The following is a 72089-nucleotide window of genomic DNA, read 5'->3' as shown; positions in this document are numbered from 1 at the left end:
TGGGGATAGGCAATCCTTAGATCTGTTGGGGAATAGAAGGCACTATCCACAGACGTCTCCGCAGGGGAACATAGCTCTGATAGCTTCCAAACTTGCTTGGGGAAAATATGCTGCTGAGGAAACGTCCTCACAGATGCCAGCCTGAAAAACAGCACAACAAAATGCCCCAGGGGATACATGGACAAGATGCGCTCAAGTGTCCTCAACATTCAAAATGATTTTCAAATGTTTTGTCACTTTTGCACGTTATTGTGTAGCCTTCATGTTCTTATATGCAATGCTTATCAAAAATTCGGACATTTTTGCAAACAAAACAGTAAAAATAAAAACAAAAGAGCCATTTATCTGAATAACGACTTTTATTAATTGAAAATGTGCCTGAAAAGGCAAATACATTGGGAGGCAATTCCTAGAAAGAGGTAATTGCGCACAAAAGGAAAAATCTATCCTAATGGCAATGTGAACACGGCATCCACTATTTCCCAATTCTGTTATAACTCACAGATCATCATTTTCCTCCCAACTCCTTGCTTTCTGAGAAGAATGACTGGACGGATCACATCTTTCGAGATGGCAGACGACAAAGCTTGATGAAGTACAGACAACTCAGACTGTAGTCTTCGCTTTAATCCCTCTTTTGGCTGGATCGCCCTTTCGGGTTTTCAATCCACCGGGATACCCATTTTTGCCTAAGCCGCCCTTGCGGGTTTTCGACTTACCGGGTGTACAAATTCTTTTCATTTTATCCCTAATTTTTGCCCGAACCTTTTCTTTCTGTTTTTTGGTTCGCCGGGATGCCCATTTTTGCCTGGACTCTTTTTTTCTTTTTGTCCAGCGGGTCAATTTATGCGAAGTATTTTTTGACTACATCTGAGTTAACAGGAGACAGAAAATCTTCACCATCCATAGTTGTAAGCATCAAGGCTCCACCGGAGAATACCTTTTTCACAACATATGGACCTTCGTAATTAGGAGTCCACTTGCCCCTATTATCTGTACCGGGAGGGAGGATCCTCTTCAAAACTAGATCACCGATCTGATAGCTTCGAGGACGCACTTTCTGATCAAAGGCTCGCTTCATCCTTCGCTGATACAACTGTCCATGGCATACAGCTGCTAACCGTCTCTCCTCGATAAGGCTCAACTCGTTAAACCTTGTTCGAATCCACTCGGCTTCGTCCAGCTTGACGTCCAATAAAACTCTCAGAGAAGGAATCTCCACTTCAACAGGTAGGACAACTTCCATACCATACACAAGGGAGTAAGGGGTTGCCCCGGTCGACGTACGTACTGAGGTACGGTACCCATGCAAAGCGAAAGGCAGCATCTCATGCCAATCCTTGTACGTAACGACCATCTTCTGCACAATCTTCTTGATATTCTTATTCGCCGCTTCTACAACACCATTCATCTTCGGTCTGTAAGGAGAAGAATTGTGATGTTCAATCTTGAAATCTTTACAAAGCTCTTTCATCATCTTGTTGTTGAGATTCGAACCATTGTCAGTGATGATTCTCTCAGGAACTCCATAACGACATATGATTTCTTTCTTGATGAACCGGGTAACCACTTGTTTGGTAACGTTAGCATAGGAAGCTGCTTCCACCCATTTGGTGAAATAGTCAATCGCAACCAAGATGAAGCGATGTCCATTCGAAGCAGTAGGCTCAATCTTCCCAATCATATCAATGCCCCACATGGCAAACGGCCAAGGCGAATTCATGACATTCAGAGGGCTTGGTGGTACATGCACCTTATCAGCATAAATTTGACACTTATGGCACTTCCGAGCATACTTGAAACAATCGGATTCCATAGTCATCCAGTAATAACCCGCTCTCAACAATTTCTTAGCCATTGCATGTCCGCCGGCATGAGTACCGAAGGAACCTTCATGAACTTCCTGCATTAACATGTCTGCCTCGGGTCTGTCCACGCATCTGAGCAAGACCATGTCAAAGTTTCTCTTATACAGCACATCATCCTGATTCAAATAGAAGCTTCCAGCTAGCCTCCTCAGGGTTTTCTTGTCATTCTTCGACGCACCTTCAGGATACTCCTGAGTCTTGAGGAAGTTCTTGATGTCATAATACCACGGCTTCTCATCAATCACAACAGACTCGGCTGCAAACACATACGCAGGCCTCTCGAGTCGATTCACCGCAACATGTGGCACATGATTCCACCAATGAACTTTGATCATAGACGACAAAGTAGCCAAGGCATCAGCCATTTGATTCTCATCCCGGGGGACATGATACAACTTCACCTTCTTGAAGAACGTCAGTATTCTTCTGGTGTAATCTCTATACGGAATCAAATGCGGCTGATTCGTATTCCAATCTCCATTGACTTGATTGACCACTAGAGCAGAATCTCCAAATATATCAAGAGTTTTGATCCTCAGATCAATGGCTTCTTCTATCCCCATGATACAAGCCTCATACTCAGCTTCGTTGTTGGTGACGTCAAACGTCAATCTGGCAGAAAAAGGTATATGAGCACCTTTAGGATTGATCAATACTGCCCCAACACCGTTACCGTTCATATTCACAGCCCCATCAAACATCAGTGTCCATTTGTCATCCGGATCCGGTCCTTCCTCGACAAGAGGCTCTTCGCAATCTTTCATCTTAAGATACATGATGTCTTCATCAGGGAATTCAAACATCATAGGCTGATAATCTTCAATCGGTTGCTCGGCGAGGTAGTCTGACAGAATACTACCTTTGATGGCCTTTTGTGACGTGTACTGAATATCATATTCTGTTAGAATCATCTGCCAACGAGCAACGCGTCCGGTGAGAGCTGGTTTCTCAAAGATGTACTTCACTGGATCCATCTTAGAAATCAATAAGGTAGTATGGTTCAACATATACTGCCTCAGTCGGCGAGCAGCCCAGGCCAAAGCACAGCAAGTTTTCTCGAGCAGTGAATATCTTGTTTCACAGTCGGTAAACTTTTTGCTAAGGTAGTATATGGCATGCTCTTTTCGACCAGACTCGTCATGCTGTCCCAATACACACCCCATCGAGTTCTCAGTCACTGACAGGTACATTATCAGAGGTCTCCCTGGAACTGGAGGTATAAGGATTGGAGGTTTCTGTAAATACTCCTTTATCTTGTCAAAAGCTTTCTGACAGTCATCATTCCACTGATTGCTTGATTCTTTCTTAGCAGTTTGAAAATTGGTTCACACGTGGCAGTTAGGTGAGATATGAACCTTGCAATGTAGTTCAATCTCCCTAAAAACCCACGGACTTGCTTCTCCGTTTTCGGTTCAGGCATCTCTTGAATAGCTTTGACTTTCGCTGGATCAACCTCAATCCCTTTCTCACTGACAATGAAGCCTAAAAGCTTCCCTGATCTCACCCCAAACGTACACTTGTTCGGATTCAACCTCAGCTTGAACTTTCTCAACCGGTCAAACAGCTTCTGCAAATTAACCAGGTGCTCCTCTTCTGTCTGCGACTTCGCGATCATATCATCTACGTACACTTCAATTTCTTTGTGCATCATGTCATGAAAAAGAGTCGTCATTGCCCTCTGATAGGTAGCACCAGCATTCTTTAGCCCAAATGGCATCACCTTATAGCAGAACGTGCCCCAAGGTGTAATGAATGTCGTCTTTTCCATGTCCTCTGGCGCCATCTTGATCTGATTATATCCAGAGAAACCATCCATGAAAGAGAATACCGAGGATTGAGCCGTATTATCAACCAATACATCAATGTGAGGTAATGGGAAATCATCTTTCGGACTCGCTCTATTCAAATCCCGGTAATCGACACACATTCTGACTTTGCCATCCTTCTTCGGCACAGGAACGATGTTGGCCACCCATGGGGGATAACTTGTAACAGCCAAAAAACCTGCATCCCACTGCTTCTGAACCTCTTCCTTGATCTTAGTTGCCATATCAGGACTCGTTCTACGAAGCTTCTGCTTGACCGAAGGACATCCTTCTCTAAGAGGTAATCGATGCACCACAATGTCTGTATCCAACCCAGGCATATCTTGATATGACCAGGCGAATATCTCCACATATTCTCTCAGCATCTCAATCAGCCTCCTCTTGACAGAGTCCTCTAAAGCAGCCCCAATCTTGATTTCTCTTTTGGCGTCCTCAGTACCCAAATTAACAACCTCCAACTCCTCCTGATGAGGTTGGATGACCCTTTCCTCCTGCTTCAGCAATCTGACCAATTCTGCAGGGAGTTCACAGTCTTCCTCACTCTCCTCTTCAGCTTGGTAGATGGGATTGTCGAAATCATACTGAGCCATAACAGAACTGTTCATAGTGAATGCCATAAGATCGCTTCTGCATGTTTAATGCTTTGTTTTAGAAAAAGAGTTCAATAAAGTCACAAAAAACAAAAACATTGCCATTTTTATTGTTTTTTTTTTGAAAAAAAAATGAAAACAAAAAATAGAAAGACAGGGATCACAAAGTTTGATTGCAAAAAATGTCCTTCATTAATGATAATCATTAAAACATGATGAGGCCCTACAATGAATCACTACGCCTTGGGCAGATCGTAGGATTTTCATGCAAAATGAAAAAACAACAGAAAATTACTCTGTCAGAAGAGTAACTTGAACCACTTCTTCAGCCGTCCAGTTGTTGATAGACCCCCCTGGTGCACACGGGCGAACCCAGTTGTCCAGATCACAATCACTGTCACAGTCTTCACTACCGGTTGCAGAGACGTCGCCATGATTCATCAGCCCAGCGCTGGTAAAGGTACTCGGACCCGCTTGACCATTCTGCTCTGCTTGGAGAGGCTCGTAACCAACGCCAAATTTGTCTTCTTTGACAGGCAAGTCCACCATCTTGCCCCAGCCTTCAGCTTTGCCAGAATCAACAACCTCCTTAGCCTGCTTGTAAGAAGTAATTGAAGCACCTGGCTTCCTCTGCTCAGCGTACGCCACTTTCTCAAGAGCCACAGTCTCAAACGCCTGGCATAAGGTTTCGTGGATCTCGCCATCCACCTCAACATATTTGAACGAGGATAGATGACTCACCAGAATCTCTTCTTCACCGCACACGGTCACAATCTGACCGTTCCAGACATACTTGAGCTTTTGATGGAGAGTCGACGAGACTGCCCCTGCTGCATGAATCCATGGACGCCCCAATAAACAACTATAGGCGGGCTGGATGTCCATAACATAGAAGATGATATCGAATACCTCAGGACCTATCTTCACAGGCAAGGTAACTTCCCCACACACAGAACGTTTGGATCCGTCGAAAGCACGAACGATCAGGTCACTGGGAGTAAGCACAAACCCTTCCACATCAATCTTCTTCAGAATCTGCTTAGGCAGCACATTCAGCGACGACCCGGTGTCTACCAATACGTGAGACAACACTGCCCCCTTGCACTCCATGGTGATGTGCAAGGCTTTGTTATGGTTCCGCCCTTCAGGCGTTAAGTCCAGGTTGGTGAATCCTACACCATGCCTGGTGCTCACATTGGCCATCACACCCTCCAGTTGATTGACAGAAATCTCCTGAGGCACGTAAGCCAGATTCAACATCTTCAGCAAGGCATTACGGTGTGCCTCAGAGCACATCAACAGTGAAAGTATAGAAATCTTGGACGGAGTTTGATTCAACTGATCTACAATCTTGTAGTCACTCTTCTTGATTATTTTCATAAACTCCTCCACGTCTTTCTCAAATGAGCCCTCGGGCGCTTCCTTCTGGACAGGCTCTTCCTCAACCACAGCTTGCTTACCCTTTGCTTTGGCGAGAGCCTCAGCATTATTGTCCCTCAAAGGCTGCGGTGCGAACAGACGACCGCTTCTGGTAAAACCTCCTGGACCCCCTACATTATCCACAGCCGGACCAACAGTTGCAGGAACTCTATTCGGTAAACCAATTGTCACTGGAGTTTGATTCACTGGTCTCGTCTGACTTTCAGCTCTTCTGTTACTGCGGTAAGCATTATCATACTTCCACGGCACGGCTCTACTATTCTCAACAGCCCTTCTTCCAGACGCAACGATAGTAGTTGGAGCACTGATGGTTACAGGCACGGAAATGGTAACTGGGGTACCATTTGTTGCAGGTGCACTAACGACCCTTTGTCCACGTCCTTCAGACGGTTTAAAGTAAATGGTGATAGTTGACACTGTTCCACGATCTTTTACAGCCCTACTGAATTGCAAACAACCCTCATCCATCATACCCTGGATACCGGCCCTTAACTGGTCGCAACCATTCTCAGATTCTGCACAGCCCAAACAATCCTCATCACAGCCCGAGTAGACACCCCCATTCAGCAGACGGCCCTTCACAACTAGCAGAGAAGTCTGAACATCATCAACATTAACAACCAGATCTTCAGCTTCCTTCCCCTCAATATTGTTCACTCTATGCCCACCATGCTGAGGCATAGGGTTGTTTACGACGTTAGGCACTGGAGCGAAGTTGATCGCCTTGGCATCGATCAAATCTTGGACCTTGTGCTGGAGAGCCCGACACTTCTCAGTATGATGCCCTGGTGCCCCAGAGTGAAAGTCACAACGGACGTTGGCGTCGTACCCGGGAGGCAATACTGTAGGCGAAGCCATTGTACGCAACTCAACCAACCCCAACCTGAGTAGTTCGGGCAGCAGTTCGGCGTACGACATGGGTAGCGAATCAAAACGTCGATCAGGCATCCTTTGTCTGGGCTGATACGGACGTTGCTGTTGTTGTTGTTGCGGTTGTTGAACTCTTTGTTGTTGTTGTTGACGAGGTTGAGGTGCCGGAATGGTCACTGCAGCAACCTGACAGTGTTGACTTCTGTTCTGATCTCCGCGGTATTGAACAGCATTAGTTTCACCCTCTCTTCGATGAGGTGCCCCAGCAAACGGCTTCTTAGAAGAAGAGGAACCAGCATCTTGGATCTTCCCAGTTTTAATCAAGCTCTCAGTCCTCTCTCCACAAATGACAACATCAGAAAAACTACCGAATGGGCAGCTCCCCATCCGGTCCATAAACACACCCTGAAGAGTACCGATAAACATATCTGTCAACTCCCTCTCCAGCATAGGGGGTTGAACTCTAGCAGCCAGTTCACGCCACCTCTGGGCGTACTCCTTGAAGCTCTCTCCGGATTTCTGACATAGACTCTGCAGCTGAGTCCGGCTCGGTGCCATGTCCATGTTGTGTTTGTATTGCCTCAAAAAGGCCTCACCCAGATCCCTCCAACAGCGGATAGAATCTCTCTTCAATTCCATGTACCAGTCCAAAGAAGCCCCAGATAGACTATCTTGGAAAAAATACATCCACATCTTTTCATCATCTGTATACGCAGAGATTTTTCGATAATAAGCCTGCACATGGGTGCGAGGGCAAGAAGTACCGTTGTATTTATCGAAGGACGGTGCTTTGAACTTGTAAGGGATTCTCAAACCTTCCACCAACCCCATATTGGTAACATCAAAACCGAGAGAATTTTGACATTCCATAGCTCTAATTTTCTCAGCAAGGGCATCAACTTTACGATCCCTCTCATCAACCCTTCCCAGAACGTCTTCGTCTTCACTGAGCAGAGTGAACATATCCTCTTGTCTGTCAACAATCGGAGCAGGATTACGGGCCGGGGCACGGACTGCTCTGGCATTAGCGGCATCTGGAGCAATAGGTTGACCGTTGATTCGAATACCCCCTAACTCATCACCTACAGCATAGTTGTTGATGGGTACAGCAGCAGCAACATTATTATCATTGACCGGGCCTCCCTCGGGCGGAGCATGGTTGACCGGTGGAATTGCAGCCTCTTGTCTCTGAACCATGGCTCGAAGTTCTTCTTGACCTTGTGCAACCCCTTGGATCATGTTCATAAACTGGGCCATGTTAGCCTTCATCTCAGCCAACTCTGCTTGAACTTGATCCATACCTCTCTGTTGATTCAGTCTTGTTGAGTAGCGGTGCGGACGTTGATCAGCTATCCTGCCTGAACAGGAACCAAGAGTGAGAAGTCACGACCAAGAACACCTGTTATGCAAAATGATATGAGTATGGTGCTAATGATGCGTATGATGCACATGATATGTTCATTCCTCAGGCATTCAAAGAGCCTGAGTCATCCTCAAAAGATGGCAACCTGCAGCAAGAACAACATAGAAGCACAGAAACAACATACACAAGAGTGATGAGTTCAAGGTGAAACCAACAACCTCATCTATATGAGTAACAGGATCATACAACAAAGTCGACAAAGAAAATCCAAACAATCGGAGTACAACAGTGAATCCCATCCAACAAGCCTGGAGGTGATTCTCAACATACATATCAAAGATACAAGCTAATAGAAACGGCCTCTCGGAATGAGAGTCTTCAAGTACTGACACTGGTCTATCAACAGGACAAACGGCCTCTCGGAATGAGAGTCTTCAAGTACTGACAATGGTCTATCAACAGGTCACATTCTGAACATTCTGGCAAAAGAGTGATCTTCTCCTTCAGTTGTCGTCTAAGCTCTACCACTTCTCCCCCAAGGTGGTTCTCTGATGCCTGTCTCAAGTCTACTTCCTTCTTCAACTGGATGTCTTTATCTCTGAGTTGCTTCTCCAAGTCTCTGATCTTCTTCTGATAGCTGGCCTCAACTCTCTGCAACCTCAAGCACTCCCGGTGTTCTGCATCTAACATGCTCTCCATCTCCTCGTAGGATCTCTTCTTGCTTCTCAGTCTGCTAGCATCTTCTTCTCGCACTCCTCTGAGTTGATGAGCCAAGTTCAAACTATCAGCTTTGGCTTTGTACAGCTCTATCTGGGTATCTTGCTCCTTCCCTCTCAAACGGCGATTCTCCATCAGGGCTTGCTTGTAGTGCTCCGCAGGCACACTCTCAGCAAGGATCAAAGGTGGTTGCTCCTGCAACGGCTCCATCCTATCGTAGGGTAACAACAAAGTTTCTACTCTCTCCTTGACCCAATCAGTGTAATCAGGCATAGCAACGACAAACTTCTTCCCTAAGACAGATCCATCCTTCACACCAATAGACTTCCAAGCTCTTCTTATCTGCTCCAATCTATCCGGGTCACTCTGCTTCTCAAAACACACACTTTCAGCTACCTCAGCCTCAAGTGGTCTTCCCTTCATCACAAACCCCAACTGGCGGAGAGAAAGAACCGGGTTGTAATTGATGCAACCCCTAGTCCCTATGAGTGGCACATTACGGAATCCTCCACAGCTCATAATGACGTTACGCACATCCATCCGGTAAGATTGCCACCTGATATCATAGGAGGTAAGAGACATAACCCTCTGAGTCCACTTATGCGTGCTCTGAGCATCCACAAAAGGTCCACTGACTGGCAGGAGAGACAAGAACCATCTGAGCAAAAGCGGGAGACAACACCTGATAGCCCCACCCTTACCATGCCTACTGTGAACAACATAGTAAGTGTCAGCTAACAGAGTAGGAACTGGATTTCCTCCAATGAAAATACTGACTGCAGCATAGTCAACAAAATTGGGCATACTTGGAAACAGGACGATCCCATAGATCATGACGGCCAACTGAGCATGAAAGGCTTCCCAACTTCCCTTCTCTGCTTCTTCTCTAGCTACCCTCAACAGAAACTTCAAAGGCAATCCTACAACATCCCCACTGGACTTCCAACTATCACTGACTTCCTTGATACCCAAATGGAGAGCTCTGGCAACAACTCTGAAATCAACCTCCTTGGGCACATCCAAGAAAGGAACCTGATACCGGACTGGGACACTCAGCAGAATGGAGTACTCCTCAAGAGTAGGCGCCAACTGATAATCTTGAAAGGTGAAACAATGAAGCTCTGGGTCGTAGAACTGTAGAAGAGTCTGCAACGGCACCGGATCGACTACCATCTTCAACAGTGTCAGAATATCTCCATACTGGTCAACAAACCCCTTCTGGTTACCACTGGTCATAAGGTTGCTCAACTCAATCAGAGACGTCAAAGGTTCACGGTGAAAGTTGTAGGAACAAGTCTTCCGCTTCAACTCTGGGACTGTTGCCATCTCTATCAGTGAACAAGCTCTGGAATGTACCTGAGAAATGATATGCATGCAGGGATTAGTTTTTTTTCTTTTTCCTTTTTTTTTCTTCTCTTTTTTTTATTGCGTATTTTTTTGAAAATAAACATGTTATGATGCAAATGATGCAGACAAGACTGGTTGGCTGTGTCTCTCAGAACACAGGATCAAAGCTTCGGCTTGAACTCGGAACCACAAATTCATCTGAAACCCAAAGTCATCTGAGACCCCAAAATTCTGAACCAATAGTCACCAACAGGATCACAAGTCACCAACAAGTCACCAACTGTACCTGTAATAATGATCATTCCCTCCCCACTCACGGGTGTCATCTAGGCCAGGGTAAGGTCGAGAGAAACGCAGCATAAATAACCTTTCGCAGAACATCATCATATACACACCCGAAGTATGTAACGATAATATCCCACCAGGGTCTGAACTGCTCGTGATATCAATGTTCCGCTAAGTGGCGCAATACCACCCGCTTCCCATGAATCACTCTATTCCTAAGTATCCTAGATTTCACTCATGGCCTGGGTATTGGGCCTTTTACCTCATGTAACTCCCACCCCAACAGAGAGAAACAGACAACCAGCCAGCCAGGTGAACAGATGAATGAATGCAAACATTAATGCAAACAATAAATGCAAACGATAAATGCACATATATACAAATGAATGCAATGAATAACAGCCAATAGCAACCAAACCCTATCCTAGAGAGCGCTAGGAGAGACTCGCTCAGGGAAGACGGACCAGCAAGAGGTCAACTTCTCTTATATCCCCAGCAGAGTCGCCAGCTGTCGCATCACGCGAAAAACCGGCGGGAAAACAAGAACAACAGAGCCGCCACCGTGCGTTATTTATCCCAAAAGAGGGAAAGGAAACACTCAGAGTAAACCTGGGAAAAGACATGGTCTCGCGACCAAAGAGAATGGGATCGGGAGTCGGTTATGCGAAGGGAAGGTATTAGCACCCCTACGCATCCGTCGTACTCGACGGGATCCACGCACAATAGGAAGGAAAATGGTTGCTAAAAAACGCTGCTCATACTCACACACTGGCTGAAAGAGACACAAGAAAACAGACTGAAACTGACTCGGCAGGATGTCGCATCCCGGGCCTACTTAGTCTATCAGGCATAGACATCAGAGTCGAAGTAGTTCGGACTGGGGAAACGACACATGCTCGCTAGGATGTCGCATCCTATGCATACGTATCTCCTCGGACGAGAGAAGAATCAGAGCATTCGTAGCTCGACTGACACACACACAAACAAACACTGGCAAAGGCAAACGTGGAGCCTGAATGCCAATCACTGGACTTACATCAGCATCCGAACCAAAACACACACAAAGAGGCAAACGTGGAGCCTGAATGCCAATCACTGGACTTACATCAGCATCTGAACCAACAAACCCACACTGGAACCCAAATGCCACTCGATGGACTTACATCAGCTTCCAAACACACAACAAGACAAAACAAAGACACAGGCGCCCGGAGAGATCAGCTCATCTCCTGCCTACGTACCTCATCTGGTATGAGGATCAGGGCGACGTAGTTCCCCTACGGAGGGATAAAGGACTAGCCTAACCAGATAACAGAGGGAGACACAACACTAGGGAGACTACGACTCGAGCCTAGATGTTATCATGCAAAATCAACCCTAAGTTAAGGTTTCTAGCTAACTTGCACAGGAAGCAAGCCTATCCTAATCATGACTTGCACAGGAAGCAAGCCACACCTACACTTAACTTGCACAGGAAGCAAGCCAAGCAAACCCTAACTTGCACAGGAAGCAAGTCTAAACTAACCCTAACTTGCACAGGAAGCAAGTCAAACAAACATACAAGCACAGGTAGCACACACTATATGCAAGCAATGGGCTCAAACAAGGTCAGGTTTTAGTCGAGGGGTCATATCAACCTCAACAAACAAACCACTGGAACTGGGTAGTGTTAGCTCTTAACCTTGCCATTGAGGGGCTAAGGTGAAGCTGATGAAAGGTGGGTGAAGATGAGACTTCACAGCTCTTATCCCTGGCCTAGGAGAGCTTAAGACAAAAATGTGTGGGTTCAGAAAGTGGGAGCCCTTCTACACATTTGAAACTGACTCAACTGTACAATTGTACAAGATCTTGGGTTTGTATTTGCAATGCATCAACACAGTGGTGTGAGCAAAGCAGATGACACACAGAATAGCAGGGGATAGGTTGCATATCCCTTGGGTTCTGCCAATTGCCTCTTCACTTAGGAGGTCTTTGACTCTATACAAGGACAAATGTAAACAGTCACAAACATTGCCTCTTAAGGAGGACTTCAGACAGTTGCCTGGCCAAGTAACAGGCCAGGTCTTCCAGACTACATGAAGTAAAGAAGTTATACCTCAATGCAAATTGCTTATACAAGCAAAGCAAAGCAAAAGTTCACAAGGAACTGAGCAACTAAAAGCACCTGAAATAGTCAAGCAAACATTAGTATGCAACTTCAAAACAAAGCAAAAGGAAACAGATCAACAGTCAATCATGAGCAAGAGAATGTGCAAGGCATAAGGCTCAAGGCATGTGAGCCAAGCCACCTACAAAACAAACAAGTTAGTCAATGATATTCAAGCAAGTTCAATCAAAAAGAATTGGTCTCATTGGTCATTTGTTGGTTAACCTGAAAACATGAGCTCAAAGGTGAGTAACAGGACCACTAGGGCAAGCCTAGGGTCAAAAGAGAATGAAAAAGTTAAAACAGCAAAAGGCAAGTATCCAAAATCATGTTCAAACAATCAAGAAACAAAACCAATTGGTTTCACATTCATATCAATCATCATCATCATTTCATGAACAAATTAGGTCAAGACATGGCATATAGAAGCTCATAGAAGTCAATAGCAAGACTTGAATCAAAACCAATCTCAAACATTTCCAAAAATCATCAAACAAATCATGATCAAACATAATCCATAGCATGGTAAGCACACCAAATTTCAGCTCATTTGGGTCATGGGAAGATAGTTAATGAAAATCAGAAAGGCAAGGCAAGTTTAAACATGCTCAAAGAAGTCAACCAAACATGTATCAACTTCAAAAAATCATAAATCAGTGATAACATATGATAAATGAATGGGACTAAAACCATGGCAAAGCTTAGGATGTCTAGTAATCATATGTCAAATTTCATGTCCATCTAATAAAGTATGAGAATTTCACAAATGATATGGGAACATGTGTCACAAAAAGTCAACATATGACTAAACAGGGGAGAAAATCTCAAACAATTAGGAAATGCCACAAATAATTCCAAGAAAATTCACATGTAAACTAGACATCCAAGAGTACATTCATGCAAAAATTCAAACCAATTTTAGTTCAAGAAGCATGGTAATGAAAATCATGAAGTTGGACATCAATGGTGTGACACAAATTGTCACACCCTAATTCAAAAAATCATATCTCACAAACCAGCAATGATAAATTCACAAACTCTACACCAAAATCACCATGAGTGTGTCTAGTTTAAGCACAAAACATTTGGGAGCCATTGGGTAAAGTATCATCATTTCACAATTGTTTTGGCAAAAGGTACAAAATATGGACACATGAACAAAACCCTAGCTCAATTAAAAATCCACTCATCAAAAAAATCTGGAAAAAATATGATAAAAAACTAGAGATTATGATGAACATTTTGCAAAAAATCTCATTAATTTTGGATCACAAATGATGGACTTATGGATTTTGTAAGATTGGGTAACAAATGAAATAATTATTGAAGAATTAAAATGAAATAATTAAATAATTAGGCTGGAGTGGCAAAACGGTAAATAGGAGGGTCACTAAGTGAAACTCTGCGTTTCACTTAGTGACGTGTTGGCTCAGGATTCGCTTCATGGGAGAACAACACAAACCACATGCAAAGGCTCGGTTTCATGGATCAAACACGATGCAATTAGGGTTCTAACACATTCAACATCAAAAATTTCCAGATTTTCAGCAAGAAAAAGTTGTAACCAAAATCAACAATCCACATACCACTGTGTTCATCTCTTAATTCTCGTCAATAATCCAAGATCAATTTACCCTAATACGAACTAACAAGGATGAACCAAGCCAAAACAAATTCACACATCAAACTTCAATCCAACATAACTTTCAAAATAACCAACCATTTTCATCGATTTAAAGTTTAAAATGACCAGTGAAGCAAGACCTAGCTAAAGCATAGCATGGTTTCAAGAAATTGGAGATTCGAAAACTGACCAAGATTGATGTGCAGCTGAGCTACGATGGCTATTTGGCTTCCAAAGATCAAAACAGATGTTCAAGAAGCTTCCTAAAGTTGAATGGTGAATGACTTGTAGCTCAACAACCTTTGAAAATGCTCAAATCGAAAATCACCATTGATGGAGCTTGGAGAAAACAAAACTCGAAATGAGCTTCCAGTTGGGATTTGAGACTTGAAATGAGTTTGAAAATGAGGGTGTATGAGGTAGCAAGCAAGGCAGGTCGTGCTTCTTTGAAAGTTTGAGCAGAAAATTTCCAAAGTGCAAAATGAATGTTTTAGAGAGAAATGGTTTTCTGTGTGTAATGTTATGGCTGCTAGGGTTTCTTTCAGAGATAAAATGATGAATATATACTCTGTTTAATGGTACTGATCAAGGTTCATGAAAAAGTGGAATGGAGTTGGTGAAAAGTGTCCTTTTGCCAATTTTCAAGCAAGTTGGTGATGGGTGTGTGTACTGCACGAAAATGGGCTTTGAACATGTCCAAAATATGATTTCTGAACATATTTGATTGGTAGAATTGGTTGGAAGTGGTTAATTTTGAAACTCATTTTTCAACCTCACCTGAAATTAATTCATGCAAGTCCAAAAATGCCATTTTGATTGGTAATTTTTTGGTGAATGATGGTTGCATATTTGAAAAGAGGGGATCAAATGTGACTTGTTGCAAAAAACCCCACCCAAATTGGCCAAATGGTTTGAGAGATATGGCCTTTTGAAGTTCAAAAATTTTGGAGAATGAATTGATCATAACTTGCTAACCATACATGGGAATTGAGTGTTCTTGGACTTTTTGGAAATGGGAGAACAAGATCTTCAACTTTCATGTTGGGAAAAAATTCATTTGAAGCTTGTATCATGATGTAAGTTTGGGATCAAGAAGTTTCCATTTTTGGCAAGTTTCAGTTACAGGTCCAGTTTCTATTTTTGGAAATTTCTGATCTGGCTTCAAATTCTTCCATGATGGTGTTTGACATGATATATGAGGCCTATTTGGACATGAATGAGCTCTCTCAAACCAAATCCCATCATCAAAACCATAAAAATCAGTCACAGTTGACCAAGTTTGACTTTTTAGGGTTTCTGGCAAACTGTGCATTGACTGATGACTTCTGAACATCCAATCCTTGACCAAAACACTTCAAATGGATTCCCAAGTCATGTGAACCTGTTGGACCAACCCTAGGGCCTTGTTTCAATGAAAATTGCACTTGCTTGCTTGACTGACTGATCTCCTGACCAGTTTGACCTAATTCTTCTGACTGGCTTGCACTTGAGGCAAAGGGGACAATGCAATGTTATGCAGTGGACCATGTTATGTTATGACCAAATATGAAAATGTATGTACAATGATAGGTGCAAATTTGAGGTGCTACAGCTAGCATCTATGTGTGCAATGAAAATATTGTCATCTTCTCCATAGCTTCAGAAGTATAAAATTCAAATCAATGTTCAAAATTAAAGAACATACTAACAATTATGTATTATAGTTGTCGCTGCTCGAAAAATATAGTGCATCGCATGCTCGAAGATACAACAGAGTCGTCACCGAACTTTATTTATTCCAGAAAAAAAGAAAAAATATCGATGAAACACAATAGAAAGAGAAAAAGGGTAAGGAAGTCGGTTATGAACGGAGAAGGTATTAACATCCTTCACATCCGTTGTACTCAACGGGAACCATTTTGGTTGTTCTTTTCGTGAAAGTGTTATTATCTAAAGGTTACTTGCAAATGATAAAAGGGGAAAATAATTTTATTAATTAATGTGCTCGCAAAGGATTCAAACCCTCGTGCCTACGTATTCTCATAGTGTAATGAGAAAATCAGAACTTCGTAGTTCGTGGTAAAAAATATGAATTTGTTGGTTGTTTTTATTGAACAGTGTTAACGTTCACGTTCTAACACTTAAACGTTGCTTTTATGCTCGCGCGTAAGAGACTTAAGCGTTGTTTGTTTGCGGTAGAACGAAAATAACATGTTCTTTGTGAAAAGGTTTTGAATGCTCTAAGGCGGAAAAATGAGTTAATGGATTGTGATTGATTTTAACTTTGAAAATTGTCTTGACTTAAATTGCATTAAAGTCTATGAATGAAGGTGAATACTTTGAACAACAGGGTCAGACGTCTCGTATCCAAAGATATTCAGAACAAAGATAACATGTCCTTTGTGAAAAAGTTTTGAATGCTCTAAGGCGGAAAAGTGAGTTTGATGGATTGTGATTGATTTTAACTTTGAAAATTATCTTGACTTAAATTGCATTAAAGTCTATGAATGAAGGTGAATACTTTGAACAATTAGGTTAGGCGTTTGATATCCAAAGATATTCAAAACAAAGATAGGAATAATCTCTCTCATTCTTCTCCATTGCTTAAGGCTTGCGGCTTACAATTTCAAATCGTATTTTTAAGTGTTTTTGAATTTATTTGCAAAAAAAAAATTAGTCTTAAATGGAAAAAGGAAAAGAAAATGATGGATGAAATTCAATAATGATCACGACCTTGATGTCCATTCTCCTTCAGAGTATTGGAAGGGAAGTCTTGAACTTGAGAACCGGTATATTGCACGTACCAAGGTACAACCCAATCAAGTAACCAAAAGACTTATGCTCATTCGAACGAATAGGGGAAACATGCTAATTATCCAGAGTAATTAATCGATCAAGAACAAAACTTGATCAACTAATAAAAGGGGTGAACATGTCAAAACAACATTAAACACATGGAAATGTAAGAAATCAACATGACATTAAAAATTGAATTTAAGCATGTTAGAATCTAATTTTTAATGAATTTTAATAAAGAATTAAAAAGTCAATTGTTGACCAAAGTCAACAATTGGTAAAAGTTCACTTTTCTTTGTATTTTTTTTGTAAATGGACATTGAATGGATGATTATGTGTGATTTTAGGTTTTAGGGAATTTGGGTTGACTTTGGTCAAAGTTGACCAAAAAGTCAAATGTTGACCAAAGTCAACAATTGGTCAAAAATTGTCAAGACTTGTAATTTTCATGTAAAATCAATGTGATGGTTTAGAATGGTTTGAAATGGATTAACAAATGGTTTGAAGTTGATTTCCAAATTGTTTTGTTTTATGTACATGAAGGCTTGATTTTGAAATGAAAAGAACATGACTTGACTGGTAACATGGTTTATGAACAAAGCTATGAATTGGTGGAATAAGATTAAGGTTTGACTGAAATAACAACCATGAGTCAATAGGCTGAAGGTGAGAAAAACAAGAAAGGGGGGTTTGAATTGTTTTGGAAAAAATAAGCGCTTTTTCAAAATGAAAATAACACAAGGATTTTATACTGGTTCGCTTATAACACAAAGCTACTCCAGTCCACCCGACCAAGGTGATTTCGCCTTCAACAAGGACTTAATCCACTAATCTTGAAAGATTGTTTACAAACAACGTCTAAGAGAAAGATCTCTTAGTCCTCTCAAGTCTACAGACTACACAGAGTCACTTGAGGAAAATAAAATAATAGATGAAAGCTTATGTAATCTAGAGTGCTTCTAAGATAAGCAAATATTACAACAAAAAGAACAAAGTATTTCACGTACTAAGCAAAAGCTTCGTGAAGATTGAGAGAATAAACAGTATTTTTGTGTGTTGATGTTTCAGTAAAATCTTGTTGTATTATTGTGTACTGAATGTTGATTTACAGTCCTTTATATAGAAGAGAAGGATCCGTTGAAAAATCATGGCAGATAATAACTCTTGAATAATAAATAGTGCCATATCTTATGTTGCTTGTTGTCAAAGCAACTTTCTCTTCTTGAATGACTACTTACCACAAATAGTTCCTTATCATTTGTATTTTTGGAGTTAACGTCTCTTCCTGTATTAGGAAATCCATTTCCATAACTTTATTTGAAGTTAACGTTACTCTTCCTTATTTAGCAATTCCATAATCAGAGTCTTCATGTTTCTGGAGATCTTGGAATCTGCTATCTAGCTTCTGATGTTGATCTCTTTTGAGTTCTGATGATTTCTTCAGATAGCGCTGAGAGTTTCTGGAGTTAGACATACCGTTGTTCAGAGTCAGAACTTCTAGAGCGTATTTCTTGTTCAGATGCTTCTGATATTTTGCTGTTTTGCTCAGAGTTAGATATTCTTGAACGTGTTTCTACTTCAGATGCTTCTGGTCTTCTGATAATTTGTATCTGATATGATTATGTATCTGATCAATTCTTCCTTCTTTCCTTAGAACCCTGCACACATAGAAACTTTTCGTTAGGGTGCCATTTTTGGTTTCATCCTTTGTTATCATCAAAATCATGGAATCTGATGTAGAATAATTTTTGTTCTTACAATCTCCCCCTTTTTGATGATGACAAAACAAACTTAATTAGCAGATGAAACATAAACAATATCGGATCAGATAGACAAGAGCTCCCCCTGAGATAGGCTAGGGAGTTCAGAAGTTCTTACCAGAGCTTCCAAGCAATGAGGTTTCTTGATACCTTCTGCAATTTCTTAAGTCTAGAGTTAGATAAATTAATTTTTAAGAAAAATATGTTGCAGAGTGCTTAAGGTATTTAGACATTATTTTCATCAGAGCTATTAATGACTTCTCCCCCTTTTTGTCAGAATCAAAAAGACATAGCAAAAATAAATAATTGAAGAGAAAAACATTGTATTCAGATAAAAGGCAACAGAGGCAAAAGGAACAAGTAAACATCAGAAACAAAGAAAGCAAAGCAACAAAAATCCTAAGTGCCTAAGGGTTGGGAGGCGGAGGCATTCTCTGAAGCAATAGAGCCAGCATGTTCTGAATGTTGTCGTTGACAGAGTCTTGTTTATCCATTCTGGCACGGAGTTCCTTCTGATCTTTCTTAAGTTCTTCCAGCGTCTGGAGAACCATAGGAACAACAGATGAAGACCCCCCCTGAGTCAGAGCCTGCTGTGCTTCAGCAGCGGCCTTTGCTTCAGCTTCAGCAGCAGCTTGTGCCTCAGCTTCGGCAGCAGCAGCAGCATCAACCAGAGCTTTAGCTTCAGCTTCCTTTACCCTTAGAATTTCAGCTTCCTTTGCTCTTTCTTCCTCCAGCCTTCTAGTTGCTTCTTCAGCTTCCTTTGCCAATCTCTCTTCCTCTAGCCTTCTAGCTTCAGCTTCTCTTGCAAGTCTTTCCTGGAGTCTTGCCTCAGCATCTCTGATAAAGTCGTTTCTGACTTGTTCAGAGATGTGCTTCAGTTTAAAAGCCTCAGAGGTCGTCCAGCCAATGACTCTGTTCCAGTGTGTCCTTACAGAGTCAGGATCATCACTGACTTCAGAGTTAATGGTCAGAGACTTGACCTTTTGTACTGAAGCCCCTGCGAACAGCATTATGGCTTCCTCAAGGGTAGGTATAGAAAGGTCAGGTTCAGAGGTATGAGGTGGAGAGGTTGAAGGGCTGAGATTTAATGTTAGAGGTTCAGATTCTGCTTTAGGTTGAGGTTCAGATCTTTGGGGTGAAGCGTAAAGAGGGTTTAAGTCTAATGGTAAAGGTTCAGTTTCAGCTTCAGGTTCAGGTTCAGCAGAGGTGTTTGGAGGGGTGATATCAGAGGTGTGGAGGTCAGAGGGTTGAGTTTCAGAAGGTTGGTCTTCAGAAGTAATGTTGGTTGTTTGTTCTGGTGGAGGTGAAGTTGCTTCAGATTGTGTTTGTATTGGTTGTTGTGAAGCAAGGTTTTGAGCCTGAATTTGGGCTAAGGTTGGGGAGTCAGGGTCAGAGTATTCTTGGTCAGAGGAGATTTCAAGGTATGGGGGTGATTCTGGGGCTGAAGATGATGAAGAGGAAGTGGTAGTGTGAGAAGGATTAACATTTGGTGGAGGTTGTGAAGTTCTGGTTATAGAAGGTGGGGTGTCAGAGGTTGTATATATAGGTGGTGTTGAGAGAGGATTAGAAGAAGCCATAATTTGTTCAGAAGGAATAGAGGGAGCAGACGTACCAGTAGTTCCTTGCAGAGGCGCTAGAGATCTGGTTCCAGAAGTTTCTCCTATTCTTGCTCTCTTTGCCTTTGAAGACTTATGCTTAGAGGGACCTCTTTTGAATCTGACAAAGTCTTCTTTTGATTCCAGACAATCGTCCAATCTGAAGTCAGAGATATCAACTCTTTCATCCTTCAGACGCTGCATGTAGAGGAGGATTGCATCTACAGGTTCATTCTTGAAGAACCTTGCAAGACCATGGGGCAGCTTCCTCTGATCTTTCAAGGCATCCCAGGAGGTATCCATAGTGGGTCTGACTTGAATCTTCTTCAGAATTCCCATACTCTTGAGATTTCTGGCGTTTAGAGGCTTTCCAGTATCTATAGCCAGATCATTCATCAGCCTGTTCTTCTCCAGATGATCTACCAATCCATTCTCAATGAAAACATCAGATATAAGCCTTCCTAGAGGAATGTAGGATCTGGGCTTCATGTTGTTTCTTGTCTCCCTTACAGAGTCTCTGAGATATCTGAAGAGAAGTGTAGGAAGGCAGAGTTTCACACCCTTGTGAATGCAGTAAAGAATGCACTTCTGATCTGCATTGATGTAGTCAGAGGAGTTTGATGCTGGGCGATGATGAATGGTTCCCAGAATGATCTTGAGCCATACTCTGAGGTTCTGATGAAGCTCTTTGTTCTTTGAAGGATTTCCTTCAGTGTTATGTTTGAAGATGGTTGGATTGATCACTTCAGCAATGCGCCTTGACCTAGGGTTGATGTTGTAAATCCTTTTTCCTCCAGTTTTCTCCATGTTTAGTAAAGAAGAAATTGACTTTTCAGTAATTACTATCTTTACCCCCAAAACGAAGGAGACGATGAAGTGGTCATCAGCATCAGCAAATCTCCAGAATTCTTTGATGAGATTTGGGTAAATAGGGCCATAAAGCCTTTGGAAGTAGTTTTCCCACCCTTGTATACGGAGTTCTTCAGTAAGATCTACTCCATTTCTTCTCATGTTGTCGAAGTCCACCAGTGTTTCACATAACACATCCAAGCCCTCAAAGGGAGTTGCTAGGTTAATGTGAGGTTGACGATCAAGAATATGGGGTTCCTTGTACACTGGAGTAATGGAAACGCCTGTAACAGTTGGAGTTGGAATGCTTGAACTTTGGGCAGTGGTGTTGGATTCCATTTGTTGAGAAAAGTTGAAAACTTGTTGTTGTTGAGCATCCATAGTTGATGAAGATGAAGGTGAAGATGAAGAGATTGTAGAAATGCTTCAGAGAGGGTTTGAGAGTGAGTGAGAGTGATAAGTGTGTGAAATGTGAGAAAAGTGTTTAAATACCCTAAATAAAAAACACATGCAAAACGACACACTATTCAGCGTTAGCACAAAGCACAAGTTAGCACGCTTGGGGGAAAATGATTAAGGCTCATTAATGAATGTCTAATCCCAACAGTATGCACACTGCTCGAGGAGATCTCAAACGTTTCCCTTTGATTTTCTTCTGGACAGCTGTCTAGAAGTTCTAGGGTTAGACGCTAAGTGCTCCACGTGTTGATGTATCTGATCTTCAGGAATACCAAAGGGTTGGTTCCTGGAGATTTCTAACTCAGATATCTTCTTAACTGGTAGAAGTATCAGAGTCAGAGGCAGAAACACATTTGTTTATGTCAGAGTCTCATTTTACATCTTCAGAGCCACACTTCATTCAGGGCAATTTTGATTGTTCAGATTTTCTAAGATAAAAAGAAATCTATCTTCAGCTAGAGGCTTAGTAAAGATATCTGCCCATTGATGATCTGTATCAATGAACTTCAATGTTACTATCCCTTTCTGAACATAGTCTCTGATAAAATGATGTTTTATTTCAATGTGTTTAGCTCTGGAATGTAGAATGGGATTCTTACTTAGACAAATGGCAGCAGTATTATCACAGAAGATAGGAATGTTACTCTCAAAGATTTGCAGATCTTCTAACTGATGCTTCATCCAGAGCATCTGAGTTGTGCATAGTGATGCTGAGATATATTCTGCTTCTGCAGTTGATAGAGCGATAGTTGACTGTCTTTTGCTAGCCTAGGATATCAGATTGTTTCCCAGAAGCTGGCAATTTCCAGATGTGCTTTTTCGTTCTAGTCTATCTCCTGCATAATCTGCATCACAGTAACCCGAAAGTCTATACTCTGATGTTTTCTTATACATTAGGCCCAGGTTAGGAGTTCCTTTCAGATACTTAAGAATTCTCTTAACTGCTGTTAAATGAGATTCTCTAGGATCTGATTGGAATCTGGCACAGAGACAGACACTAAAGAGAATATCAGGACGAGTAGCAGTCAGATAGAGAAGAGAGCCTATCATACCTCGATAGAGCTTCTGACAAACCTTTGTGCTTACTTCTTCCTTTTCAAGAATGCATGTTGGATGCATTGGAGTTTTTGCAGAGTTACAGTCAGCCATGTCAAATTTCTTCAGAACATCTTTAATATATTTGCTTTGATGAACATATGTAACTTCTGAAGTTTGGTTAATTTGAATTCCCAGAAAGAACTTTAGTTCTTGCATTAAGCTCATTTCAAATTCTGCCTGCATTAACTTAGAGAATTATTGACAAACAGAGGCGTTAACTGAACCAAAAATAATATCATCAACGTATATCTGGCATATCATGAGATCATTGTTAAGGTTCTTACAGAAAAGTGTGGAGTCAACTTTCCCTCTGATAAAATTGTGTTCCAGAAGAAAATTGCTTAAACGTTCATACCAAGCTCTGGGAGCTTGTTTAAGTCCATATAAAGATTTTTTAAGTTTAAAAACATGTTCTGGAAAATTGGGATTTTCAAAACCTGGAGGTTGGTTGACATACACTTCTTCTGATATATAACCATTAAGGAATGCACTCTTGACATCCATTTGATATAATTTAATAGAATGGTTAATAGCAAAAGATACAAGAAGACGAATAGATTCTAACCTTGCGACTGGAGCAAAAGTTTCATTATAATCAATACCTTCTTGTTGACTATAACCTTGAGCTACCAGTCGAGCTTTGTTTCTGACGACTTCTCCTTTCTCATTCAGCTTGTTTCTGAATACCCATCTGGTTCCAATAACGTGAGTGCCTCTGGGCTTTGGAACAAGATCCCAGACATCATTTTTTGTGAATTGATCTAATTCTTCTTGCATGGCTGAAACCCAGTCGTTATCTTGAAGTGCTTCATCACAGGACGTAGGCTCAATCAGAGACACTAGTCCCAGAGGAGTATCTTCAGAGGTCCTGAAGGTAGATCTGGTTCTAACAGGTTCGTCTTTGTTTCCCAGAATCAAATCTTCAGATACATTGATACGACTTTTAACTTTCTTTGGGATTTCTGGGGATTTAATTTCTTCAGAGTTCTGAGTGACAGTTGCTTCTGGAGTTTTATCAGATCCTGCAAGAGTGATTTCTAAATCTGCAAAATCTTCAACTAGCTTTGACTTTTCAGGGTCAAGCTTATCATCAAATCTGACATGAATTGATTCTTCCACAATTTTGGTTTCTGTGTTGTATACTCTGTAGCCTTTAGAGCGTTCTGAGTATCCTAACATAATACATTTCTGTGCTTTGGAATCAAACTTGTTCAGATGTTCTTTAGTGTTTAAGATAAAGCAAGAGCATCCAAAAGGATGAAAATATGAAATGTTTGGTTTTCTTCCTTTACACAGTTCATAGGGAGTCTTTTCCAGAATAGGTCTTATAGAGATTCTATTCTGAATGTAACACGCTGTATTTACAGCTTCTGCCCAAAAATGATTTGCCACATTAGTTTCATTGATCATGGTTCTGGCCATCTCTTGGAGTGTCCTATTCTTCCTCTCTACAACTCCATTTTGTTGTGGAGTTCTAGGGCAGGAGAAATCATGGGATATTCCATTAGAGTCAAATAATTCCTCAAAATCTTTGTTTTCAAATTCCCCACCATGATCACTTCTAACTCTAATAATTTTAGAGTCAAATTCTTTTTGCACTTTGGAGCAGAAACTAGTGAATACAGAGTGAGACTCACTCTTGTGCTTTAGGAATTTCACCCATGTCCAGCGGCTGTAATCATCAACAATGACTAGTCCATACTTCTTTCCATTGACTGATGCTGTTTTCACAGGACCAAATAAGTCAATGTGGAGAAGTTCCAGAGGCTTAGAGGTAGAAACAACATTTTTCTTTTTAAAAGATGTTTTAGAAAATTTTTCCTTTCTGACATGCTTCACACAGAGCATCTGAAGAAAACTTTAGTTTAGGTAGGCCTATGACTAACTCAAGTTTGTTTAGCTGAGAAAGTTTCCTCATGCTAATGTGGCCCAAGCGTCTATGCCATACCCATTGCTCTTTATGAACAGACATCAGACATTTAACATTTTGTTCTTTTAAATCAGAAAGATTAATTTTATAAATGTTGTTTTTCCTCTTGCCTGTGAAAAGGACAGAGCCATCGTTCTGATTAATGGCTTTACATGTCTTTTGATTAAAGATTACATCATAACCGTTATCACTTAATTGACTTATGGATAACAAGTTATGCATTAATCCTTCTACGTAAAGGACATCAGATATAGAGGGAAGAGTACCATTACCAATAGTTCCGGAGCCTCTGATCCTTCCTTTCTGATCTCCTCCGAAGCCTACAAATCCAGCGTCTTTAAGTTCCAGACTTTGGAACATAGACTTTCTTCCCGTCATGTGTCGCGAGCATCCAGAGTCCAGGTACCATGACTGGTGTCTAAACTTTGCTGCATAGGATATCTGCAACATACACAATCTTATCTTTTGGTACCCAGAATCTCTTGGGTCCTTTCTGATTAGTTTTCCCAGAGTTTCTTATGACTTTGGGTTTTCTAGCATTTTCAAATTTTTGTTCTTGTGTGTGTGTATACTGATATGAAAATGGAGATTTAAGTTGGTCACTAGTAGAAGTTTTAACTTCCTTAGGATCATACCCAATTCCCTTTTTATTGTTCTGACTGACTCCATAAATCATGGATGCCATAATACTCCTACCTATTCCATTTTTCAGAAATTCTTGAAAGGCTTCTTCGTATTTATAAATTATTGCATTTGAAGTTTGTGGAGTTTGAGATAACGCTTCTTCTAATTCTAAGCTTTTTCTTTTTGCTCCATCTCTTTCTAATGTTAACAATCTGATTGTATCTTCCCGCGCTAGAATTGTCATCTCAAGCTTGCCACATTCTTCAAATTTTGCTTTAAGACAGCCTTTTATGTTTTTAAGCTTTTTTTTTAATTTCTGATATGAGTTAAGAGTTTCTGACAAGCATGATTCTAGATTAGATCGAGAGAGTTCAGAAAATACCTCTTCAGATTCTTCATCTGAGCTGCTCCTGGATGTGGTAGCCATAAGTGCCACATTGGCCTGTTCATCAGAGTCAGAATCTGATGATCCAGATTCACTATCATCCCAGGTAGCCATTAATCCTTTCTTTGTCCTGAAGGTATTTTTCTTGAAGCTTTCTTTTCTAGAGTTATCTTTCTTTAGCTTGGGGCATTCATTCCTGTAGTGACCTGTTTCTTTACATTCATAACAAGTAATATCTTTGTTAGTTTTACCTTTTGAGGTTGATTCTGATCGATCCCCTCTGGGTCTTGGTCTTCTGAAGTTGTTGTTCCTCTTTTTCCAGAGTTGTTTAACTCTTCTGGTCAGGAGGGACAATTCTTCTTCATCATCAGAATCTTCTGGTTCAGAGTCATCAGCATCTTCAGTTTCTGCCTGGAAGGCTTTGGTTCTATCAGATTTGCGTCTTTCAGATCTGGACTTTAATGCTACAAACTTGTTCTTCTTCTGAGGTTCATCTTCCTCTAGTTCTATCTCATGGCTTCTGAGAGAACTGACAAGCTCTTCAAGACTGATATTGTTCAGATCCTTTGACAGCTTCAGAGCAGTAACCATGGGTCTCCACTTTTTTGGCAAGCTTCTGACTATCTTTTTGACATGGTCTGCAGTTGTGTATCCTTTGTCTAGAACCTTGAGACCTGCAATCAGAGTTTGGAATCTAGAGAACATTGCCTCTATAGCTTAGTCATCTTCCATTTTGAAAGCTTCATATTTCTGGATAAGCGCCAGAGCCTTTGTCTCTTTGACCTGAGAGTTTCCTTCATGAGTCATCCTTAGAGAGTCAAGTATGTCTTTGGCTGTTTCTCTGTTGGTGATCTTTTCATACTCGTTATAAGATATAGCATTGAGGAGTATGGTTCTGGCCTTGTGATGATTCTTGAAAACTCGCTTCTGATCATCTGACATCTTACTTCTGGGAACTTCAGCTTCATCCTCTGTGACAGGAGGTTTGTATCCATCTGTGACAATGTCCCAGAGATCAGCATCATAGCCTAGAAAGAAACTTTCGATTCTATCTTTCCAGTAATCGAATTTCTCTCCATCAAAGACAGGAGGCTTAGCATTGTAACTATCCTTTTCATTTGTGTGGGCCATAGTTTTTCTCGTTCTGGATCTCTCTACACTGTTAAGTGTTTGATTAGAAAATCAATAACAGAGCCGGAGCTCTGATACCAATTGAAGGTGAGAAAAACAAGAAAGGGGGGTTTGAATTGTTTTGGAAAAAATAAGCGCTTTTTCAAAATGAAAATAACACAAGGATTTTATACTGGTTCGCTTATAACACAAAGCTACTCCAGTCCACCCGACCAAGGTGATTTCGCCTTCAACAAGGACTTAATCCACTAATCTTGAAAGATTGTTTACAAACAACGTCTAAGAGAAAGATCTCTTAGTCCTCTCAAGTCTACAGACTACACAGAGTCACTTGAGGAAAATAAAACAATAGATGAAAGCTTATGTAATCTAGAGTGCTTCTAAGATAAGCAAATATTACAACAAAAAGAACAAAGTATTTCACGTACTAAGCAAAAGCTTCGTGAAGATTGAGAGAATAAACAGTATTTTTGTGTGTTGATGTTTCAGTAAAATCTTGTTGTATTATTGTGTACTGAATGTTGATTTGCAGTCCTTTATATAGAAGAGAAGGATCCGTTGAAAAATCATGGCAGATAATAACTCTTGAATAATAAATAGTGCCATATCTTATGTTGCTTGTTGTCAAAGCAACTTTCTCTTCTTGAATGACTACTTACCACAGATAGTTCCTTATCATTTGTATTTTTGGAGTTGACGTCTCTTCCTGTATTAGGAAATCCATTTCCATAACTTTATTTGAAGTTAACGTTACTCTTCCTTATTTAGCAATTCCATAATCAGAGTCTTCATGTTTCTGGAGATCTTGGAATCTGCTATCTAGCTTCTGATGTTGATCTCTTTTGAGTTCTGATGATTTCTTCAGATAGCGCTGAGAGTTTCTGGAGTTAGACATACCGTTGTTCAGAGTCAGAACTTCTAGAGTGTATTTCTTGTTCAGATGCTTCTGATATTTTGCTGTTTTGCTCAGAGTTAGATATTCTTGAACGTGTTTCTACTTCAGATGCTTCTGGTCTTCTGATAATTTGTATCTGATATGATTATGTATCTGATCAATTCTTCCTTCTTTCCTTAGAACCCTGCACACTTAGAAACTTTTCGTTAGGGTGCCATTTTTGGTTTCATCCTTTGTTATCATCAAAATCATGGAATCTGATGTAGAACAATTTTTGTTCTTACATAGGCATGACCTACAACTTGATTGTAACACAATAGGTTTGGTTGTTTGGATGACCAAGGCCATATGTGCACCAACAATCAAATGGACCAAACAATAGGACATTGAGACCAATATGGATTCAAGACCAAGTGCATTGACAATAGGTGAAAAGTGAGTTATATTTAGGGTTATGGATAACACTAGATGAAAAGTCAAGCCACTAAGTCCATCCGATTCATTATCTCATTGATTAGGGTTTCCCTGAGCCCTACCCCTCAAGTAAGTCTTTTGAACACAATCATATGCTTCAACAACAAGTCTTCCAATATTTGAGCCCTCATTAGGGTTTTGATGGCCAAGACAAGGCCTAGAGAAGCTCCATAGGACCCATCATCATATCATCAAAAACTAAGGTTTTGAAGACCCCTAAGGATTGCTTGAACAACCCCTTATTGAATCTATGCCTCCACCACCAAACAATTAGGGTTTCACACCCTTATGCTTGATGAGATAGTCAGACCATCCTCTTGAAGCTTGATCTCCACACAAACCCTAGCTTCACAAGTCCAAGGTTTTGAATCCATGGTGATCCATTAGTGAAGAAATGATGCATATGAATGAATTATGAATGTATGCAAATGATCCCCAAGCCAAGTGGTTGAATGGAAAACTATGAAAAAAGGAGGGCAAATTTTGGGGTACTACAACAACATACTCTTAAGGTTAACATTTGAAATGGACCAAGGTCCAATACTTTCAAAACCTATTTGTGCATGAACCAGGGGGTAAGCCTTGGAAGTCGGTGGGGAGAGGAAGCTTAGTGGGAACCTAAAATAACGGGGAATAAATCCCTAGAGTATAAGGTTTTACTATCTTGAAGTGATCCCCAAAATCATCTCAGCTCTCGGCGCAAGTGCCAAATCGAGGAACTTCTTGGCGCATTGAGATGAGCCATTGATCCTATATATGATTCCGAGAAATATGTATCATAAAAAAGAGATGGAAAATATTTGGTATGAGGGATTCCAAGACTGATAATTGGCTCAAAATTGGAATGCCCTTATAAAAAAGCCCAGACCTTAGGATGAAACTGTGAGGGGGAAACCTTCAAAGACATCAACACCTCCATTTCAAACTCGCACAAAGGAAACCATAGGTTTAATCGAGTAAACAAACATTCATAAAAAGGAATATATCACCTCCTGAAGCTACTACACATCCTTTGACCTGATTCCATAGTTCGAACTAACCAATCAGAGAGATAACTTACTTCTATATTAGCCCACATCACATATGTAGGACTATCCAAAGTAGATGGGGTCTCCGTATCTCAGAATCCACCCAGCTATACTTAATCGCATCAACTAAACCCACAAGCTCAATACTCCTTAGAGGTATCTCGTAAGTACAAAAGATATCATATGTCTTGAGCCATTTGACACCAACAGGATGAATCCCTCACGCATGATGATCCTTAATCTCGCATCACTTGGATCCTAGCAAAAAATGGTATGGTAAGTCTTGATGAAAGTTTGAGTGACTTCCTTGTTCAAGGCAACAACTTCCATCTCCGATGAAGGCGGAGTAGGGAAAGTTGAATCCCCTATAGAGGTGGAGGGATCGGACACATAAATGACTGTGTTTCAACATTGTCATAAAAAAGGAGATCTTTGAAGGAAGACTCGTCATGGGAAGTTTCTCTATTAAGAGAACCAACATAAAACCTCTACGATTCAGAACAATCAGACACATTTATAATGACTAGACAGATTGGCTATCAACTACTACCTTCGTTTTTATTTTGTCATTTTGGATTTTTCACACGTATTAAGAAAAATAATCATTGTTGTATGGGAAAGAAAAATTATGAAGGATTTTACAATATTTTTCTTCATTAATTGCATGGGAAAGATAAATTTAAATAATTGAAAGAAGAAATTATAATAAATGTTTAAGGGTCTAATAGAAAAAATAACATTAATGATTCTTTGGTATTACAAAACGACTTATATTTTGGTCAAAAAATTTCTTCAAAGCGACTTATAACAAAATTGAGGGAGTAAATGGTGGGAATCTGAGCTAGCAGATGTTTCTGTTCTAACTAAAGAGGGAGAACTATTGTTTCTAGAATTACTAGACAAATTTATAAGGTGATCATTTATACGAGCCACGACAAAGTAAATATTGTGCGTGAAGAAATAAACTCAAGGTAAGAACGGTGCCTAGAGAAATGGAATATGGTGAAGAAGGTAGAAATTAAACGCATAATAGGAAATATTTATTCCAAAGAATACGAATGCTCAAGAAAAAGCTCATAAGAAGGAAGTGAATCACTCTTACATAAAGGAAGCTGACGCTCAGGAATGGCGGAAAATTCTCCCAAAAAATCAAGAAACCTTTATATAGAGGAGAGCGAGTAGTTGACCAAGTAAAAAAGAACACGAAAATTTAAAAATCAATGACCCTATTTCACCTTAAGAATACAAGTGAACTCAAGCGCACTCGAATTCCCTCGAGAAGAGTGTCACGCCCTAACTTACGAGCTTAAAGCCACATGCCTAAAAGATCGATGAAGTGTATCAATGATAGGAAAGACCATTAATGTGCTTATTCCCCATTACTTTTGCAACTACCTCATAACCTTCCCACTTCCTCTTACGGTTGACTCAACGATGAGATGTCGACCTCGATCTTTGAAAGACTTTCTCGTTGACAAAATACCCGACAAGTCTTAGGGACAACTATTTTGGATCGGTCAATGGTCAAATACTGGAGAAATCTATACATTCAACCTTTACCATGCAAAGCTGAATAAAAAAATCTGATATGCATAATCATGATACTTGAGATTCAAGGAAAGAACACATAATTTGTGTACTTTGAGTCAGATTCAAATTTAGGAAATGAGACCTGATTCAAATTAGTTAATATAAACCCATAATTTATCTAGAATGCTAAAAAAAATTAATATACATTATAAATTATAAATAATAAAGTAAAATAATATGGAAAAAAAATTCAAATACACATTTTAAATATTTCAAATAATAAAGTTCAAATCAAAATATCAAAGTAATGATTATATAACTAATATTTCAAATAATCAAAACAAAATAATTAAATATAAATTAATATAAACAAGTGAGTTCAAAGTTGATACTAAGATCCCCATTACCCATTTCCATCTTTTGTAATAAAAAAAATTCAAACAAAAACTCAAATTCAATCAAAACAAAGTTTCCTTGTTAAACTTAGAATAATTTGAAATATATATATATATATATATATATATATATATATATATATATATATATATATATATAATATATATATATATATATATATATATATATATTATATATATATATATATATATATATATATATATATATATAAATGTTTTTTATTCTAAAAATCTATTTTTAAAAAAGAAATAAACTTATAAACTTATAAAAATCTATAAATTAAGCTCTTTATTTAATTAAGCAACTAATAAAACAAGTCATGCTAATGAGTGCTTCTAAGCACTATTTTAGAATTTTAAATAAAAATAATAATTTTTTAAAAATAACTTACTTTTGTAAGAAGACTGCAGGTTTAAAGAGTGCATGTAGAATACTTACATGAATCTTTTCAACTGTGGCCTAAATACATGCATCTGTTTTGCAAAGTGATGAGCGCCACCTGTTTGTCAAAATGCATGTATCCGGGTAAGTACTTTTTGAATGTCATCTATGTGGTTCCATAGTTAATGCCGGTATGCTTTGCATGTGAAAGTAAATAGGAAATAATTACATAGGACTTTTGTTTTTCACATGAATTTTTCATAGTATCATGTTTTTGATCAGCAATTCAACTGAGTTTATTCACAAGCAAAACCATTAATAACTTCATTGATGTTATTTCTTAGTTGTTCATTCAAATCAACAACTTTTCCTTCTGCATTAACAACTTTGTCACACATTTTAACCACTATTTCTGATGCTCCTTTACAAAATGCTCTAGTTTTGTTGGAGCTATCTGGAAGAGAAACAAGAACTAACATATTTTTTCTGTTTGAATTGAAAGGCTCAACTTTAATTATCTTATACTTGTCATTGCAAAACTTAGTATCACCTCCTAAAATAACCAAATCCAAGCAATGCTGATTCTATTGGAGTTCCCATCAGCGTGTTCTTTCCGTCTTCACCTTTAACAACCTCTGAGGGCGTATTCTGAAATATGGACTGCAAAAGTAGATCAACATTTCCACAGAAACAAGAACATTTGGAACTCCAAAGTATACAAAATAAAAACAAAACTAGAACCTTAGGCAAGTTTATTTTATTGGGTGACTCTTAGGATATCTCTGTATTCATGTTAGCTCCCTTGCCGTAAGCATGCTGAGCGTATCATTCTTCTCGTTGAGATGTTGCAGGTGATATAATGGTTTCAGTAATTAAAGAGGTTTGTAACCTCACAATCCATCTGGTATTTTAGAGTGAAATACAACGTGTTGATATTAAGTGATGTGACACAATATTCCGTATTATTTGTCATGTTGTCATTAATATTGATATTAGCTGTTAAAAGTGTGGGTCATAAATATCAGGACAACAATTTCTTTTTAAAAAATTCCAGAGATTAAAAATAAAATAGTCCATATTTAATGAGACTAAAAACATATTTAATTCAATATTTTAAATTAGCAAAATTACTTGTTTTTTTTAATTGGTTGGTCCTTTAATTTTTTTTAACATGATTATTCAGCATAATTTCTACATTATTTTTTTCACATTTTGAACATTTAAAAATATGTGATTGTTATATCTTTTTATTACTATCATCATTTTCGTATCATTCAAAATAATTGCATCCATAATTAACACATTTATTTGATTAAAAAAAGATAATATTGCACCCATAGAAAAAATAAAATTAAAGGCCTCTCGATAGTTTTGCTTTTAAGATACAAGAAAAAAGAGTTGGGGTTTTCAGACATTTCCCATTCTCCCTTCTTGTGCAAGGGTACTCTTTGGAAGTTACCACAATATGCCACTTAGCCATTACAATTTACAATCACAAACAATCATTTCTCAAAAGAAAAAAAACTGCGCATTCTTGTGAGTTTAGTTAACCTCATCACAATTTTTCATCAAAGATTTGAGCTTTTTGAAAATTATTGCCATATCTATCATGTATGAAGGTATTATCATGGAGGTGAGGGAAGATTGCATGGTTTCACCAGCTGGTGACAGTGAACCAACTTTCAGAACAGCCCATTTTCTAAAACCAATTTCAAACTCCATTGATGAGCCACCTTTTGATTTTAACCCATCATCATCTTGTTCTGTGTTTGATCCAAAGGAATGGCCTTTGAAATTCCATTTCAGTGGGTGGCGCCAACCACCAGATAAATGGTGTTACTGGGTTGATGAGCTTAAACCATTGTATGAATCAGTATGGAAGAAAGCTGGAATCTTTGAAGCTATAATGAGCTCTAAGTGCTGCATGCATAAAAATCAAAACTTGCTGCATGGGGTTGTGGAGAAATGGTGTTGTGAGACAAATACATTTGTGTTTTCATTTGGGGAGGCAACAATCACTTTGGAGGATGTCATGGTTTTGGGGGGTTACCCTATCATCGGTCTTCCGGTTTTTGCCAAAGTTGAAGACCAAGAAATGAGAGAGGTGGAAAAGAGACTGATACGTGCAAGGCAGAAACCTTGGCAGACTAGAAAATCTAAGGCTACCACAAGAACATGGATGGATATATTCCTTGATGCAGGTAGTGAAATTGAACACGAAGCGTTTCTTGTTACTTGGTTGTCGATTTTTGTTTTACCTCACAATAATTTAGTGAATCAATCTTTGTTTCCTGTTGCTATTCATCTTGCTAGAGGGAATCCGATTGCGTTGGCACCGGCGGTTTTAGCTGGCATATATAAGGATTTAACTTTGTTTAAGAAAACAATAGTTAATTTGTCGAAACATGTTGCCGGAGGTGATAGATTTCCTTTAGAAGTTACTTTTTACTCACCTTTTTACTTGGTTCAAATTTGGGTGTGGGAGAGGTTCAAAAATTTACAACCGCAACCTGGGTTAATCAACCATGAAGACCCTTTATTGTTTAGGTGGAATAAGGTTCAGGCCTTGAAAATTGACGATGTTAAGTTGGCATTGGACTCTGCTGTCGATGATTTTCTTTGGCGTCCATATGGTAAATATGCTGATAAGTGTGGAATGTTTTATCCTAAGGATGAAATTTGGGTTCCGTTTTCAAAAGAGTTGGACAAAGCAATGCTCTCATTTGCTATATGCATGAGAGTTTCGGAGCTTGTTGGATTTGACTCTATAGAGCAGTATCTGCCACATAGAGTTGCTATGCAATTTGGAGTAGATCAAGATATTCCAAGTTATGTGCCTAGATTGAATGAGACTAAAGAGGTTTCTTGGAAAAACTACCGCAGGCTCATAACTGATAAAAGTTTGTATTTTCCACCAAGGTTTTTTGAGGCAGATGTTACCATGCGTTATGCAAGGTGGTGGAAGGAATCGGTATTGAGTCACGGCGATTTTGTTAAAAAAATTGTGCAGAAGAAGAGAAGTTTAAGTTCAAGAAAACATAGACCTTATGTCGGGAAACTTAACAGAAGTTCTAATGAAGTTGGTGTTCCGCCTGGATTTCCACCAAAACTTGTGGACTGTCTTGGTTTTGGAAATTTTTGTTATGATCCCGCTTCTGATAATTCTACCCGTAATTGTGTGGAATCTGATGAAAATATTAATGATCCTTCCATATCTGATGAGGGTTGTAAGCCTGTTTTGAAAGAGTACAAGCGTGGTGGCATAATCCATGAGTCTGACCATTTAATCAGCCAATGTTCTTCAGCCTCTTTGGGAGATTCTGAACAGATATTGCCACTGAAAAGGACAATTTCAAATGATAACATTGAACTTTCAATAGATGATTTAGAGGAAGATTTTGAAGATGAAAATGGGAGCAAAAGATTTTTTATCAGAAAAAAAGTTCCTTCGTACAACGACGAAACAGTTGCGAAACAAGATCTTTGGTTTCACTCTGATATGCCTGCTCAAGCAGAAGCTAATGAAGCGGTTGAAGAAAAAGACAATGAAGTTATTGTTTATTTAAAAGCACAAAACTTGAAGAATCAAGAGGAACTCGCCCGTATTGCAAGACAACAAGAAGAGATATTACGGTTAATGGCTTTGAGAGAGAAGAGAGATGAAGAGTTGAGACAACTACTCATTAGTGTTTTAAGGAATCAACAACCACCACCATCATCATCTTAAAACGGTATTTCAATTTTAAACTTTGTTTACAAAACTCATGGTGTTTTTGCAAGTACTATGGTGTTGATATGCTGGATGTTGGATGTTACTGCAGTAGTAGTATGTTTTTCACTGCATTATTATGTTTGTAATCTATATGTGAATATCTTTCTGTTTTGGAGATAGAGTTGTTTATTTCATATATTTACTTTGCTTCTTGAAAGAAAATTGAAGATATTGATTTTGATGTAACAAGAAGCTTAGAAACTCCTCCAATTAACTTACTGTATTACTTGAAATCCAGAAGTTATATATATCAGAGTAGAAGAACTGTACCCTGCCTGCAAAATTTGGAAGTTATATATACTTGTTTGTAGTGTTTTATCCACTGCAAAATCTGAAAAAAAATGATTGGAGTTACAAGACTTGACTAGTGAATCCACACACGTTGAACCTAAGTCTCTCTTGCATAAAGATTTCCACGGTGTGTGAGATGAAGTTATAGCTTTGAATCTCCTGCAAATCATGGATAGAGAAAGTATTGCATCTATAGGAAGAAAAAGGATAATAGGAAACATGTCATCTAGTTTTTTTTAGGTTATACTTGTTGAGAAATAAGTGAGTTGTGTTGAGAAATAAGTGTGAGTTATAAGTCTCATTGTTTAGAAAAGTGGAGGTTGAACACTTTAGAAGTAAGAAGACTCATAGACTTATCATATTAAAGTTTTGGATGAATATGTGGTATCTCTCACTTGTTTGGATGAGTCTTTGACCTTTAGGTGAGTGTTTGACCCAATGTGAATGTTTCACGATGTTTAGCAAAGTGGAGGTTAAACACTTTATAAGTAAGAGGACCCATATACTTGTGGTGTCTCTCACTTATAACCTCAAGGATTTTTGGTGAATATGTGATGTCTCTCTCATTTGTTTGGATGAGTCTTTGATCTTTAGTTGAATGTTTGACCAAATATGAATGTTTTTTTCTCATGATAACTCATCAAAATTTAGTTATGGTTTGATTTATGTTTCTTGGAAGAAAAGTTTATGTTTGGCAGAAAAGACAGAAAAATGGTTTGTTTGAGGTAAATGGTGTGGTAGATGATTTTTTATTTTAAAATTATGACTTCTTAGAAATTGTGTGACACGTCTACATAATTTCTTGTCTTAGCCACATCATGAAGTGTCACTTAAATAAATTTAAAGAAAAAACCTAAAAAACATTAAATAGTTTGATCAGTTGGTAGATGCATGAATGTGGGTTCAAAACGATCATTTTGTCAATCCTAGTAGATTTTACTAAAAGACTTTTCATCACGGTTCATAATAACAACTGTGATGATAGATTAAGGGTTACAAGTTTCGAATTACAGCATCAACATTTTTATATATTTTTTTATTAAAAAAATGTGTATCCCTTAACTTATATTGTTAAATAAAAAGTGAAAAACAATTAACCACAATTGTTTTTATCAACTGTAGTTATATGTGTCATGTTTCACTACATTTGGTATTTGCAACCGTGGTGAAATTCTTTCCTGCAAACTTGAAATATAAAACATAACAGGTTCTTTATTTTCTTCATAACACATGCCCTAGCGAACCAGACGACAACGATAAAGAAATTTTCATCTTCATCATCTTCATTCATTTCTTGGAACGTCCAATGTTTACCATCTTCATTTATTTCTTGGTCTCTTCCTCCTCTTCGAAGTACGGTACGTTACTTTTCTATGTTCATTGTTCATTTATCGATCTCTCTCGCGCACTGTGGTGAGCTTTTCCTTTATGCGATGTGGATTTTCATTTTGTTGCAATTGGATTACTATGTGTTTTAGTTTTATTTAGATTTTGTAATATTTTTGTTGTTATGATGTTATGTGATGTGCGTTGTTCATGTTCCCCAGTCTCCGAGTAAAGTAAATTTTAGATGCTCACATTGTATAAAAATAAACTCTATTGTAAATAAAAAAAAAATGTGATTATGAATATGCTTTAGGTTTTGGTGTTCCAAATGAAATTATTAGGTTATTGATTGATGTCATGAATCGTATTTGCGGTTATGGGTTATGAATATGCTTTAGGTTTTGGTGTTGTGAAATGTTATATTGTTCTGATTGATATATTATTATACATATAACCATATTAGTATGTTGTGTGTGTATCATTAGTGTGTCATTCACAATAGTCTTTTGATATAAATTTCAGAATTTGTTATGGATCATAGTTGGATGAAATCTGATATATTAGGTCCCATGTATGAGAAAGGAGTTCTTGAATTCCTTGACTTCGCGGAATAAAATCTTTCCAACAATAATGGTCTCTTTTATTATCCTTGTGTTAATTGCGGGAATATTAAAAAAACGTTCGAAGGAAGAAATATTACATCACCTATGTTGTGATGAAATATGTTAAAATTATACAACATAGATGTGGATGGAGAAGTGGATAAAAAATGAAATGTGACGTCACAAATGCATGAAGTTGATGAAGATATGGATGATCGATTAAAAGACATGATCTGTGATATTGGAGAATCGTCTTTCATGAAAGTCCATATTTATGATACTTTATGTAGTGATAAAGATGCCCTTTTATATAAGGCGTGCACAAGTTTTACACAATTGTTGCGTTGTTAAAATTGTTTAATCTCAAGAAAAAAGTGGGTGGTCGGATAAAGTTTCACGAAATTGTTTGATCTATTGAAACAAATGCTACTAGAAGATAACAGTTTGTCGGGTCGTTGTTATGAGGTCAAGAAGATATTGTGTCAAATGAGTTTGGAGTATATCAAAATACATGCATGCTCTAATGATTGGATATTATACATAAAATAGTATGAAATTTTGGATCAATGTTCGGAATAGGGTGAGTCGCGCTATAAGGTGAAAGACAACAATGGTGATGACAATGACAATGTTAGCAAGAAGCGTCCTCCTGTTAAAGTTTTACACTTAAAAACTTCATTCTTGTATTTCACCACATCAAAAGGAGCAAAATAATCTAGAATTTAAGGTAAAGGTTATGTATAACATTCTTCATTGCTCACATTAATCTAATTACGTTGAGTTCGAAAATATATTTCCGAATTCTAGATGAGTTCATACAAAAATGCATTGTCGGAACTGTTCAGAGTTCTTTCAAACAATATTTTTATTATTTTCTTTTATTGTTTGCCTTAGATATGGTGCACCTTGATGTTATCCCTAAACTTATTGTGTCTACGGATGTCAAACATGTTAATGTCAAGGAGGTAGATATTGACAACCAATTTACAAATGGACGAGACTTTGATGTTTGTGATCATATGCTCTAATGGATCCGCACGGAGGAATCCAAAATGGGGGTTTGTAATCGGAAGGTCCGATAATGGTTCAGCTAGAATAATTGCATTTGTGAAACTAATATGCGAAAGAAGTGGCAAGTATGCAACTCATCTCCGAAAGTTGAAACAGGATGACACTGGTTCTAGGAAATGTGAGTGTTCTTTTAAGTTATGTGATTATCTTTTGGCAAATAATAAATGGAGATTTAATGTGATTTTTGCTTTACATAACCATGACAAGTGTGACAAATTAGTCGATCATCCCATTGTATGTCACCTTATGCCTGAGTTGAAAATAATTGTTTTTTACATGACGTTGAACATGGTGCAGCCCAAAAATTTACTTGCAACTTTAAAACACAAAAGACCGAAAGATATGTCAAATATCAAACAAGTATAAAATATTTGTGTCCATAACAACAAGGCGATAATATTGGATAGAATTGAAATGCAATAACTGTTGAAACTTCTGGATGATAACAATTATGTATCCCGATATCAAACGTGCAAGGATGGAGAAACCATTCGAGATATACTTTAGACTCATCCTAATTCCATAAAGTTGTCCAACACGTTTTCCACTATACTCGTCATTGATTCAATGTATAAGATCAACAAGTACAAACATCCATTATTGGAAATTATTGGTGTTACCTCTACCGAGAAAACTTATTTTGTTGGGTTTGTATTTTTGGAATGTGAAAAGGAGGACAATATAACTTGGCTTTAAAAGTGTGTCGGACAATGTTGAAGGACAAAGAAAACATGTTGAAAGTCATTGTCATCGATCACGATACTGCATTAATGAATTCAGTTGCTAAGATGTTTCCTACTTCATACATATTACTTTATAGGTATCATATCACAAAGAATGTGAAAAGTCGAGTTAAACCCGCAATAAATACCAAACAAATAAAATGTGAAGACGAAAAAATGGTCAAAGTTAGTGTGATAGTGGAAAGAATAATAAATGCATGAAATGTTATAATAAACTCTACTACGGATAATTATAGGTCAATGTCGTTATACTTTTAGGAAGGTGTCTGAGAAATATCCAGATTTCTTAAAATATGTTGAAAGTACAATTTTGGATCAGGTGAAGGAGAAAATTATTTGTCTTTGACTGGATAAGGTTAGACACCTTGGAAATACAACAACTAACCTAGTTGAGTTTGCCCATGCTACACTAAAGAATTGGCTGGGAAATAATAAAGGTGATTTGTGTAAAGATTGAGACTCTATGAATCAAATGATCCAAAATCAGCATAGTGAGTGATAGGTAAATTAACAAGTGTACTAATCTTCCAATATAGTAATAAGAGAAAATCCTAAATATCGATCTCAAGGATTGCTTGACGATACATAGTTCGTGTTTTAATTCAGTTAAACAAAAGAGTTGAGGTTTTGAATTTTTTTTTAAATAGAAAATAAAATAGCAGTTAAAAAGTAAACTGAGCAGTTGAACAGTTTAAAATAATATAAGTGAACATGCTGAAAAATAGACTTTGTGAATTCTTTTGAAAATTCGTTGTGTTCCTTTTTCGACCATTTCTTTGACTTCCTTCAACCTACAAAGCACGTCAACCTTCCCAAAAGGATCAAAAAAAGTATCAGGACTAATTAAAACATTGACAAATACGAAATTAAAGAAATTGACATATAAACCACTAAAACTATACGAAAAATACAAATAACCTGCATACTTTCCCCTGTTAAAATGATATTAACTATAGCAGAAATGGTGATTGATCATAATCTCAAACTTAGCTTGTTGCTTGTCCTCAAGCAGATTTAAGACTATCTACTCATGCCAACTCAGATAAAGTTACAATTTTTTGAAAATACCATACCTCTAGGATCTTATGTGGTTCTCTTTTATCATGACCTTAAGCCTTGCATATTTACAGTCGATTGATCTTCCATATTTTCACTTAATGATATTGCTTCATTTGTCACCTCCTTGCACACTCTCCCTAAATCTCTCAGGTGCTTATGTGTTTTCACTCAAAATTCACAGTACACAATATCATAACATAGGCTTGAATAAACTCTCTTTCGATTATCAGATGCACAATACACATACTTTTTGAGGTCTTTCATGATTGTAACAGAGTTAGGGTTAAGGTGGGATAAGTATATGGATAAGTAGGTTGATGGTTCATAGTCATTTCACTCATTCTCTTTACAATGTTCTTTCTAATGTATCATTGCTGGAACTTTTCTAGTACTTGCGTGTTAGGGTTAGCTATCATGGACTACTCAACTTTTGAATTTTTCTTTGATTCTTGGTATCCACTGAGTTCTCCTTCTGGTGAGTGATTTTATGATTTTTTTTCTTTTTCTCTCTTTCTAAATTTTTTCAATTAAGTTGATTTTTCAACTTTTCTCTTTTTTTCTTCAGGTGCACTCACATTTATCAATTTTGCATAGTTCTCCCAAACTTAAAGGATACAGGCTCAAAAGGAGGCAAACAAAGGATAAATACAATACATGGGATGACTAGAAAGTCTTAGGGCTAAAACAAACAACGTGTCTCAGTGTGTGTAATCATGCAACAAATATCAGAAAAGGAAGTACACAAGTTATAAATGATAAAGACATACATGAATGCTCTCTTATGATGAATATTGTGTTTGGCTTTTTCTGCTCTCACCATGTAATGTAGAGTTGATCGCTTCCACAATATCTCTTATGTGATAGGGCATCTCAATCAGTTATGGTAAACCCGCTCAACCTTCAGTACATCTCAATTAAACCACTCAGATCATTTAGAAGTATATAAAAAAAATAGTTTGGCGGGTTAACATGCACACATGACACACACGCGTTCAATCCGAGTACTTTTTCACACCACCACTAAAGCTATAATTATCATATTACTAAATCAAAGTAAACAATAAAAAACAAACCAATTGAAAGCAAAATAAAACTTAAAAATTAATTTAAAATTAAAGACTATAAAATAAAAAGTTACGAATACCTCCCTTGGGTTGCCTCTCAAGCAACACTCATTTTCCTTTTTCTCCTTCCTGCTTCCTATTTTCAAGCACATTCTAAGTTATTTCATCATCATAAGCTTTTAAAGTGATTATACCTTTTTTCACATTGATATTGCATCGACTTGTAAGCAAGAATGATCAACCAAGAATGATAGATGTCTCTTCATCCCCAGGCATGTCCATGATCACAAAATCATCAGGAAAACTAAATTCCTCTATTGTCACCAGTATGTCTTCCACTATTTCATATGCATGCTTTATGGAGGATATGCAAAATATTTGTCCATTTGTTGCTGACCTTTCCAATGCCAAGTTTTTTATAGATGAACAACGACACCATGCTCACACTAGCTCCCGAATCAAATAAATTCTTCTTGAAAGTTCAGCCTTCTATAGTGCATGGGATTATGACAGCTCCATGATCTTTCTGTTTGTTGGGGATTCTCCTACCTTGTGACAATGCACTACACTTCTCAGTAAAGGTTACTGGCTCATGTTCCATTGTTCTCTTTTTAGAGATTATCTCCTTCATGAATTTTTGGTACATAGGCATTTGCTCTAGTGCTTCAAAGAAAAGAATATTGATCTCCACCTTTTTGAACATTTCAAGAAATTTCTCAAAATATTTCTCATTTAGATCCTTTTTCTTCATCCTTTGAGGATAAGGTGGCATGATCTCCGGTTTAGCCTCTTTTTTATTTTTATCTCCAGTGGGCTTTTGGGCTGACATAACTTCCTTTGGTTCTTTCTTACTTTCACTTCCAGATTTACCTATATGAAATGATCATCATTTTTTCCCTTTCTGCTTCATCTTCAGTAGCTTTCTAACTTCTTTTGTGATAACATTAATATTCTCATGATTTTTTTGGTAGTGTTTCACTTTGAAGGGTGCCCTGAACTTTCATGTAGAGTTGTTGGGCTAGCTGACCTACTTGAACTTCCAGGTTCTTGATGGACGTTGTGGTGTTCCTCTGATTGTTCCTTGTCTCTTCCTAAAATTGAGAATTATGAGCAACCATTTTTTCAATAGTTATTTCCCAATCTGCTTTATAATGGACTTGATGTTGTTGAAATTGCTGAGTAGGCTGATACTCCTGGTGGTTATGGTATTGCAGAGGACCTTGCTTCGGAACATTCCCTTACTGATCTTTCTAGGAAACATTTGAATGATTTTTCCATCATGGATTGTAGGTGTTAGAATAAGGGTTGTTCTACTGGAGATAATTAACTTCTTATACATTTTAAAGGTGTGCAACACAATACATGGCAAAATGAGGACCTCCTCAAAATTCACAACTAACTACGGAGCTTGTTAGACTTGAGCTATCTGTTGAGTACCTACATTTAAGGCCTTAAGTCTCTTTTCAACTTCACATGCAACGTGATCTTCTAACTTAACAGTCTATGTATCCAATTTCAAATTAATTACCCCTTCTGGTTTACTTGTGAATCGATCATACAACTCTAAATGTTCATTTGCAGCGATGACCTCAGTAATCTTCTTAATACCAATGGTTGTTCTAAAATATGATGAGCCACCAACAATTGTATCAATCAATTGTTTGGTCTTAAATTTGAGATTATTAACAAACATTTTCATTTGTTCAATTTGATCTAAATTATGTGTAGAACATGCAACCAGAAGCCTATTGAATCTTTTATATGCATCACCCAGTGATTCACCTTCCCTCTGCTTGAAATTGAGGATTTCGTATATTTTTCTTACAAACACTGAAGCTGGAAAATATTCATTCAAAAAAGTTATTTCCATCTCTTTCCAAGTAGTGATACTTCCAGCGGAAAGTGAGTAAAACCATTATTCGACATCTTCAGCTAAAGTGAAGGGAAACATTCTCAACTTTTTAGTTTCTTTAGTGTATGCCTCTATCTTCAGAGTAGTACTCATAGTCAAAAACCTTTGCAGACGTTTATTTGCATCTTCATTGATTTTTCATGTGAAAGGTCTCTTCTCGAGTTGACGGATAGTGGTGGGATGCAACTGAAAGTTTGGAACATTCACCGGTTGGTTTACTACTGTCAATCGACCCCCCCCCCCCCCCCCCCCCCCGAGATGCATTTGTTCTTCCATAATCATCCAATAATCTCCCAGGTTGTAAATCGGCCATTACTAGCTCTTCTTCTTTTTCTTACTCTGTATCTGAGTGGTTAGAGTTGTTTTCATTCTGTTCTGCCAGTTTTTGCAACCAAGCTTTCCTGAGATGAGCACGTAAGGTTCTCTCTATCTTGACCAAATAGGAAGTGATAAAAGAGAGATTTTTAAAAGTCGGTGACAATATGAAACTCCACATCAAAGAGTAAATGAGGAAGATTGTTTATCTAGAAACCACATATTTGAAACCACTGTCTCAACCGATAAAAAAATGTGCTCCTAAGAAGGTCAATCCAACACCGAATAACAATCCAACGATGTAATCTCCTTTGTATTTTAAACTTCTTGACAAACTTTTCCAGATTCTCCAACTTAAAAAAAAGTGTTTTCAAAGGAGTTCTCATTAGCAAACCACATCATTTACCACACAAAAATTCCAATTCATCAAAGAGATGTCGATTTTTATGCACAAATACATTAAACGGGTTGTCAATGTTGAGGGTGACGGTAGTTGCAGTTATCAAGTTGTTTCTAATTTGATCGATAAAGGAGATGACATACATGCATACATTTGTCTGCCAACATCTTATTAAATAGTTAAAGGCGCATAAAGAATCCTACACATGGTTATACGGGAAAAAGGAACATTTTGATGCAATTCATGAATCTCATATTTCTTGTGTTAGCAGTTAGGCGTTGGGGGAAAATTGGTCGCGCTTCCCTGAAATGAGTCATCTTATAGCAAGTGTGCATGATATAGTGTGTATTGATTTGACAAAATCCAACTGACCGTATTATGTGTATTGGATGACTTTCAAAAACGCAAAACTTTGTTCAAGTTTATTTGAAATCGGGTGCCCTAAGCCACTGACATCATCGAAGTAGACAACTTACTCAATAAGGAAAGTTGAAACTTGGCCTAATCATTTTTTAGATAGGATGCAAGAATTCACCAAGTTGAGTGGCATTAAACAAGAAACAAATAAACAATAGTCAAAGGTGCAACCACCCATACATATAGATTTAGACGTGACATATGTTTCGATTCATTTTAGTTTTAATTCAACAATGTATATATATGTGGTTAGACATGTTCTTTTTATGTAATCCTGTATTAATATTAATGATGACAGGTGTATATATTTTAATAGATTTTAATGTATGTTTCAGTTTCCAAAACTTTTCTCCATTTTTCTATTCTAAAACATGTTCTGAATGAGCAGTGTTGGATGAATCCATAAACGCATATCCGCAGACACCCTAAATATTTAAAAAATAATACGAGCAAGTGCTTATTTGGTAATACATCTCTAGATGCACCGTAATTTCACAAATTTCACACAACGAAACAATGTGTATCTGGAAGTTCATTTCTGAAATATCTTCTGAGACATAATCAAATTTCTAAGGTTCATATTGGCCTTAAACATATATAAATACGGGTCACTAATCTCATCTTTTTAACAAATTCACATCACATTGGAATGAGTATATATTGACATGTCACATTTTTCTACTTCAACGCCGTGAAGGCCTCACTTGAATTTAAGGAAACTGAGTATACATCTCTTGTAGATCTGAAATATATATTGGAAAGTCATCTAGAATATTCATACAATCAAAAAGTTGTGAAACTCGAGTGCCAATTATCCTCGATTGACAATGAAGAAAAGATTCAATTCAACAAGTTTGAGTTGAAAACAAATGAATATTTAAGGGTTACGTGGGGGTGCATTTCATCATTTTGAAATAAAATGTTTGATCGAGATGAATGTGAATATTTCAAAATCGACCGAAGATATTCTAAAGATGTTGAAATATCCTACTTAATAATGAAATATATTTTTCAATTTATGTTAACGATTATCAATCTAATGTTTCATTTTTTTATGTATGTCATAACAATTATCAATGTTAATTTATCTTTGTTTCTGTATCTGTTTTGTTTCTGCATTTGTTCATGGTTCACTAGAATCCGTAAATACATCTATGTAAGGTACCCATATATTTTTTTCGTGGCTCAAAAACGAAAGGATCGTGTGTGAATGGGGTACATCCAAATATGCATTTTCAGATTCTAAATGTAGTTTTGATTTTTTATTAGGGTGGAGAAACATTATTTAGGGTGGGAAAATCAATTTCCTATTTTTTTTCAAATTGTCATGAATGATATCCACATGCTCCTAGAATTTGTGTATTGTATTGGTCCAATACTTTTTTTTCTCTCATTATTTCAATGAGAAATTCGTAGTCTTTTTATGTTTTAATAATTTAAGATAGTTACATCACTTTTATGAATAGTATATTTTAAAATGTGGAAGGTATTGTCAACTCTCCTTTAAAATTGACTTTAAAAAGGTTAATTCTTCGTTATAAGTTTTATTTTGTTTTCATTGTTGAGCCATGGATGAAAGTACATAGATTTTCTCATTATTAACCTAGAAGATTGAATATTAAGTTTTCTTTGCTATTAACAATAGAGGAAAACTTAGTTTCAATTTGTGGTAGTTGTGTGACAAAAGTATTGACTCAGATATCGTGGATATTGATGACCAACAAATTTTTCACTTTCAAGATGAATGACAATCTCATAGGTTTGTTTGTTCTTTATACACCTATTTGTTATATATAGCTAGAAGACCCCTACGGACTAAATTGCATAGTATAATAAATGTCATCAATATTCCCTAGTGTTTCATCGGAGATTTCAACATCACTCTTGGTGCACAAGAGTATATTGGTTATTGTGAAACTATGTGTTTGTAGGTTTAATTAGGAAGTGCTCAAAACTAAGTAAGGTATGTCTAGTCTTGATAAGATGATAATGATATCTTTTAAGCAAGTGTTAAAGCTAATTCAAGCGCTCAAAGATGCGCAAGACATTTGATTAAGATCTCTGAAGATTTAGGGTTTGATGATCACTTGTGATATCTTTGATGATACCTCAAGTCTCATTCATAAGAAGATTCAAGTGAAGTGTTCATATGATTGAGATATCTAGTAAAGAATCTGAAAATTCAAAGTGTGAAAATTCGCTTGATCGTTTCTGAGTGATCAATATTTTGTAAAACATAAGGTCATTTTCGTAAAGTAATATGACTAAATCACGCATTCGCTAAAACTATTTTTTGAAGCCTCTAGTTTTCAAATAAAATCACTCAAAATATTTTTTGGAGCCTAGCCAGATGATTTAAGAACTATCATATTGATAAGGGTAAGTTTTTAAACTGCCTAATCGATTAGAACAAGTGCTTAATCGATTAGATAACGGCAAAACGAATCTATAATCGATTATGACAGTGTCTTAATGAATGGTAATGACTATCTATTAAAATATTTCAAATTTGACTAAATTTTATTATTATTTATGATACCTAATCATTTAGATTCTAGGATGATCGATTAAGTAATCAATTTTATCAATTGATCCATTTCCTTTTTTTAACCATCATTTGCCTTACAAATCCGGAAAAAGTGAGATATCTCACATTCCTCTCTCTATAATTTTCTTTTCTTACATCTTTTTAGTCATTGCACTTTAAAAAAGTTATTGTATTTAAGTGAGAAAATTATTCTAGAAGATATTATTGTAAATTCACTAAAAACTTTCTTTCTCTTATTCATACTTAAAAAATGTTTGGATATAAGAGATGATGATTGTAAACTTTATTTCTAAAAGTGTAAGCATTTGTATGTTCGTTTAAGCATAAAGAAATCATTTTTCTTTGAGGCGTGTGAACACAATGTATTATCTTTTGAAAATAGTTGAATCTAATTCAAGCAAACATTTGCCCCATATATACATAAGAAAAAACACAGTAGGTACTGACCCATAAAAACTATTTTTTTTTTACTCTTAATAGACTATAAATAGATTGAAAGAACACTTGGATGTTGAAAAAGGAGTGATGTAACTCTATTTAACAAACAAAACCTATAAGAAAGACAACACACTCATATCAATGACACCAATTCAAAAACTTTCCAATGTCTTATCCTATCATTTTATTTTAAGCTATTTTACTTTTCATCCATTCTCACAAAAGGATTAATATGTGTCAAAGAAATATGAATCAATCAAATTAGTACACCTTAAGATCACCAAGACCATGTAATGTTTCTAGGAAAAACAATATATCTAACAAATGATCAATCATCCTCTAAACCTTCTCATCCAATCGCCCTTGGCCTTGAGTCTCTCCAACATATCACTTGAGCACGATCCATCTGGCTGAGGAATGCATATATTCAAGTTGCTGGATGAAAAATGTTCCTGGACAATTAGACAGGCACATTAATGTAACTTTCACAGATAAAGTTGCAGTTTAAAGTAATATTGAGAACTCAAAACATCACATGACAAAACATATACACTAAGTCCCCTTATGATTCTCAACAATTTCAGAATGCAGCATATTTGAAGTGTACCTTAAAACCAATTGCAACACACAGAGTTCATCAAGAAATTGATCAGAGTTATTGTTTAACCACGCTCTATAGCTCTAACTTCATATTCAGTATCTATGTTCTTTTTTTTTATATTCAGTTTTCAACTATTGGTCTTATTTAATTCTGACAAGTAAAATATAATAAACTTTTACACTTTTCTCGGTAACATTTTCACTTATTTAGGTTTTAGGCTTTGAAGTATGACTCAAGCATTTAACATCTTACATTCCAAACAGAAACTTATGTCTAACTAAATTTTACAAGCTAATCTTTATGGAAAGGATGACACAGTCATATATTAACAACAACAACCATAAATATTCACCCAAAAATCATATTTCTACCCGTTCAGCAATACACAAAAAGTACCTGAAGTATGGTAGACGTATCGGTGTCGTGTACTTCACTATTTTAGAAGTATCTGTGCTTCACTGTTGGTCATTAGTGTCTGGGCTTGGTGGATGAGAGTCTCCTGGAGACACGGGAGCGTGACCGGAAAGAGTAGATCCTAGATGCTGCTCAATAATATCTAGGTTTGGTGGAAGAAAGTCTTCTGGAAACATGGTAGCATGATCAGAAGGAGTAGATCCTAGATGCTGCTCAATAATATCTAGGTTTGGTGGAAGAAAGTCTTCTGGAAACATGGTAGTGTGATCAGAAGGAGTAGATCCTAGATGCTGCTCAATAATATCTAGGTTTGGTGGAAGAAAGTCTTCTGGAAACATGGTAGAGTGATCAGAAGGAGTAGATCCTAGATGCTGCTCACTAATATCTAGGTTTGGTGGAAAAAAGTCTTCTGGAAACATGGTAGCGTGATCAGAAGGAGTAGATCCTAGATGCTGCTGCTCACTAGTATCTGGGTCTGGTGGACGAAAGTCTCCTGGAAACATGGGAGTTCCTAGATGCTGCTCACTAGTATCTGGGCCTGGTGGACGAATGAATCCTGGAAACATAGGAGAGTCTGGTGGACGAAAGTATCTTGGAAACAAGGGAGCATGACCAGAAGGAGCAGATCCAAGATGCTGCTCACTAGTATCTGGGCCTGTTGGACGAAAGTATCCTGGAAACATGGGAGGGTTTGGTGGACGAAAGTATCCTCGCAACATGGGAGGGCCTAGTGGACGAAAGTGTCCTGGAAACATGGAAGGGCCTGGTGGACGAAAGTGTCCTGGAAACATGGGAGCATGACCAGAAGGAGCAGACCCCAGATGCTGCTCACTATCATCTGGGCCGAGTGGACGAAAGTATCTTTGAAACATGGGAGGACCTGGTGGACGAAAGTGTCCTGGAAACATGGGAGCGTGACCAGAAGGAGCAGATCCTAGATGCTGCTCAATAGTATCTGGGCCTGGTGGACGAAAGTATCTCGGAAACATGAAAGGGCCTGGTGGACGAAAGTGTTCTGGAAACATGTGAGCGTGACCAGAAGGAGTAGATCCTAGATGCTGCTCACTAGTATCCAGGTCTGGTGGACGAAAGCATTCTGGAAACATGAAAGGGTTTGGTGGACGAAAGTGTTCTGGAAACATGGGAGTGTGACCAAAAGGAGTAATTCCTAGATGCTGCTCACTAGTATCTGAGCCTGGTGGACGAAAGTATCCTGGAAACATGGGAGAGTCTGGTGGACGAAAGTGTCCTGGAAACATGGGAGAGCCTGGTGGACGAAAGTGTCTTAGAAACATGGGAGAGCCTGGTGGACGAAAGTGTCCTGGAAACATGGGAGTGTGACCAGAAAGAGCAGATCCTAGATGCGGGTCACTAGTATCTGGGTCTGGTGGACGAAAGTATCTTGAAAACATGGGATGGCCCGGTGGACGAAAGTCTCCTGGAAACATGGGAGCGTGATCAAAAAGAGCAGATCCTAGATGCGGGTCACTAGTATATGGGCCCGGTGGACGAAAGTATTCTGGAAATATGGGAGGGCCTGGTGGACGAAATTGTCCTGGAAATATGGGAGTGTGACCAGAAGGAGTAGATCCTAGATGCGGCTCACTAGTATCTAGGCCTGGTGGACGAAAGTCTCCATGAAACATGGGAGGGCGTGGTAAACGAAAATGTCCTGGAAACATGGGAACATTACCAGAAGGAGCGGATTCTAGATACGGGTCACTAGTATCTGGGCCTGGTGGACGAAAGTATCCTGAAAACATGGGAGCGTGACCATATGAATCATAACCTAGATGATGAGGATTCTGGGAGCCAAGAGAAGGACCACAATGAAGACTAGTGGTAGCTGCATGAGGTAAGGGCAATACTGGAGGAGAAGAACCATCAGGGTTGTATGTCCAAAATTGCTCATGAGGATGTTGCTGCTGAGGGCCAAAAAATGGACTGTATGGGTAATTCGACTGTCCTTGGCCACTATATGGGATAATCTGCTGTCCTTGGCCACTATATGGGATAATCTGCTGTGATTGGCCACTAGATGGGATAGTCTGCTGCGATTGACCACTAGATGGGTTAATCATCTCCATATATTCACTATATGGGACAATCTCCCGCACTTGGCCACAAAAGTGGACCATCCGCGGCCCTCGGCGGCGACGAGGATATGGGAGATTCTCTTCCTCTTGTTCATCCTCCTGACCACTAGAGTCTGGTGGCGACTGCTCCTCTTGTTCATTCTTCTGCACCCCATCGGAAGAATCACCTTGTGCAACAGTTATATTCCAATCAACACCATCATCCACGGTAATCGTTACTCTCTACAGACAAAGTCACAAGCACCTTAAGCACGTAAACATATTCCAAAAAAGATGCATTCCATACTACAAGTGGCTTACCTTAGAAACAATTTTCTCAAGATTCTCTGATGAAACGTTTAGTGTATCCACTACCTTATCTTCAACATTGCTATGGCCCGTTCCCTTCTCTGTTATCTTTGCTTTCCTCAAAATAGTACCTAAACCAACAATAAAATAAGAGAATGCTTATGAGTTTCTAACTATATATATACAGAAAACGCCACATGATTATTCAAAGAGGGCATTACTGGTAACTAGAATTGTCCAAAAAATGAAATATTTTCACAACCCATTTGATCATTAGAGGGGATCAATGCAGAAACCGATTTTCCCAGAAGAAAAGAAAATGAAGAAATGAACGATAGAGAAAGAAAGAAGTGTACCATTCTCAAGAATAGAGTAGAAGAGTCCAGAGTATACAGAACCATCTTTAACGTAAACATCAATTATTTGACTAAAGAGGATACGGGTAAGCCAGAGGAATACATCACTCAGTGATGGTGACTTCCCTTCTTTATCAACCTTTTTCATGTCCTTAACTAAGTAATGATTCTTTCTATCGAGATCTGCTATCAGTCTTCCATCTCCCGTATCCATCATCAGCAAGTTGCTAATTATCTCCTCAGCTTCAAGTTCAGTCTGTGTCGGGATTGTGTTAACAGCGGCACATATTTCGTTAAGTTTACTCCTTTCCATATTCACCTTGATCGAGGTGCTAGCTTCTTCAACAGTTTCATCATTAGTTTCATCATCAGTTGCAATTTCAGTCTGTTCGGGGATTTCGTCAAGAATACCCTTTCCCTTATCCATCTTCTCCGGCGTGCTAGCTTCGTCATCAGCTTCACTTGACATTGCTAGTTAGGTCTCTCTCTGGATAGAAAATTACTTAGCAAGAAAGGGGATTTGTTGATCAAAGAGAAAAGAAATGATACACTTCACTAAACTGATCCCATTCAGTTATTTATATGAGAATGACACAGCAAAACAACCTAACAGAATTTCTAACAGAAAACTACTAAACTAACTAAATATAAACAAACTAACAGAAAAAACTGAACTAACTAACTAAACAGAAACACAACTAAACTGATCCCAATAATGAGAATGAGACGGCAAGACAGACTAACAGAAAAAACTAATTGCTAGTAAATAGTAACTTGCATATGTAAGAATTTATACTACTACTTCAATAATAATCATAAGAAAAATGTAAAAAGTTTGATAACATTAATAAGAAATTGATATGATGTACAACCTCAAAGTTCCAAAAATCAATACAAAGCCTAAAAAAGTCTTTTCTCCAAGAGGATCCTAGTTATGTTTTATTCTAACCACTATAACTAGAAGGAGAAGGATAAAATGTCTAAACACATGTTCAATATGAAATCCACTTGTTATTTTTGCCATTTGCAAGACATTTCAGAAGCAATGTCAAACCAGAAACTTTGCATTGCCAACAAACTCTTGATCATTATTTTCTTGGCCCCCGTTAATGAAAGAGGATTGGCCAACAGAATTCACAAACGCAGCCTGAGTTCTGAAAATGTGTCACGAGTGCGTCCTTTCCTTGAATCCATGCATATTCAAGTGAAATAACGTGTTCGCCAAAACGTGTGTCCCATATCTTCCCATGAAAAGCCTGCATAAATGTTCATGACAAAACCCTTGATATTTAGCATGTTTATCGATACTAGAACAATTTAACAAAACCAACTATTTTGAGAGAGAAAAAAACCTTAACCTTATAAAAGGGGAGCATGTGTAAATGAGAGAGCATATTGATGATAGCGTAACCCAAATTACCATTACTCTGCAACCAAAAACATACATTAGGAAACAAAATAGAAAAGTCTTAACTTAAATCTCTAATTTTTTAATGATTTGAAATGCATACTTTATAGTCAATTGGCAAGTAAAGGAAATCATAAGTCCCTTGGTGATTCTCCTCGATTTCATAAAGCAGCATCTTTGAAATGTACCTTCAAACAATTTGAAACACACAAAACTAAGTTGAGTTTATGATAAAGAAGTTGATCAAGTTGTTGTTGATTGTTCTTACTTGTTAGGAATATTTTTAATGATTAAAGTAGTCCTTGTATCTTCACGGCGGACGATTGTGTCGAGATCAATCTGGCAATGACAATGCATCTTCTTACTATGAATTTGCAAGGGTTGCAAGACTGGAGGAATGAAGAGAAAAGGTCTAAAAGGAGCATAATACATGTACGGGGAACACTGCCATTGAAATTGGGCACTATATGCAAATGATGGAGATGCGTTTGAATGGTTGTTCTGTGGTAAAGAAGGTGCAGGTTGTTTCTCTTTTTGATTCTTTTTGTTAACAACAGCATTTTCAGTGGATGGAGTTTTGATGTTGTGCAATGGAATGAAAAATTCTAAATGACGATTCGCTTCTGCTTTTAATTCTAATATCAACTTGCCGTGTTCTTTGCTCATCTTCTCCAACAAGCTAGTTAGGGTTTCTATGGTTAAAGTTAGGTTAGGTCTAGTGATATTTGATGGTGACAATATTTATAGGTATTTGAAAGGGTTGGAATGGATTTCTTAAAGTGGTCCACTTTAGGAGAGATTTCTTAAAAAAGAGTATTACATTATTTATTTAATGGATTTTAAATTTAAATAAATAAATAATTTTTAAAAAAAGAGGATCACATCGATTTTTTAATGGATTTTAAATTTAAATAAATGAATAAGAGAGATTTTTAAAAAAAGAGGATCACATTATTTTTTTAATGAATTTTAAATTTAAATAAATAAATAGGAGAGATTTTTCAAAAAAAGATCATATTATTTATTTAATGGATTTTAAATTTAAATAAATAAATATTACATATAAAAAAATAAAAATATGTATATTTGGAAGTTAGAATTGATCCAGAAAAATATAAGAGTAAAAAATTATTATTGAAATTAACATCTATTTGTAACTATGAGTCGTAGTCGAAGTTAAGTAAATCTTTAATTTGGCAAATTCAATATGTTTTCAAAGAAGTTTCCCTAATAAAAATTGGCAATGTATCTCACCATTGAAAAATTAAGAAGTCGTGACCTTGAGAAGCTAGTTTATCTGTGCACGTGCTTTCTTCCCTCAAAATGGGTGTGCAAACTAAATTTAAAGGAAGATTGTTGCAATTTGACCATTTGGTTCAGTGATCTCATCCTTACACAGTGAAGAATCACTTTCGATCTATGTATTAGATCATCCTTTACGATTCACCTCCTCTAAGGCGATCATAATAGCAAGAAGTTACTCTCTCAAAATATTACTCACACCGAAGTTAGCAGAAAAAGCTCCCTAAAAACTTCTATAATGGTCCTGCAATTGCCCCCACAACTACAAAGGTTCCTTTAATCGAATCATCTGTGTTGATCGTAACCCTTAAATTGTGGTTTTCTCCACAAAATCGTAATAATTCCAGGGTGCTTTGGTATTTTTTTAAATTTTTTCTCCATAAAATTTGTGTTCCCCGATTAACTTAGTCAAAAGATGATCCTGAGAATATGATTTTGGTTGATTTTGACTACTATATTTGAGTAGTTCTCCCGTAGAAAACTCGAAATGACTCATTTGCGTAATTCTAAATAATGATTAGATTAACGTAATAATGATAATTGATAATTACTCATGAATAAAACTTATTTATAGGCACTTAAAGTTGTTAGAATGGGTTCACTCTCAAGTGGCCTATTTGATAAACTTAGAAACTTAAAAATATATGTAACGGTTGATTGGGATGAATTTCGGATTGTAAATCGTTCATCTGAAAAAAAAATCAAGGGTGGAAGAATACAATCCATTTCAACTCGTTCTAGTTTATGGATAAGTCATATTATGGTTTGATCGAGTTTCAGTTTGGCTGGATGATTTCAAAAGGGTTAGAAACATTCTAAATTTTGAACTTCTAAGAGAAGAAAAATCCAGAAGAAATTGAAAGCCTGACCAACAAAATTCATTAATATGAGAAGAAAAGATTAACCACCACTCAAGTAAAATAGAACAACAATCTCTAATTTTAACAAAGGAAAGTACTAGTGAAAGAATATGAGATGTTCAAAGAGAGAAGATGAATAGCAAAATAATAAGATGAGAGATTGAGAGAGAAATGTAGTGATCTGATCATTTGAATAATATGAAAAGAAGGGTAATAAATTACTTCAATCTTAATACAAAAACCATAAAAAAAAAATGTAACTTGCTTTTATATTTTCTCTGTGCACTCGTTTAAATAGCAGAAACAATACCTTATTGCATTATGATAATAAAATTCATTCTAAAATGTCGGTTAGAATTGGATTATAATAGATTAGTGTTAAGAGTCCCACATCGGACAATATATGACATGAACATGTGTTTATAAGTGGGGGTAGTCATCACTTTACCAACTAATTTTATAGGATTGAATTAGGCCCAACCATATTCTCATAACATTTGATTTTCAAAATTATAATTTTATGAAATGATTCTATAATTTTATAAAATTGATGTGATTGAAATGGTGAAATTCTATAAAATTGATGTGATTGAAATGATTCTGTCGTGTACACTTATATTTATAAACAAATACAAACTAATCTTAAACATTCAACAAAGTCCATTAAATAAAACATATTTTAAAAATTAAATGTATTATCACTTTATTTATTTTGTTTTTTTACAAACTTTATTTCTTTATTATGTTGTATAATTTTGATTAGACGAATTAACTTTGACCCGACCTAAACTACACTAATCAAATAATTAAAACTGAATTTGGTGCATGCGCACACACTATTTTTTTTTTTTTGATCTTTTACATAAATAGTAAATCAGGAGAAAAAAATATTAAAAGTTGCCTTTTTTTTAAGTTGTCAAATGGATAGGGTTCACCTTATTAAAAATGAAGAAGTAAGATATGGCGGATTCGAATTTGTGTTCTTGCACTTGATGTTTCATACTTGCACTTGATGTTTCATACTTGCACTTGATGTTTCTATACTGCTACCATCTGAGTTGTCTTAATTGGGCCAAATTATCTTTATTTTACTATTGTCATTTTGTGGAGTTTATTTTAATTTATGTGCATTTTTCTGATAAGGTGTTTGGTTTTGTTAAAACAAATATTTATACTAATTTATCTAAAATTAAAGAGTTCATTCAAAATCTAATAAAATAGTGGGGTTTGTAAGTCAATATAAAACCAATTTACATTGGAAAAAATATCACTCAATTTTCTCAAAAATCGTTTGTTCAAATTAAGGGAATTTAATGCACCCCATGTATTACTAGAGCACCACGTGAAAATACAAAAAATATCTCCAATTTTCGGAGATACATCTCCGAATGCATCCTGAGTAAATAAAATTTAGACTTAAAATTAAATTTTTTTAGAGATGCATCTTCGTAATTATTTCGGAGATGCATCTTCATAATGATTTCTGAGGGCTCATGTTTCTCCATCTTCTTCTTCCCGTATGAGACACGTGTCACCTACTGACGCTTCACTGCCTTCATTCTCCTGCAGGCGACATATTTCACCTATTCAGACGGAAGAGGTACCCGAGTCACCGGTGGTAGCTGAGACACCAGTGTCACCCCAGGTACTTAAGGGACCTCATGCTGATGAGGCTGCTGAGCCAAGGTCATCTTAGGTTGTTGAAGATGATGAGCTAGTGTCACCTCAGGCATTTGGAGGAGGCCTTGTAGAGTTTTCACTTTTTCCTCTGTATCCAAACCATACTACCATACATATCTGGAATGAAGAAGTAAAATTAATTGGATTCATTCTTTTTAAATTACATTTATTATTATATTACAAGTTTCTGACATAGATTTATTTTTCTGCAGGACAATGATCCACTAAAATTTATTAACCATGAGAGGAAGATTACTAGATTGTCTCAGACGAATGAAGAGTTGTGTCAGACTGCTTTGTCCCTATCTGGGATGAAAGACTTGTGCATGACTGGTTATATTACGGTCAACCACGAGATACTTAATGCATTTGCAGAGAGATGACACACTGATGCCTCATCATTTCATCTATCGATTGGTAAGACGTCTATCACGCTTGATGATGTGTCGTGTTTGTTGCATCTTCCAATCATGGAGAAACTTCTAGATCATGAAAGGATTAGCAAAAACGATGCACTCGAGATGATGGTAGACTATCTGGGAGTTGACCCAAGGATGCCATTGAAAAATCAGATGGGCTCATACTAGATTTAAATTTCTGAAAAAGGTATATACATATGAGATACTTATAGCTGAGCATGCTAGAGGAGACGATGAGCAGACGGGACTCCATAAGGCGTATGCTATGAAAGCATACCTGCTATATTTGTTTGACATTGTGATTTTTGTGGACAAGGGTGTCACTTATGTGGATGTCGTTTAACTATGGTACTTTAAGGACTTCGAGCGGATCCATAGGTACAGTTGAGGGTCACTTGTTTAGTATACTTGTACTCGAAGTTATCAGAGGGATGTAGGTGGAAGACGAAGCAAGTCACAAGTAACATCACACTATTTACAGTAATATTTATTGGTCTTTAAATGTTTTTGTGTCATTTTCATTATATTTTTGCATCTGCCTTACTGATGATTTGTGTGTTCCAACATTTTTGAGGACATGCCACGTGCTTTTGCATTTGCCCCGCTCAGAGGGAACTAGGCGATAGAGCTGTTTAGAGTGAATTTTGGGGGCTTGGTTGTCGAGGATATGCAGTTTAACAACTATGTCGATCACCGTGAGATGTGACCATTTGATGACATAGTTTTATACTCAGAATGATTGGCTTGCAGCTCACGTTTGACATTTCCTCATCTTCCTGAGTGCGTCATGCGGTAGTACGACTACACTAAGATTATTCTCAGACACCCTACTGTCTCTACTCCTCTTATTATGACACATAGAGATATGGATGCCATGTTTGATGATTATCTTAGTCATCTGGTACTGGAGAAGGCACGAAGTACCATAGCTAAGAGCGACTAGAGCTATGTCGACGGGTATATCAGGTGGTTTTCCAGGATGTCACATCCGTATATGGTGCATGATGCTCCATGAGATCCATCAAGACCAACTCATCAAGAGATACTAGAGGAAGAACATATACAATTAGGCCATGCTCATGATGTCTTGCCTATATGTCGTTGGATGATGGAGATTGTGCAGACAAACATTAACATAAGTATCTTTCTTGATGGATCTGAGGTGAGGCAGGTCTTAGATACCATTATGACGGAGGCACGAAAGACAGGATTGGAAGACGGGGGTAGAGGAGGCCGAGGAGCCTGAGGAGCTATAGTCCGACATACAGAGTAATATATAGTAGTTCTACTTTGGATTCATTATGGATTGTATTTTATTTTCACTTCATTCTTCTTTATGGTGTATTTCGATTTCATTTATATATGTCATTTTTTGACCATATGAATTTATGTATTTAATTTTTTGCATATCAATTATATAATTTAATGATTATCATATAACATGATCCTTAACATTTATAAACTCTAAATTAAAATACATCTCAGAATAATAAACATGTAAAATAAATGTTTCAAAATTAGATGTATGAGACATATTTTAAAATATTTTGGAGATTTATTTAGGATTAATTAACATTTTGAAAGTGAGTCTGAAATATATGTCCGAAATCTAATGAAGATTTTGGATTTCCAAAGTTTTTTCATAAGAAATTCCCCAAATTAAAGAGTTTATTCAGAAGGTGCCGCTCAACCATGGATACAGCAAGAACGGTGAAAGACGGTCCACTGATTTACCCCGACCAGTCGGGACCCAAACCCGGTTCCTGATCGGCAGCTTTTTCGGTTTTTGAAGAACAACACTATTGTGTTTAAAGTTCAGGAATCAAATCAAAGTTAAGTATTAACACAAACACTTGGTGGGTTGTACTCGCAAACACTCAACGCATAAATATCATAGAATGTTTGGTTTCTGTGTTTCCTCCACCGTCGCAACCGCCACCACCGCTGCTTCCACTCGGATTTTCCGTGCCACCCCTTACCCTCATTCTTCTATACATCACTTTTCTTCCCATCTTCTTCCCACAACTTTGGTATTTTTCTTCTTCCCTTTTACTTCCACTTATTTTTTTACTTTATTCTTGTTCAGTGGTATTGATTTTTAATTGGGTATATTCAGGTTTCTTCATCTTCACAGCGATTCAGCTGCGTTCACATCAAAGCCATGGCTGAAGTGGATGCAATATCTGCTCCAAAAACAGGTGCATAATTGCTTTTAAAATTATGCATAGCAATGGTTATTATTTCCACTCAGTGTATCAAAATTATTTTTTTCCATTTTTTTTATTTTTTATTCTAGTACTATTAGGTGCTTAGTTTATATTGCCTTTTACATTGAGTTGACATTTGTGCTAAGAGTGTCATACGAGTGTCTAAGCAATGGAAAAAACCATTTTTTAAGGAAAACTTGTCTAACTTTCGACACGTGTCGTTCGGCTGTCATAGAAGTGTCGGCACCGACGCGTGTCGGACACCACGACACGCCTACTCTTAGAGGTGTCCGTGCTTTATAGATTATTCTACATGACTTTTGACAGTACTGTGTTTATATACCCTTTAATGATGTTTTCCATTTTATAAATTTATGAATTTATTGTTTTTCTGTTTCTGTGAAACAGGCAGCAAGCAAGCTTTGCTATCATTGTCAGACAAGAAGGATCTTGCATTGGTTGGAAATGGACTCCAGGAACTAGGGTAGTTATTCTAAATATTTTGACGTGTTCATGTTTTTTGCATTTCAATGATTATCCTGAATTTGAACATTAGGTTCACTATTGTTTCTACTGGAGGAACAGCTTCTGCATTGGAGAGTGCTGGAGTAGCTGTTACTAAAGTTGAACAGCTTACTCATTTCCCTGAAATGGTGAGTGTACTTGTAACTTGATTCGGCTTGCATTTTGATGTTGAAATCTCGTTTAAATTCAGCTTGTGTAATTTTTAGCAGAATTATTAACAATATATGCAATTGCTTTTCTACACAGCTCGATGGCCGTGTCAAAACTCTGCACCCTAACATACATGGAGGCATCCTTGCTCGAAGAGACCAAAAACATCATACTGATGCTCTCAGTACACATGGAATCGGTAAGTTATTATGTTATCAGCCCTGTTTTAACCTGTGTTGTCAAATAGCGGCTATAGCGGTGCTGTAGTATTGCATATTTGAGCAAATTGGTATTTTTTTCCGATTTCCATTTGATAACACTGATTATAGCAAGTGCACTGTAGGTTATGAATTTGATGTCTGGTTCTCTCGATTTGTGAGATTTAGATGTTCTATTGCTTTGCTAAAAGTTTTCCATTTCAGGTACTTTTGATGTTGTGGTGGTGAACTTGTACCCATTTTACGATAAAGTTACATCAACTGGAGGCATTGAATTTGAGGATGGAATCGAAAACATCGACATCGGTGGTCCAGCCATGATTCGAGCTGCTGCAAAGGTTGTTTGTTTGACCGAAAATTTCATCTTTTTGTAGTATGAAATTATTTTGTAGTTAAAAAGTTCTGTAAAGTGGTTCAGAAAATATTTTGTCGGCTCAACACATTGAACTCTAGAGTATAAAGGACCCTTGTTAATTGTATACTGTTTTTGAGCTGAAATTTTCATTTTTTTGCTTCTTGAAATATCGTTCAAGTATAAAATGATAAATTTGTATTTATGCAGAATCACAAGGATGTTTTGGTAGTTGTTGATACAGAAGACTACCCTGCCCTTCTGGAATTTCTTAAAGGAAACCAAGACGATCATTTCAGGCTAAAGCTTGCATGGAAAGCTTTTCAGCACGTTGCTTCGTATGATTCTGCAGTATCTGAGTGGCTATGGAAGCAAAGTGTGGGAGGTACTCTACTTTACTAGTTTATGTTGAATTATGATACACGGCAGTTACTTATGAGAAAGAACTACTACTAATAGTAATGTGCAATATAGGTTGACTTCTACTCTCATTTCATTGACAGATAAATTTCCTCCTAGTTTGACCGTGCCTCTTTCACTCAAAAGTTCTCTCCGTTACGGTGAAAATCCTCATCAAAAAGCTGCATTCTATGTTGACAAAAGACTTGCCGAGGTCAATGCCGGTGGAATTGCTACAGCCATCCAACACCATGGAAAGGTGCGAGTCAGCTACTAATTACTTTTATCCAAAAGTCTAAAGTTACTGGCGCTATATTATGTTTGCAAATGAGAGCCTCTGACTGAAATTTGTATAACTTTGTATAAATATTTGTGTAAGTTAATGCCATAACATTTACCATTCTCGTGCAGGAGATGTCATATAATAACTACTTGGATGCTGATGCTGCTTGGAACTGTGTGTGCGAGTTTAGAAACCCCACATGTGTAGTTGTGAAGCATACTAATCCTTGCGGTGTAGCATCACGTGATGATATTCTCGAAGCCTACAGATTAGCTGTTAAAGCTGATCCTGTCAGTGCATTTGGCGGGATTGTAGCTTTCAATGTGGAAGTTGATGAGGTAATTATCCCAAGTCAATTATAGTCATCTATTAGGAATCTTGCAAGCAATTGATTTGGCTGGACAAAGTTTCAGTTTTCAAATATTTAAATAAAGAATGAGCAAATGATTCCTTAACACTAGTTTTTATATGTTTTAGGTTCTTGCTAAAGAAATAAGAGAATTTAGAAGCCCGACCGATGGGGAGACAAGGATGTTCTACGAAATAGTGGTTGCGCCCAGCTATACAGAAAAGGGACTTGAGATTCTTCGTGGAAAGTCAAAGACCCTAAGGATTCTCGAAGCGAAAAAGAACGAAGCAGGAAAGCTTTCACTCAGACAAGTTGGTGGAGGGTGGTTAGCTCAGGATTCAGATGACTTGACTCCACGCGACATCAAATTCAACGCAGTCTCAGAGAAGACTCCTCAGGACGGTGAACTTCGCGATGCAGAATTTGCATGGTTGTGTGTGAAGCATGTCAAAAGCAATGCTATTGTGATAGCTAAGGTACAATCTGCTCCATTGAAACTCTTTTATGATTCAATGGAGCTGGTTTAAGAATCTAATATATCTGTTAATTTTTTGCAGGACAATTGTATGCTAGGTATGGAAAGCGGCCAACCTTAACCGTGTCGAGAGTTTAAGAATAGCAATGAGGAAAGCTGGAGCTGATGTTAAAGGAGCAGCTTTGGCTAGTGATGCTTTCTTCCCATTTGGTATGTGTTAATGGCAATACAGTAATTAATTTTTATGCTATGATGTAAAGACGTGGTTGTGGATAGGGATGCCATACTAAATTCTGTCAGTACTCTTCAATGAAACTTTATCAAATTAGAACTAGACGAAGTTATTGAAAACTAGTTTTTCTTTTGTTTTAGTTGTTAACCAGAATGTGTCTTGGTTTATGAACAGCTTGGAAAGATGCTGTGGAAGAAGCATGTGAAAGTGGAATTGGTGTTATTGCAGAACCAGGGGGGAGTATAAGAGATCAGGATGCTGTAGACTGCTGTAATAAGTATGGTGTTTCACTACTCTTCACCAATGTGAGGCACTTCAGGCACTGATCAAATATTTAAAGTTTTTGAAACCTGTTTTTGACATCAAGTAGGGCTATAAGGTTATCTTGTACTATATATTTATCGGCATTCTTAAATAGTGGCTATAATGCTGCTTTAATGTAGTAGAATTTGAACAAATAGTTAATAGTTATTGTTCTATGATACACTATTTAGCGTTGTTGCCGTGTAGTAAAGTTTGAGTAAATTGTTGTTTTCTTGATTTGTGATTGACAATGTTGCATTTAAGAATCAAAATAATGCTTCGTAATTATGTTTTGGTAGCTTTTTGTTCTAAGAATTATGTGATAACTGATAGGTAGGTAATCTTCTGCAACGAACAAGATCAAATTAGACTTCATTGTTGCAATTTGCAAGTATAAATGTGTTGTTATAGAGTTATTGAAATGAATCCTTTATTAATCAAAGCTAATGGTGAAAGTAAAAGTTGACATCAATAATCTAAAAAGTTGAATCTAAGTAATCACTAATTTTCGGTAATTATATATAGATCATATACATTAATTATACTATACTGATGTTAATTCTATTAAAATGATTGTTTGTGCTTGTTATGTCTTTTGAAGTTTTATATTCAATTAATAACAAATTCGTGCATACGTATTGGATACGTTTTGGGATGGAATATGATGTTGGACGAGAATGATGGAACATCGAGTTTAGCATATTACACAAGTACATTCAAATTAACTCTTCTTGACTTACAAATCTTCTATTGTGGAGAGAATCTTGGATAGACGAAATTTGAACTAATTGTGATTTTCATCGGTCTGTTTCCAAGAGATCAGATGTTGTAACTCATATGTTGGAACATCTTGTTCAATATGTGTCCCTTCTACACTAGAATTAGCTTGAGCAAACTCCATACTATTTGACATGATGCAGTCAATCCCAAAAGGACCAGCACTTACATGTTGTTTTGCATAATTCAGCCAATCCAAAAAAGCAACTAGAAGAGATCAGGTCCTTATAGGAGTCAGAGTGACCACATTCCAAGGAATTTGAACTATGAAGCAAAAGTGTTAATATTGAAGTGAAAGCAAATCAGGATGGGATGGTAATTTGAGTCATTCCGAGGAGTGTAGAGCAAGATGCTTCATTACAATTGCTGAGCCAAGTCTAATTACACATGACCCAGTCCAACCTCGTCTAAGAAAGAGCCTTGCATTTCCCTCCATTGAATCAAGTATATCAACATCTTCTAAGAAAGAGTCTCGCCTTTCCTTCCATTAGAACTATTGAAACTTAGATATAGGTAAGTTTGTAGAACAATAGAACTATACTAGTATTGAAACTTAGATATATGTAAGTTTGTAGGAGTATGATTTATGAGCACCAAGAATTACATTAAGGTCTCCTAAAAAGCAACATGGAAAATCATTGTGTTTGTTCAATAAGCTAAGCTTGGACCACATGGCCCTCCTTTTAATATAGCAAGTTAAGGCATAAATAACTACAATACCAAAGGCAATGTTAACAGTTGCTCATCAGCCTATAGAACACAAAGGGTGAGGTTTAGACTTGCAGATGCACCAGATGTTTAGCAACAAAGTGTCCCTCTGATTTAAAGCAAACACCTTAAGATCTAATCTCTGCAGCCATCTTAAGGGAAATGCATATAAACTCATCCAAGAATCTACAATGAGTGTTATATAAGGTTTATCATTAATAAGGATTCTTCTGAGTTCCAATTTAGATGGGGAATTGACAAGTCCCCTTTAAGTCACCATCCTAAAACTTGAGGGGGATGCTTCTTTTTCTTATGCAGCCATTAGCCTTGTCTTATTCTTCAAATTTTTAGAAATTTTGGCCTAAGAGTCTTCCAAAAATTGCATGTCACGGTGAACTTGATCATGCCTAAGCTCTTGTTGAGAACTAGGGCCAGTAGGGTCACAATCCACCTCATGAGGATTTGTGTCATAACCACCACAACAAGTATTTACTATGTCTTCAACCAAATGATGCTCTACAAGTGGCTCATTCTCATCCTGCTCTATTAACCCTTTAAATATGTTTTGAGTTTCCACAATCACATTCTTAGATATCTTGCTTGGTATTACTGAGATAGGCGAGTTATCCATAGGATTCGATGTTTTCTCCATTTCCTTTGTGCCTTGCTCCTTGGGTGCTTTATTTGGAGCTTCAATATGGTTGGACTTGTTAGAGGGACATGTACCTTCATTGAGAGAATTTTAACTTGCCACTCTCCTTTTATATATATATATAAACTCAAAATGTACAATATAAATTTTTAGTACTCCCTAAAATTTCCAATAAATAAAATCAAAATTTTCAGTAGTATATTGTACACTTTTTATGCATCTGAAGTTTTGAAATTTCCAGAAAGTTGCAAATGATGTCGAAAATTTCAAATTTACTTTTTTTATATCGCAAATTTCAACCTAAGTGAAATTTCCAGTAATGTTATTTGTTTGAAATTTTAAACACTCAGGATTGTGACAGTTTTGGATGACTGTGATTGTACAGACAATTTTTGTGTGGCCAGAGTAAATGCAAAATTGTATAAATAGGGGGTCATTTGTTGTTTGATAAAAACATCTCAAAAAATGTCTCTTCCTCAAATTTTGATTAAGACAAAAGTTTACTTCACAGAGCTTCACCTCCTGTAGAGTTCTGGCTTCCGGATGACACCACATCTCTCGCCGCCTTGACGTCCAAGTTGAATGAAGTCTTGCCTGATACCGAAAACAGAAAGGTGAGAAAGATCGAGTTTCGTGAAGATTGAATTGATATTGGCAGGAGAGTGAAATACAACCTTATTGAATTGAAGACCGATGAAGACATGAAAGATGTGTGGAGATCATTTCTCCGTAGGTTAACAAAGAGGCCGATCGAGTTAGATGCTAAGATTTCATGGTCTTCCGACTGCAAAATTAAGATGATGAAACATCCAAAATCATCTGGTATTATCCAATTTTTTATTATTTATTATTGTTTTTTTAAAGTTATGTAATCCATTGTCAAATGTTAGTTTATGTTAATGTTGCATCAATTGGAGATCAAAAATATTATATAGTCAAAAGTTCTGATGAAGATGTCTGAGTAATATACAAATAATACATAATATACAAAAGATGTCTAAATAGGCCCCCCATGGGCTATGTGTGCAGCATGAGATAATCCAGTATAAACCTTGTCATATGAGTTTACCAAACCCATGAGGTTATCCATAATAAATGCAATCATCTAAAGGCGCTGTTGGTCACCGACATCAAGTGTAGGAGGAGGCAGCGGCGACACGTCATCGATAAATACTCCAGTATCAGAAGGCCTAACATCATATGTATGTTTAACATGTGGGATGATGCGATGGTGTGATACAGTGAGGTACCACTCTAAGTAACCATCCTCACATTGTGAGGGGTGCTGAACCATTACTGCTCGATCTCTAGTGGCACGACCATAGTTGATGAAGTTACTCTGAAACCACTAATCAATGTTCGCAGATGGTATATCCAGAACTGGCCGTGGGATACTTTGAACATAACCATACTATCGCATACACCTCTCAGAAAAGTGTCTAGCAACCATGGTCTTCCACCACTTATAAACTGAATATAGTGAAGACTCATCGAACTCACGATTCTATGATCAATGTACGGTGTCTAGATGACATCATATATAGTCAGCGCATCGAGCTTCCTCCTGTACTCAGCAACACCATCAAGATGTAACTTCCTGACCATCATCTCCTCGCCCGTGGGAACCCCACTGGGGAATGTTGTATCTTGTTACAAGTGGTCGGGAAATGCTTGTATATCCAGCATTGATATTAAAACATAAACATAAAAATAATAATTAAGAAATATTATTCGCAACATTTAAATAAGAAATCAAGAACAAATAATAATTTTAAGTATACCTGTAACAAACTCAAATAACTAGCAAGCTGTTTGGTCTCAAATACTGTCGCCACTCCAAATGTTGTATACAAAATGATCAACACAACACACCCTCAAGCCAAATTGGTAACATCGAGGCTACTTAATAGGCATACATATCGGGTATCGATATAAACACTTGACTTGTCCGCAAAGAGACTACATACTACTAGATGTAGCATGTATACCCTAGTAGCAATCACATAACTCCGAGCTGCAACAAGCTCGTCGTACCTTTCCCGAATCCAAGACATACAAAGGTGAACACCTCCGTTGAAGGAAAACTCCTTCTACAAAACCTCCTCAGAAACTCCCAAATTTCGTGCAACAGTCATACATGCAAGCGACGAGCTAAGAACAAGAGTCGTCCAAAATATACCGCCGATGGAGAGATGGAACAATGACGAGACATCATCTAGAGTGGTAGTCATCTTCCAAAACAGAAGATGAAATGAAGATGTCTCCTTGTGCCATCTCTTAACGAAATCAATAAGTAGTGGATCGTCGAGTATGGTGAGCGGACAGTGGGAAAATTCAAAGAGCTTGAACTCACCTACAATTTGTTTCACCTCCTCAGGAATCAGAATCTTTGGGAAGTCCTTTAGCTTTGATCCGTGCGATGTCACATTCAGTAGGATATGATCCTGTAACAAACAAATTAAAAAAAAAATTAGCAATTAGCTTTCATGGTACAATAATAAACAAATTAAACATAAAAGATATATACCTCTCTCTACCATAGTCGATACGCCACACTGTCAACATACTCAATAAGCACCGACCGGTTAATGGGTCCTCCAGGAAATCCTCCATTAGTATGCACAAAGGGCTCGATCGAAGGAGCCGTAACCTCTGTGTCAGCAATAACAAATGAGACCAGATCAACAATAACATCTGGCTGGACCTCATCATCAACCACCTCATCATCAACCACCTCATATGCAACAGAAGTATCTGGTTGGACCACCTCATCTTTGGGTTGCTCAACCGATCTTACCGGTAGGCGTCGAGTGCTACAAGGTACGCGAAACTTACCCTGCCCAGCCAACCGTTTTCGATGTGAATTGGATGAAACCACTTGTTCAGCTCGTATCTGAGATGAATCAGCCTCAACAGCCCTAGCCTGGTCTGCCGCTCTATCTGTCGCTCTGCCAGCAATAGTGTCGTCCCTATCTATGCATTTCACTGCAAAAGAAGAAAAAATATTAACTACCGAAAATTCTGAATTTTTCTTTACAAAATAAAGTTTTTATAACTATCGGAAATTCTGAAAATTCCGAAAAAAAATCAAAATTTTTATAACTACCAGAAATTCTGAAATTTCCGATTAAAAAAAGAAAATTATAACTTTATCAAATTTTTTGAAATTTTCAATTAAAATGTTTTCATTAATACCATAAATTTTGAAATTTTCGGTATAAAATCACGAAAATTTTGTAATTTGTGGTAGAAAATGTACTGATTTTGAAATTTCCAATAGAAGAAACGAAATTTCCGATATCTCCGGAGAGAAATCAAATTTGCGCCTGACAACGTAAATTTAAAAAATGAATGAATTTTTTTTGCAAGGGCAGTATTGTCTATTCATACAAAATATGAAGGTGTTAGGTTAAAGTGGGGATGTCATGTTAAATGCTTCTTCATTGCCTTTTTAGTGATCAAGTCTCCAATCCCTAGATTGCACATATTTTTTTGACTCCTTCATTTTTCTCTGTTTTGCTCTATTTGTTTCTCCTTTGTGTTAGTTTCTTCTTCCTTTCCATTCATTTTTATTTACAAATATCAATGTAATGTCCTACCATTTTGCAATGACGGCAGAATATGATACTCCTTTGTGTTCTCATAATCTAGTTCCACAAAGAAAAGAAAGTATTTCCTTTCAACAAGTACCTTATATCTCAATGTTTGAGCAAAGTCCATATCCACAAACATGATGATATATTGGTCAAAAGTTTTATTCTGCAATAGCATCCGTGCAAATAGGGGGGGCCAATATAATTGGGAGGTTTGAAAAGAATGTATAATGGTGGACCAATAAACACTAAAAAAAACAAGTTATTAGACATAATTAAAACCGCGGTATGTGTGAAAGTTGTTTATCAAGACGTCACAAAATGTTTATAATAGTTAAATTTAAGATATTGTCAAAAATAACTATGTTAAACATGATAAAAGAAAATACAAATGCATAAATATTTAAGAGCGTTGAGCATCATAGCTAAAATTTGTCCTTCTTTATATTAAGAGCCCAATTATAATATAAAATTGGATTTCCAAATTATTTGAGATGCTCTGTTAAGCAACCATTAGATATGGTTTTATTTTAAAAAATTTAGTTTTTTATTTTATTTTTATTACAAAATGTTCACATTGCATTCATTTCCTTTTCAATTATTTGTTGAATAAACATGATTCCCGTACAATTTAAAAAAAAAGGTAAATGAAATGAAAACATAATTGAAATTTTATAACTTAAAGTGAAAACAAAATATGAATATAGAATATATTCTCAAACAAAATAGACCATTAATTTCTACATATGCAGCATAACACTTCTTTCTTTTCCGGTTGGTTTCCCACAGAGAAAGTTTTGGCAGCCAATGGTGCAGCAAAAATGTTTTCTTGTTACTTTCCTAGCAGTATTTACAAGATCGGGTCTTGCTAACTTATGCCCTTGAGACACAAGTTAAGGTTACTACTATTATAAATTTTGTGTGGAATAAAACAAAATTTTGAATTTCAAGAAATCAAATGCATGCATTCCAAGAAAATATTTCTATAAATGTATCATTAACTTGTGCCCTTAGGACACATGTTAGCATTAACCATATTTTAATGTATTTAGACTTTCACTAATAACATTAATTGTGATGAAATGATGAGAAATCACTTTAAAGCATTATTAATTTTAGTGTAACTCTCAACATTTTTTTTAAACAAGTCTATTTATTTGGCACACATTAGTCCGACTTCAGCTTATATGGTGTACTTTAGTCAATTTATACATTATTTTATAGAGAATTTTTTTGTTTAAAAATAGTGGAAGTGAAAATATATATATATTTCTAGTAAGTGATTGAAGATCTATTTCTAGTTATTGCAGAAATATATATATTTCAAAATAAATAAACAAAAATAAATAAATAAATAAATAAATAAATAAATAAATAAATAAATAAATAAATAAATAAATATATATATATATATATATATATATATATATATATATATATATATATATATATATATATATATATATATATATTATTAGATTTAATTATTAGATTTAATTCATATTTAAGTTTGTTAGATATTAGATTTAAATATTAGATTTGATTCATATTTAAGTTTGTTAGAGGCTTATAAATAGGGTGTCAATCATTGTAACTTTTAATCATGTTTTGTAGCCGTCATTCTTAATAGAATATTCATCTTTTATTCTACCTTTGCACCAACAATTGGTATCTAGAGCTCCGGTTCGGATTCATTGGGAAACACGGGAAACACGAGTGAACGTGAGGTCTTGTGTGTTTGATTTTGATTCTTAGATTCGTGTTGAATTTTGAATAAAATCTGATCAGAATTTTAATTCTGTGGGTTGGGAAACACTGTGTGAGAAATCTGAGTGTACTGTGCAAGGTAGAAAGATGAACGGAAACGGCAACATGAACACCAAACTTCCAGTATTTGACGGCAAAAACTGGAATCGTTGGATGATCCAAATGCGTGTACTGTTCGGTGCTCAAGATGTTCTAGATCTTGTCACTGATGGTTATGTTCAGGTAGCAGCAGATGCGACGGATGAACAGAAAAACGCGCAGAAGGAAGTAAGGAAGAAGGATCAGAAAGCATTGTTCTTCATTCATCAATGTGTTGATGTAAATGTGTTTGAGAAGATTGCAGATTCAACGACAGCAAAGGCTGCGTGGGACACACTGGTTAGATGTTATGGTGGTGACGCATCAGTGAAGAAGGTGAAGCTTCAGTCCTTGAGAAAGCAATATGAGAATCTCAACATGAAGAATAATGAGAAAGTTTCTGAATACATCTCCAGAGTGATTCTGATCACTAATGAGATGAAAGCGTGTGGAGAAACTCTTTCTGAAGAAACAATCATGGAGAAGGTATTGAGATCCCTTACCTCTCAATTTGATTACATTGTGGTAGCAATAGAACATTCCAAAGATCTGAGCACCATGAGAATTGAAGAGCTGCAGAGCAGTCTAGAAGCGCAAGAGTTGCGTTTGACTGAGAGAACTTCTGAAAGGGAAGTAGAGCAGCAGGCTCTGAAAGCAACTTCTGATAGGAGGTATCAGAAGCAGTCAGAAGCCAGGAGAAGATCTGATGGTGGTCAGAAGTCAGAAAGCTCAACCTCTGATAGACAAAAGAATGCTCAGAAGGGAAAAGAGAAGTATGACAAGAAGAAAATCCAATGTTACTGCTGTAAGAAGTTTGGTCACTTTGCTAGAGATTGTTGGTCAAACAAGGAGAGAAAATCAGAAGAAGCAAATATAGCCAGAAGTTCTGATGACGAATCTGTGCTATTGATGGCCTCTGAATCTGATAATATGGATCTGATAGACTGGTGGTATATGGACACTGGTTGTTCAAATCATCTTACTGGAAACAAGAAATGGCTGGTTGACTTTGACTCTGAAAAGAGGACAAAGATCAGATGTGCTGATGACAAATATCTTAATGCAGAAGGTATGGGAAATGTCAGAGTGACTCTGAACAATGGGAAAACAGCATTGATTCAGAACGTGTGGTATGTACCTGGCATCAGAAGCAATCTGATGAGTGTGGGACAATTAATTGAGAAAGGTTTTTCAGTTACCATGAAGGACAATCTTCTGAAGCTGTATGACTGCAATCAAAAGTTGATTATGGAGTCAGAACAGGGAAGGAATAGAACATTCAAGGTGAATGTCAGAACTGCAGACTCAGAATGTCTTAGTGCAACAAGTGCTGAGAAGGAGAGTGAGCTGTGGCACAGAAGATTTGGTCATTTGAATTTCAGAAGCTTAAAACATCTGAATTCAAAGAAGTTGGTACATGGAATTCCTGCAATTAAGAAGCCTGAAAAGTCATGCAAAGTTTGTATGGAAGGAAAACAACCACGATTGCCATTTGCGTCAGAAACTGCTCCAAGAGCAAAACATGCCTTGGGAGTTGTACATTCTGATGTGTGTGGTCCATTTCCAGTAGCATCGATGGGAGGGAATAAATACTTTGTGTTATTTGTTGATGAATTCACAAGAATGACATGGGTATCCCTTATTAAGTTCAAACACGAGGTGTTTGATGAATTCAAGAAGTTCAGAATGAAGGCTGAGAATCAGAGTGGTCAAAAGCTGAAGATTCTTAGAACTGACGGTGGAGGTGAGTATAACTCCAAAGAGTTCCAGAAGTTCTGTGAGGAGAATGGAATTGAGCATGAGGTTACTGCTCCTTATACCCCTCAACACAATGGTCTTGCTGAAAGAAGAAACCGAACTTTGCTCGATATGGTGAGAAGCATGCTAAAGGAGAAGAAGCTTCCTTAGAAGCTCTGGGGAGAAGCTGTTGCCACCGCAACGTATGTACTCAACCGATGTCCTACGAAGAAGTTGAAGGAAATAGTTCCAATACAGAAGTGGACTGGAGATAAGCAAAGTGTTAGTCATCTGAAGGTGTTTGGTTCTGTTTGCTATAAACATGTTCCAGAAGCCAGAAGACAGAAGCTGGATGATAGAAGCAAAGTGATGATTCTGATAGGGTACCACAGTACAGGTGCATACAAGCTCTATTGTCCAGAAACCAATAAAATTGAATTCAGCAGAGATGTGATTGTGAAGGAATCAGAAGTTTGGAATTGGGATAAGTCTCAA

The 72089-nt window shown here is 37.2% G+C and overlaps 3 protein-coding genes and 1 pseudogene across 4 annotated transcripts; 2 read left to right on the top strand and 2 right to left on the bottom strand.

Moving 5' to 3' along the window:
• The first annotated feature begins 32800 nt into the window (after positions 1-32800).
• Positions 32801-41037, top strand: LOC127085065 (uncharacterized). Its single transcript, XM_051025629.1, has 4 exons — positions 32801-35138; positions 36678-38125; positions 38293-40746; positions 40837-41037. The coding sequence occupies exon 1, from the start codon at positions 33017-33019 to the stop codon at positions 35132-35134; it is 2118 nt and encodes a 705-aa protein (XP_050881586.1). The 5' UTR covers positions 32801-33016; the 3' UTR covers positions 35135-35138; positions 36678-38125; positions 38293-40746; positions 40837-41037.
• Positions 41038-47477: 6440 nt separating this feature from the next.
• On the bottom strand, positions 47478-51707 carry LOC127085063 (uncharacterized). 2 transcript variants are annotated; one of them, XR_007788916.1, is made up of 4 exons: positions 51121-51705; positions 50777-50895; positions 48363-50698; positions 47478-47817 (listed from the first exon to the last, which is right to left on the bottom strand). XR_007788916.1 is itself a non-coding variant. In XM_051025627.1 (3 exons), the coding sequence occupies exons 1-3, from the start codon at positions 51587-51589 to the stop codon at positions 48422-48424; spliced, it is 2865 nt and encodes a 954-aa protein (XP_050881584.1). In that variant the 5' UTR covers positions 51590-51707; the 3' UTR covers positions 48360-48421. The 2 variants fall into 2 exon arrangements, 1 of the variants encoding a protein (XP_050881584.1); XM_051025627.1 differs by lacking the exon at positions 47478-47817 and having other exon boundaries at positions 48360-50698; positions 51121-51707.
• Positions 51708-52106: 399 nt separating this feature from the next.
• Positions 52107-53226, bottom strand: LOC127085064 (protein MEI2-like 2). Its single transcript, XM_051025628.1, has 4 exons — positions 52797-53226; positions 52632-52716; positions 52479-52547; positions 52107-52376 (listed from the first exon to the last, which is right to left on the bottom strand). The coding sequence occupies exons 1-4, from the start codon at positions 53192-53194 to the stop codon at positions 52227-52229; spliced, it is 702 nt and encodes a 233-aa protein (XP_050881585.1). The 5' UTR covers positions 53195-53226; the 3' UTR covers positions 52107-52226.
• A 5134-nt stretch (positions 53227-58360) lies between these two features.
• On the top strand, positions 58361-62567 carry LOC127085062 (uncharacterized; annotated as a pseudogene).
• The last annotated feature ends 9522 nt before the right edge of the window (positions 62568-72089 follow it).

The sequence above is a fragment of the Lathyrus oleraceus genome, chromosome 5 (assembly GCF_024323335.1).
Source record: "Lathyrus oleraceus cultivar Zhongwan6 chromosome 5, CAAS_Psat_ZW6_1.0, whole genome shotgun sequence".
Lineage (NCBI taxonomy): Eukaryota > Viridiplantae > Streptophyta > Magnoliopsida > Fabales > Fabaceae > Lathyrus > Lathyrus oleraceus.
Note: the sequence above shows the minus strand (reverse complement) of the source record. Positions and strands in the feature narration are given on the sequence as shown.

Coding starts and splice junctions, on each gene's coding strand:
- LOC127085065 (XM_051025629.1), top strand. CDS start 33,017: ATGTATGAAGGTATTATCATGGAGGTGAGGGAAGATTGCATGGTTTCA.
- LOC127085063 (XM_051025627.1), bottom strand. CDS start 51,589: ATGTCAAGTGAAGCTGATGACGAAGCTAGCACGCCGGAGAAGATGGAT. Junction 50,896..51,120: donor CTACTCTATTCTTGAGAATG/GTACACTTCTTT, acceptor TTGTTGGTTTAG/GTACTATTTTGAGGAAAGCA. Junction 50,699..50,776: donor TTGAGAAAATTGTTTCTAAG/GTAAGCCACTTG, acceptor CTTTGTCTGTAG/AGAGTAACGATTACCGTGGA.
- LOC127085064 (XM_051025628.1), bottom strand. CDS start 53,194: ATGAGCAAAGAACACGGCAAGTTGATATTAGAATTAAAAGCAGAAGCG. Junction 52,717..52,796: donor ATTAAAAATATTCCTAACAA/GTAAGAACAATC, acceptor AATTGTTTGAAG/GTACATTTCAAAGATGCTGC. Junction 52,377..52,478: donor ACATGCTCCCCTTTTATAAG/GTTAAGGTTTTT, acceptor ACATTTATGCAG/GCTTTTCATGGGAAGATATG.